This window comes from Lactuca serriola, chromosome 9 (assembly GCF_051521515.1).
Source record: "Lactuca serriola cultivar US96UC23 chromosome 9, Lser_US96UC23_V15, whole genome shotgun sequence".
Lineage (NCBI taxonomy): Eukaryota > Viridiplantae > Streptophyta > Magnoliopsida > Asterales > Asteraceae > Lactuca > Lactuca serriola.
Genome location: NC_136416.1, coordinates 27,553,632 through 27,625,720, shown reverse-complemented (window position 1 = coordinate 27,625,720; position 72,089 = coordinate 27,553,632). Strand labels below are relative to the sequence as shown.

The window sequence follows — 72,089 nt, the reverse complement described above, 5'->3', positions numbered from 1 at the left end:
AAGGTTCACATATTATTACTTAACATAATTGCACGGACTTAGATATTTTTTTTAAATAATACCCTTCTACTATATGAACTTAACCATATACATATCTTATTGATTTTATTAGCATATAACTAGTCGCAATCTAATAATGATCTATATTAAACGATTCTTAATAAAAAAATATATACTTATTTTTTTTAAGAACGTCGTACATTAAGTCCTACAGCAAAATTAGTTATGGTCGTCATTCGAGGGACAACGATCTAATTTTTACGATTGTTACATTTGTTATATGTAAAAACCATATTTTATATATCATAAATGAATATAAAAACGATGAGATTTTTAAACATATTTATCTAGTACCTAGAACAAATGAAATAACATTTCCACTCTCATACCATCTATTTTTTAGGGGTAAAAGTCATAATTTTTTTATGTTTGCACCAAAAAAAGTCACGAAACGATGCCAATTTCACACGTGCTATTTAATGTAACCGAAAGTTGGTGATGTGGCATAAGTATAATGTTAGTGGTGAACACTGTTCACATCGTTTATACGGGTTATGCCACTTTCAGAAAATGCAAAAAATAATACTCCACTGCCACAATACTACCTCCTTTTTCGTGTTCCGTTCTCCGCCGTTGGGATTACTTTTCTCGCCTACATCCTTTATATTAATATTGGCGAAAGGGGATTGATGAGCACAAATCCAGACTCACCAACAAATATTTTTCGACTCCCTTCATTCGTCATCCTCCTTATTGGTTTTTCCCTCTCATATTTCTCTCTAAAATAATAAGTATGTATGAAAAAGTTTTTTACATATAAACTATTTTTTATATGTGTAAGACATATTTTATATATCTACAAGATGAATATAAAAATGAAGAGATTTTTAAACATATTTATAAAGTACCTAGAACAAATGAAATAACCTTTCCATCCTCATACCATATATTTTTTAAGGGTAAAAGTCATAACTTTTTTATATCCTGCACCAAAAAATGCATGAAACGATGCATGTTTAACACGTGCCAATTATTGTAACTTTGAAAGTTGGTGATGTGGTATAATTATAATATTAGTGGTGAGCATTGTTGACATCATTGATATGGATACAATATCTTGCATGGAATATGTCATTCTTCGAAAATGCAAATAATAATACCCCACTGCTACAACACCTCCCTCCTCTTCCGGTTCCGTTCTCAGCCGTTGGGGGTTATTTTTCTTTGCTTATACATTACATATTAATGGCGGCGGAAGGGGATTGATGAGCATAAATCCGAACTCTCCAACAAATATTTCTTGACTTCTTTCTTTCGTCGTCCTCCTCATTGGCATTCTCCTCTTAAGTTTCACTCCAAAATAATTAAGAATAATTGACATCGATACAAATTTGGGAACACCATGGATGCACCATGTACAATGCTAAACCTCTTCTTTCACCAAATCATTGCAAAATATATCGATAACTTTGATTTACCTTACTATAACCAACAACCAACGCTTGTTATTCACAATTTCCTAACACTATAAAAGAGAGCGAGTGGAGAAAAACATTGTTCAGAATGCATGCGGAAAATCAAAATATTTCATTTGTATGTATAAATACAAAAAAAACATCTAACATAATAGGAAACTATAAATATTTGCAAAATATTTTAGATTCATAAGCTATATATATATATATATATATATATATATATATATATATATATATATATATATATATATATATATATATGAAAGCATTGATGATTAAAAAACATTTTTTTTTACATTTAAATTGGTATAAAACGTTATTTATATGTATGAAAAAGTTTTTTTTATATATTAAATGTTTTTTTATATGTAAAAACCATATTTTATATATCTTAAATGGATATAAAAACGATGAGATTTTTAAACATATTTATCTAGTACCTAGAACAAATGAAATAACATTTCCAACCTCATACCATCTATTTTTTAGCGGTAAAAGTCATAATTTTTTATTTTTGCACCAAAAAAATTCATAAAACGATGCCAATTTCACACGTGCTAATTAATGTAACCGAAAGTTGGTGTTGTGGCGTAAGTATAATGTTAGTGGTGAACACTGTTCACATCATTTATACAGGTTATGCCACTCTCAGAAAATGCAAAAAATAATACTCCACTGCCACAATACTACCTCCTTTTTCGTGTTCCGTTCTCCGCCGTTGGGATTACTTTTCTCGCCTACATCCTTTATATTAATGGTGGCGGAAGGGGATTGTTGAGCATAAATCCAGACTCACCAACAAATATTTTTTGACTCCCTTCATTCATCATCCTCCTCATTGGTTTTTCCCTCTTATATTTCTCTCTAAACTAATAAGTATGTATGAAAATTTTTTTTACATATAAACTGTTTTTTATATGTGTAAGACATAATTTATATATCTATAAGATGAATATATAAAAATGAAGAGATTTTTGAACATATTTATATAGTACCTAGAACAAATGAAATAAGTTTTCCACCCTCATACCATCTATTTTTAAGGGTAAAAGTCATAGCTTTTTTATATCCTATACCAAAAAAGGCATGAAACGATGAATGTTTAACACGTGCCAATTATTGTAACTTTGAAAGTTGGTGATGTGGTATAATTATAATATTAGTGGTGAGCATTGTTGACATCATTGATATGGATACAATATCTTACATGGAATTTGTCGTTCTTCGAAAATGCAAATAATAATACCCGACTGCCAAAACACCTCCCTCCTCTTCTGCATCCATTCTCCGCTATTGGGGTTATTTTTCTTGCTTATACATTACATATTAATGACGACGGAAGGCGATTGATGAGCATAAATCCGAACTCCTCAACAAATATTTCTTGACAACTTTCTTTCATCGTCCTCCTCATTGGCATTCTCCTCTTAAATTTCTATCCAAAATAATTATGAATAATTAACACCGATACAAATTTAGGATAACCATGGATGCACCATGTACAATTATAAACCTCTTCTTTCACCCAATCTTTGCAAAATATATAGATAACTTTGATTCACCTTACTATAACCAACAAACACCGCTTGTTATTCAGAATTTCCCAATACTATAAAAGAGAGCAAGTGGAGAAAAACAACTCTGGTAGTTCTAACTACATAATCAGAATGCATGCGGAAAATCGAAATATTTCATTTGTATGTATAAATACAAAAAAAAACATCTACCATAATAAAAAATTATAATTATTTGAAAAATATTTTAGATTCATAAGCTATATATATATATATATATATATATATATATATATATATATATATATATATATATATATATATATATATATATATATATTAAAATGAATATAAAAATGAAAACATTGATGATTAATTTTAAATATGCTAAAAACGTCTTTGTACATAAAGTATACATATAATTATATATATATATATATATATATATATATATATATATATATATATGTATATATATTTGCATTTTTGTATTCATATAAAACAGTTTTATTTCATTTAAATTGGAATAAAAACGTTATTTATATGTATGAAAAAGTTTTTTTATATATTAAATGTTTTTTATATATAAAAACCATATTTTATATATCTTACATTATTATAAAAATGATGAGATTTTTAAACATATTTATCTAGTACCTCGAACAAATGAAATAACATTTCCACCCTCATACCATCTATTTTTTAGGAGTAAAAGTCATAATTTTTTATGTTGGCACCAAAAAAAGTCCTGAAACGATGCCAATTTCACACGTGCTAATTAATGTAACCGAAAGTTTGTGATGTGGCGTAAGTATAACGTTAGTGGTGAACATTGTTCACATCATTTATACGGGTTATGTCACTCTCAGAAAATGCAAAAAATAATACTCCACTGCCACAATACTACCTCCTTCTTCGTGCTCCGTTCTCAGCCGTTGGGATTATTTTTCTCGCCTACACCTTTTATATTAATGGTGGCGGAAGGGGGTTGATGAGCATAAATCCAGACTCCCCAACAAATATTTTTCGACTCCCTTCATTCGTCATCCTCCTTATTGGTTTTTCCCTCTTATATTTCTCTCTAAAATAATAAGTATGTAAGAAAAAGTTTTTTACATATAAAGTGTTTTTTATATGTGTAAGACATATTTTATATATCTATAAGATGAATATAAAAATGAAGAGATTTTTGAACATATTTATATAGTACCTAGAACAAATGAAATATGTTTTCCACCCTCATACCATCTATTTTTAAGGGTAAAAGTCATAGCTTTTTGATATCCTATACCAAAAAAGGCATGAAACGATGCATGTTTAACACGTGCGAATTATTGTAACTTTGAAAGTTGGTGATGTGGTATAATTATAATATTAGTGGTGAGCATTGTTGACATCATTGATATGGATACAATATCTTATATGGAATATGTCGTTCTTCGAAAATGCAAATAATAATACCCGACTGCCAAAACACCTCCCTCCTCTTCTAGTTCCATTCTCCGTCATTGGGGTTATTTTTCTTGCTTATACATTACATATTAATGACGGCGGAAGGGGATTGATGAGCATAAATCCGAACTCCCCAACAAATATTTTCTTGACTACTTTCTTTCATCGTCCTCCTCATTGGTATTCTCCTCTTAAATTTCTATCCAAAATAATTAAGAATAATTAACACCGATACAAATTTAGGATACCCATGGATGCACCATGTACAATTATAAACCTCTTCTTTCACCCAATTTTTGCAAAATATATAAATAACTTTGATTCACTTTACTATAACCAACAAACACCGCTTGTTATTCAGAATTTCCCAACACTATAAAAGAGAGCGAGTGGAGAAAAACAATTGTGGTAGTTCTAACTACATAATCAGAATGCATGCGGAAAATCGAAATATTTCATTTGTATGTATAAATACAAAAAAAACATCTACCATAATAGAAAATTATAATTATTTGAAAAATATTTTAGATTCATAAGATATATATATATATATATATATATATATATATATATATATATATATATATATTAAAATGAATATAAAAATGAAAACATTGATGATTAATTTTAAATATCCTAAAAACGTCTTTGTACATAAAGTATACATATAACTATATATATATATATATATATATATATATATATATATATATATATATATATATTTTCATTTTTATATTTATATAAAACAGTTTTATTACATTTAAATTGGAATAAAAACATTATTTATATGTATGAAAAAGTTTTTTTTATATATTAAATGTTTTTTATATGTAAAAACCATATTTTATATATCTTACATTATTATAAAAATGATGAGATTTTTAAACATATTTATCTAGTACCTAGAACAAATGAAATAGCATTTCCACCCTCATACCATCTATTTTTTAGGAGTAAAAGTCATAATTTTTTATGTTTGCACCAAAAAAATCATGAAACGATGCCAATTTCACACGTGCTAAGTAATGTAACCACAAGTTGGTGATGTGGCATAAGTATAATGTTACTGGTGAACATTGTTCACGTCATTCATGCGGGCTATGCCACTCTCAGAAAATGCAAAAAATAATACTCCACTGCCACAGTACTACCTCCTTCTTCGTGTTCCGTTCTCCGCCGTTGAGATTACTTTTCTCGCAGACACCCTTTATATTAATGGTGGCGGAAAGGTATTGATGAGCATAAATTCAGACTCCCCAAACAATTAATATTTTTCGACTCCCTTCATTCTTCATCCTCCTCATTGGTTTTTTTCCCTCTTATATTTCTCTCTAAAATAAGAAGAAGTATGTATGAAAAAGTTTTTTACATATAAACTGTTTTTTATACGTGTAAAACATATTTTATATATATATATATATATATATATATATATATATATATATATATATATATATATATATATATATTAGATGAATATAAAAATGAAGAGATTTTTGAAAATATTTATATAATACATAGAACGAATGAAATAACTTTTCCACCCTCACACCATCTATTTTTTAAGGGTAAAAGTCATAGCTTTTTTATATCTTGCACCAAAAAAGGCATGAAACGATGCATGTTTCACACGTGCCAAATAATGTAACTTTGAAAATTGGTGATGTGGTATAATTATAATATTAGTGGTGAGCATTGTTGACATCATTGATATGGATACAACATCTTACATGGAATATGTCGTTCTTCGAAAATGCAAGTAATAATACCCCACTGCTACAACACCTCCCTCCTCATTGGGTTCCGTTCTCCGCCGTTGGGGTTATTTTTCTTGCTTATACATTACATATTAATGGCGGCGGAAGGGGATTGATAAGCATAAATCTGAACTCCCCAACAAATATTTCTTGACTCCTTTCTTTCGTCGTCCTCCTCATTGGCATTCTCCTCTTAAATTTTTTTCCAAAATAAATAAGAATAATTAACACCGATACGAATTTGGGAAAACCATGGATGCACCATGTACAATTCTAAACCTCTTCTTTCACCAAATCTTTGCAATATATATATATATATATATATATATATATATATATATATATATATATATATATATATATATATATAAGTTTGATTCACCTTACTATAACCAACAAACACCGCTTGTTATTCACAATTTCCCAACACTATAAAAGAACATCTACCATAACATAACAGGAAATTATATATATTTGCAAAATATTTTAGATTCATAAGCTATATATATATATATATATATATATATATATATATATATATATATATATGAAAACATTGATGATTAATTTTAAATATGCTAAAAACGTCTTTGTACATAATGTATACATATAATTATGTACAAAGATATATATATTCGCATTTTTATATTTATATATAAAAAAAAATTTACATTTAAATTGGAATAAAAACGTTATTTATATGTATGAAAAAGTTTTTTTTATATATTAAATATTTTTTATATGTAAAAACCTTATTTTATATATCTTAAATGAATATAAAAACGATGAGATTTTTAAACATATTTATCTAATACCTATAACAAATGAAATAACATTTCCACCCTCATACCATCTATTTTTTAAGGGTAAAAGTCATAATTTTTTATGTTTGCACCAAACAAAGTCATGAAACTATGCCAATTTCACACGTGCTAATTAATGTAACCAAAAGTTGGTGATGTGGCATAAGTATAATGTTAGTGCTGAACACTGTTCACATCATTTATACGGGTTATGCCACTCTCAGAAAATGCAAAAAATAATACCCCACTGCCACAATACTACCTCCTTTTTGGTGTTCCGTTCTCCGCCGTTGGGATTACTTTTCTCGCCTACATCCTTTATATTAATGGTGGCGGAAGGGGATTGATGAGCATAAATCCAGACTCACCAACAAATATTTTTTGACTCCCTTCATTCGTCATCCTCCTCATTGGTTTTTCCCACTTATATTTCTCTCTAAAATAATAGGTATGTATTAAAAAGTTTTTTTTACATATAAACTGTTTTTTATATGCATAAGACATATTTTATATATCTATAAGATGAATATAAAAATGAAGAGATTTTTGAACATATTTATATAGTACCTAGAACAAATGAAATAACTTTTCCACCCTCATACCATCTATTTTTAAGGGTAAAAGTCATAGCTTTTTTATATCCTGCACCAAAAAAGGCATGAAACGATGCATGTTTAACACGTGCCAATTATTGTAACTTTGAAAGTTAGTGATGTGGTATAATTATAATATTAGTGGTGAGCATTGTTGACATCATTGATATGGATACAATATCTTACATGGAATATGTCGTTCTTCGAAAATGTAAATAATAATACCCCACTGCTACAACACCTCCCTCCTCTTCTGGTTCTGTTCTCTGCCGTTGGGGTTATTTTTCTTGCTTATACGTTACATATTAATGGCGGCGGAAGGGGATTGATGAGCAAAAATGCGAACTACCCAACAAATATTTCTTGACTCCTTTCTTTCGTCGTCCTCCTCATTGGCATTCTCCTCTTAAATTTCTATCCAAAATAGTTAAGAATAATTAACACCGATTCAGATTTGGGATAACCATGGATGCACCATATACAATTATAAACCTCTTCTTTCACCCAATCTTTGCAAAATAAATAGATAACTTTGATTCACCTTACTATAACCAACAAACACCGCTTGTTATTCAGAATTTCCCAACACTATAAAAGAGAGCGAGTGGAGAAAAACAATTATGGTAGTTCTAACTACATAATCAGAATGCATGCGGAAAATCAAAATATTTCATTTGTATGTATAAATACAAAAAAAAACATCTACCATAATAGAAAATTATAATTATTTGAAAAATATTTTAGATTCATAAGCTATATATATATATATATATATATATATATATATATATATATATATATATATATATATATACTAAAATGAATATAAAAATGAAAACATTGATGATTAATTTTAAATATGCTAAAAACGTCTTTGTACATAATGTATACATATAATTATGTATAAAGATATATATATTTGCATTTTTAAATTTATATAAAACATTTTTTTTTACATTTAATTTGGTATAAAAACGTTATTGTTATGTATGAATTTTTTTTATATATATTAAATGTTTTTTATATGTAAAAACCATATTTTATATATCTTAAATGAATATAAAAACGATGAGATTTTTAAACATATTTATCTAGTACCTAGAACAAATGACATAACATTTCCACCCTCATACTATCTATTTTTTAGGGGTAAAAGTCATAATTTTTTATGTTTCCACGATAAAAAGTAATGAAAATATGCCAATTTCACACGTGCTAATTAATGTAACTGAAAGTTGATGATGTGGCATAAGTATAATGTTAGTGGTGAACAATGTTCACATCATTTATACGGGTTATGTCACTCTAAAAAAATGCAAAAAATAATACTCCACTGCCACAATACTACCTCGTTTTTTGTGTTCCGTTCTTCGCCGTTGGGATTACTTTTCTCGCCTACATCCTTTCTATTAATGGTGGCGGAAGGGGATTGATGAGCATAAATCCAGACTCACCAACAAATATTTTTCGACTCCCTTCATTCGTCATCCTCCTCATTGGTTTTTTCCTCTTATATTTCTCTCTAAAATAATAAGTATGTATGAAAAAGTTTTTTACATATAAACTGTTTTTTATATGTGTAAGACATATTTTATATATCTATAAGATGAATATAAAAATGAAGAGATTTTTGAACATATTTTTATAGTACCTAGAACAAATGAAATAACTTTTCCACCCTCATACCATCTATTTTTAAGGGTAAAAATCAGAGTTTTTTTATATCCTGCACCAAAAAAGGCATGAAACGATGCATGTTTAAGACGTGCCAAATAGTGTAACTTTGAAAGTCGGTGATGTGGTATAACCAACAAACACCACTTGTTATTCACAATTCCCCAACACTATAAAAGAGAGCGAGTGGAGAAAAACAATTGTGGTAGTTCTAACTACATAATCAGAATGCATGCGGAAAATCGAAATATTTCATTTGTATGTATAAATTCGAAAAAAACATCTACCATAATAGAAAATTATAATTATTTGATATATATATATATATATATATATATATATATATATATATATATATATATATATATATGGGTAAAGTGAATATACCTAACAACCTTATATAAGTTTAGGTACCTAACCATATTATACTACGTAATTTTGTATCATATTTGCATTGAAATCACTCAAAGTTCCTAAAATTCAACCTCGTAACTTGATTGCTTCCAAAATCATTGGACTTTCACGATTATCTTCATTCAAATGACGTCTTTCTATCGGAGACCCCCAGGTGGGCTTCATATACTACCGTCACAAATCAAATGGTGTAGGAGGAATATAATCGTGAATGTGTGAAAATCTTAGAAGTAAATCGAGTTAAGCGTTGATGTTTAAGAACCTTAGACGATTGCAATGGAAATATACTGCAAAACAATGTAGTATAATGTGGTTAGGTACCTAAGCTTATATAAGGTTGTTAGGTTTATTTACTTTACCAAATCTTTGCAAAATATATAGATAACTTTGATTCACCTTACTATAACTAACAAACAACGCTTGTTATTCACAATTTCCCAACACTATAAAAGAGAGCGAGTGGAGAAAAACAATTGTGGTAGTTCTAACTACATAATCAGAATGAATGCGGAAAATCGAAATATTTCATTTGTATGTATAAATACAAAAAAAACATCTACCATAATAGAAAATTATAATTATTTGAAAAATATTTTAGATTCATAAGCTATATATATATATATATATATATATATATATATATATATATATATATTTATATATATATATATATGGGTAAAGTGAATATACCTAACAACCTTATATAAGTTTAGGTACCTAACCACATTATACTACGTAATTTTGTATCATATTTGCATTGTAATCACTCAAAGCTCTTAAAATTCAACATCATAACTTGATTGCTTCCAAAATCATTGGACTTTCACCATTATCTTCCTTCAAATGACGTCTTTCTATCGGAGACCCCCTGGTGGGCTTCATATACTACCGTCACAAATCAAATGGTGTAGGAGGAATATAATGGTGAATGTGTGAAAATCTTAGAAGTAAATCAAGTTAAGGGTTGAAGTTTAAGAACCTTAGACGATTGCAATGGAAATATAATGCAAAACAATGTAGTATAATGTGGTTAGGTACCTAAGCTTATATAAGGTTGTTAGGTTTATTTACTTTACCCTATATATATATATATATATATATATATATATATATATATTAAAATGTAAATAAAAATGAAAACATTGATGATTAATTTTAAATATGCTAAAACATCTTTGTTCATAAGGTATACATATAATTATGTATAAAAATATATATATATATATATATATATATATATATATATATATATATATATATATATATATATATATATATATATATATATTTGCATTTTTATATTTATATAAAACATTTTTTACATTTAAATTGTTTTAAAAACGTTATTTATATGTATGAAAAAGTTTTTTTATATATTAAATGTTGTTTATATGTAAAAACCATATTTTATATATCTTAAATGAATATAAAAATGATGAGATTTTTAAACATATTTATCTAGTACCTAGAACAAATGAAATAACATTTCCACCCTCATACCATCTATTTTTTAGGGGTAAAAGTCATAATTTTTTATGTTTGCACCAAAAAAAAAAGTCATCAAACGATGCCAATTTCACACGTGCTAAGTAATGTAACCGAAAGTTGGTGATGTGGCATAAGTACAATGTTAGTGGTGAACATTGTTCACATTATTTATACGAGTTATGCCACTCTCAGAAAATGCAAAAAATAATACTCCACCGCCACAATACTACCTCCTTCTTCGTGTTCCGTTCTCTGCCGTTGGGATTACTTTTCTCGCCAACACCTTTTATATTAATGGTGGCGGAAGGGGGTTGATGAGCATAAATCCAGACTCCCCAACAAATATTTTTCGACTCCCTTCATTCGTCATCCTCCTCATTGGTTTTTCCCTCTTATATTTCTCTCTAAAATAATAAGTATGTATGAAAAAGTTTTTTACATATAAACTGTTTTTTATATGCATAAGACATATTTTATATATATAAGATGAATATAAAAATGAAGAGATTTTTGAACATATTTATATAGTACCTAGAAAAAATGAAATAACTTTTCCACCCTCATACCATCTATTTTTTAAGGGTAAAAGTCATAGCTTTTTAATATCTTGCACCAAAAGAGGCATGAAAGGATGCACGTTTCTGATGGGTTTTATACAAACAATCCTATGTGTGCATGCAATCCTAGAGTTGGATCTATGTTTTCAATATTTGTTATACAACTTTATGAACACAAAAAGAAACCTGGCATGCTACTACTATTTTTGAAATTCACATAAAAGAATAGAATACATACCTTTTGTTGTTATATAGCAATAACAACTAGTTTCTTGAATTTCCTTAGCTCTTGAAAGCAAGTACCACAAATGTAGTACCTCTAATGGCTCACAAACACACTAGGTGAAAGGATGAATATTGGAGAGAGGAGAGAAGGGTATCTTGCCCTAGATTTCGTCCCTTTTAGGGTTTCCCAAGGCTTGGACGAAATCTTAGTGCCTTAGGGTGCTATTTATACTTAAGGCTAACTAGGGTTAAAGGTGTAAACCCTAATTCCTTAGCTTATGGCCTAAGCAAGTCCATGAACTCCTTTCCTTAAGCCCTTGGACAAAAACTCCTAGATCCTTCTAGGATTTTCGTTCAAGCCTTAATAAAGGTGATCCAATGGCCCAAAGCCTTAACTATTAAATAATTACAAAATAGCCCCTGCACTTTCAGTCAGTTCCTTTAATCCCAAAATTAATTCTAAATTAATTTCTGATTAAATACTAATTAATAATATGATTCCAAATTAATATATTATTCATCTAATATATTAACAAATCATATATATACCCTAATTTATTATTCTTAACAATAAACCAGCCTCTCTCCTCAACGATCATCCTGTCTAGTCACCAGTGTGAAGGCAACCCAAAAGGACCATGCACAATCGGGTCAAGTACATACCAAAATAGTTGTGGACTTAGACACTAATCCAACAGTCTCCCACTTGGATAAGTCTAATAACTATTCTACGTATAACCTGAGATCCAGATTAGCAACCGTAGCTTTCAAAAGCCACTGTCAACTCTGATCTTTTTAGAAGCGTGTACTTTAGATAAGGGATCATATATTCCTCCATTCTTGATCTCGTATAGACTTGAGACATGGATTTTGATCATTCTCTCAGTCTATGTTCTGTTTCCCGATTTCCGATTTATGATAACTGACAACAGACTACACTTGAACACATCAAATTAGTCTCGGCTTGGCCAAGCGCTTATGTGCCATTACTAAATCATCGAGGGGCCCAAAGATATCGCTTTCATACTACTTTTGATAAGAGGAACAAATAAACTTTGATTCAATGCTTGCTTGCACTCACTCACCGAATCACACACAACAATATGTTTTATGACACCAAGTTACTGGTGCGTTTACATATTATCAATGTGCAACCGACTCGCAAGATACAACTCACACATCTCGGTTTCAAGAATATAAGATATTATCGTCTCTCCAATCACTCGTGATAAAATCCATGAAGTGATCCAAGTGAGCGTGGGTTTAATCCAATGCTCAAATCATATTCATAAGCACTCATGAACGTTGCAGCAAACATTTGCTTATGTCTAATACACTTTAGACAAACCACACACCAGTTCACGACAGTCTTCATTCATACCTACTTCCAGCATATGAACGACTGTGGACCATTCAAATAATTTGATTATTCTGAAATAATTAATTATTCAGGAAGTCAAAACATGCAAAGTGAAACACAAGAATAATACTAATCCTATATGGTCCCAAACCTATGAGTATAAATAAAACACATTTTATTTATCACCATATCGATTAATCATTATTTGTTGTTTCGGGTAATCAACTTCTTACTTGAGTTATTACTACACTTGTCCCATGCTCTCAGCATGCACACAATGTTTACCTACGGTCCTTACTTTGTGAGATAGATCGAATGAACACATTTCCAATCATACTCATTTCTCAACTCCCAATCCTTATCATAAGTATAAGAATATCAAATTCTTGTTACTTATGCTAGATTCTAACATTTTATGCAATGATTCTTTCGTAAAGTCATAGCTCAAAATCATCAAGACTTGGCTAATCTCTATCAGAAACAATTCTATAGATATGATGTCTCTCACTCAAAGTACATTCCTTTGAGCATCCTTCTTGCATAAAAGTTTCTAATCTAGATATAGATTCTCAATATCCAACTCCCAATATGGAAACATTTCCATATTTTGCCATACGACAACTTATTCTTAATAGAATCTTATCTATTCATAATAATGTCGATATGGTCCATCCAATACCATACTTTCAACTACTCACAAGCGACCAATCCTCAGCGAGCTTTGGATCGTCCTTTGATAGTTGTTTAATTATTTTAGTCAAAACCGATTCTTGTCCTTTTTCCCTCAAAATGCGCTAAACACTTGGAAAATTTTAGAATGGTCAAATATTATAGCATTTGCAATCGATCCTATACCCAAAGTGTATGGAACTCAATGCATAATGTCTTACATAAAGATCTGATACTTTATCAATCTTCTGCCATAATATTTTATGTGCCACGCTCTTACAATTTGAACTATGAAGAGGGATGCCATAATCATAATTGAAATTTGAGAACACACTATGTATCATTTGACTAAATTTATTAAAATTTCTCAATCTAAGCTTTAGATTTTGAAACGAAGTACAATATTCTCTCCCTTAATTATAGCAAAACAACTAATCAACCCTTACGATTTGCAAAGTATAACTCTTGTTTTCTATAATTAATATTGCTAACTTGCAATACTTGTCTTAATAATCATACAAGCACGACATTTATGCTCCCACTATGATGATGATTATTATCATATAAGCATAACACTTATGCTCCCACTAGCTTTGACATGTTTTAGAAAACAACTAAGCTTCCAGAAAACAATACTTATTGAATTTCTGAAGTTCATATTTCTAATACCTAATGCTTTGATAATCCTTTATCTAAGCTTCTTAATCTTATACACCTTTGCCTTAGATAGCTCATATGTGTGTCTAAACAATTCAGACTAATTGCCAAATCTCACAATTCGAAATATGGAAAGGGATACCCTAACCATAATCAAATTTGAGAATACAATTTTCACAATCACTATCTTCTTAAAATCTCTCTTAGTGAAAGCATTTCCTCACAGTCATTCTTATGAAGGAGGGAATCTTATGACACTTAGATTTTAATGGTGTATGTATTCCTATCCATGCGAATTTGTCAAAACCAAAGTTTGCGACAAATCCAAACTCATATGGACCAAACTTTCTCAATCTTGATTTCTTGTCTTATGGTAACACGAGTGCCCACCATGTCTTCCAAGTAGTTAAGCAGCCCATCCTTTCCTATCAATGTACTTTTCATTGATCAAGGTGCTTGCCTTTTATGCGTTCAAATGAGAACTCATAGAACTCACATGCATAATTAACTCAATTGGAACGGCACAGAAACAAGATAGTGTCAATACGATAGGTTGTAAACCTCAAGTCGTGTGCTAGTGATTATCGATAAGGTTTATTCTTGATTAGCTCTTGAAAACTTTCAAGACCATTAAGACTCCCACTGACTCCTTGACATATAAGATTCTCTTGTCAATAAACATTTCTCGACAAACAAATATTCAAGAGTTAGTGTAGCTTTTATCAAGACAAAACACTTCATAAAATTGGTCCTAGTTGGTCTTTGTCTTATCCAAGACATCACAACTTTCCACATTTGATGAATGTTATAAACCTTCTTAAGACTTTATCACTCAATGTCACAATCTTAACTCTAAGACTTGTTTTTGGAACGAAGTATGATTGACTTCTTGATTTAACCATTTCTTCAATTCTTGATTCCTCTTCTCAGACATACAATTGTACTAAGACTCATTCAGAGGATCAATTGAGATATGGTTCTTAATCATTAAGACCTATCATAAAACATAATAAAAGGTACTCTCCCTTCTTCTTATAATAGAGAAACTTTTATCTTTCTACCTACTTAATTCTTCTTATTCGTTCTGTTATTGATTTAAACTCTTTCAATCAACTCGGAATTACACATAATCTTATAAGTATAATCATATTTACTAAACCTTTAGTAAATCATGACGAATATCTTTGTCACTCTTGTGGTGGACTTGATCAACACACAACCTTGTGTACTCGATCTCCTAGTCCTTCACTTGACACTTTGTCAATGAATTAGTCTAATTTCCAAATATGAAATTTCCCATTCATCATGCAACCAAGTTATATGATTCCAAGTTTCTGTCCAATTGAAACTTGGGCGATGAGAAACTTTCCCTATATGGTAAATTCTTGACATTTCCACAAATAACATAATTAAGAATCAAATCCATTATTGCTAATAATAGAAACATCAATTTTTCATACACGCCATTGCAAGGATAAATAAATAATATAAAATCAAAATTTATTTTATTGCGGAATAATTTGTCCTTACAACGCAATTCAATTGAAAACTATGTTAATACATATTTCTTAGCAATCTATTCTAACTCCGAGTAGTAGCTCAAGAATCTAATCTTCAAGCAATGCGATCGAAATCCATTTCTTCACGATTAGATTCAGCTCACTTTTTCCCTTAAGCTTCCTCTCTTTTCTTCGATCCTTCAAAACATCAAAATTTAGTTACTTTATACTTCATTATACTTTTAATGGAAAGAGTTTGCCCTATCCTACCCGTTCGGCTAACGACCCTCCACCAATCAAGGAAGCGGTGGGTGAGAGTGGACACTCATTAAATGACCATTTTATAGGCCATAACCTTATACCCCCCTTATAGATCGGCTTCGTGAATGAGGCCTACTAACGGTAAGACTAGCATTTAAGTTATACATATATAATATTAGACTTTTAATGTAATACGTAGTATAAGGGTGTATTTTACACTTTTAAAATACTAGGTGGTTTAATTTTATAAATTACACTTTTAATTTAATTAAATATAAACCATATCATTATGGATTAATTAACTCTCTTTTAATTACACGCTTAATTAATTTAATAAAACCATAAGGGTGTAATTTGAATTTTTCAAAATTAGGGTTTTAGAATTTAGACTTTTTCAAAGTTAAACCTTTTAATCAAACAATTTAAATTCCAAAACTTGAGGGCAAGTTTTGAAACTTTTCAAAACATAAGCAAGAACATTCTAGATCAAATTACAAATAATAATAATTAACCAATTAATTAATAATTATCAAAATATGACCTAATTCAATTTCTTGCAAGATAATCTATCAAATAATTCAAATAAATCAAGTTTATCACATAAGGAAATGATTATCTAATTAATTTGATAATATTAGTGGTGAACATTGTTGACATCATTGATATGGATACAATATCTTACATGGAATATTTCGTTCTTCGAAAATGCAAATAATAATACCCCACTGCCACAACACCTCCGTCCTCTTTCGGTTCCGTTCTCCGCCGTTGGGGTTATTTTTCTTGCTTATACTTTACATATTAATGGCGGCGGAACTGGATTGATGAGCATAAATCCGAACTCCCCAACAAATATTTCTTGACTCCTTTCTTTTATCGTCTTCCTCATTGGCTTTCTCCTCTTAAATTTCTCTCCAAAATAATTAAGAATAATTAACACCGATACAAATTTGGGAACACCATGGGTGCACCATGTACAATTCTAAACCTCTTCTTTCACCAAATCTTTGCAAAATATATAGATAACTTTGATTCACCTCACTAAAACCAACAAACAGCGCTTGTTATTCACAATTTCCCAACACTATAAAAGAGAGCGAGTGGAGAAAAACAATTGTGGTAGTTCTAACTACATAATCAGAATGCATGCGGAAAATCGAAATATTTCATTTTTATGTATAAATACAAACAAAGCATCTACCATAATAGAAAATTATAATTATTTGAAAAATATTTTAGATTCATAAGCTATATATATATATATATATATATATATATATATATATATATATATATATATATATATATATATATATATGTATATCCCTATTCTAATAAAAGAATAGCTTTAATCTCCTATTGATAAGTGTCATACAATTAGAACACCTAATTAATATTATATATTCATTATCATGCCACTTGTCAACCTATTAATTATTAATTTCAAATTTCATATTTTAAATTTTTTCACTCTAATTACATTAAACTAATAATTGATTTTCTTATTTAAATTTCAAATTTTAAATTTTCCCACTCTAATTATATTAAATTAATAACATTAGATTAAAAAATAAATTAAATTTAATACATATTAAAAGATGATATAACTTCATGTATTTATTTAAACCAATGATTATAATTTTATATAACTAAAAAAATTTCTCTTAAATAACAATTTATTTAAAATAATTAATTAATAATTTTGACTTTTTATATGAAAGTTTAATTAATTTTATAACTGTGGTTCTCACGGGTTTTAAACTAGTATATATATATATATATATATATATATATATATATATATATATATATATATATATATATATATATATATATATATAGGAAATATTTCCAACCTTATAAAAGATGTTTATATTATCATATTTTCTAATAATGATAATATTTAAGATAACTTCTTAATTTTGTAAGAAATTATTATTTAATAGATAATGATGGCAACTTAGTTGTTTTTAACAATTTGCATTCCTTTCTATTTTAACTACGTTACTTCGAATGTACACTACATCTCCAAGTTCCAACCTACTCTATTATGATATTGTAAAACAAAATGATAATATTAAAAATCATCTTTTAGATTTATTTTTAACTAATTATTTAATTGTTAATAACAACGATTTAGTTATTTTTAATATAACATTTTTTCCTATTTTAAGTATGTATAAAATATTTTATACAAGCACAACGCATGAGCATTCGCCTAGTGAATAATATATTGGTTTAAGTAACTACAAAAATATGAACACATCTTTAAAATACTATCACTATAAGTACTACATATTTTCTCATAATATATTGTTTTTTTAGTTATATCTCATTAAGACATAATATTCTATAAAAGGTTAATGCCATAAGATTCGTTAAGTTTGCACGAAATATTCGATTTTCCCCTTTTATATATTTTATCCGATTACCAACTGAATACCTACGCACGTGGCGCACCATATAGGCGTTGATTATGTGTTTCAGTTGACTTTTTATAAAATATTATGTGTTTCCGGCTGACCTGTCTCACTAATAGGGGCAACTCTTTTGCTTGAATAAAAATGAATATATGAAGACATGAACGAATGTAGTGAGAATCTAACACCCCGACATTGACTAGGAAATCTAGCGCCTTAATTAATATTAATATTATTAATTTAACTTTGATTAATTTATTGATTATTATTATTATTATTATTATTATTATTATTATTAGAAATATAAACTATTTTAATGTGTATATATATATATATATATATATATATATATATATATATATATATATGTTTCAAATATATAAAAATATTTGTATATATGTTTTAGATATATAAAAATATTTTTAAGGTATAAATACGAAATACATTTTTAAAATGTTCTTAAATACATACAAATACATTTTTAGAATATATAAATATGTATAAATATATATACACACATGTTTAAAATAAATAAATATGTATACATATATTTGTATACATATCTATACATATTTATATATTTTCCAAATGTTTTTATATGTTGAAAATGTATAAATACATATAAATACGTTTTTAAATCTCTCTTTCACACACACACACACACACACACACACACACACACACACATATATATATATATATATATATATATATATATATATATATATATATATTTCAAAAATTATATAAAAACGATACAAATTTATATTTTTTATACGAAAAAAGTATTTATATGTAATTGCTAATTATAAATATGCTAAAAACGTCTTTGTACATAATGTATACATATAATTATGTATAAAGACATTTATGTGTATTTCTATGTTTATAAAAAACATTTTTTTACTTTTGAATTGGTATAAAAATGTTATTTATATGTATGAAAATGTTTTTTATATATAAAATGTTTTTATATGTAAAAAAAAATATTTATACATGTAAAATGAATATAAAAATGAAGAGATTTTTAAACATTTTTATATAGTATCTAGAACAAATGAAATAACTTTTCCACCCTCATGCCATCTATTTTTAAGGGTAAAAGTCATGATTTTTTATGTTTGCACCAAAAAGGGCATGAAACAATGCCAATTTTACACGTGCCAAGAAATGTAACCGAAAGTTGGTGATGTGGCATAAGTATAATATTAGTGGTGAATATTGTTGACATCATTTATACGGGTACAATATCTTACATGGAATATGCCACTCTCCGAAAATGTAAATAATAATACCCCACTGCCACAATACTCCCTCCTTCTTCATGTTTCGTTCTCCGCCGTTGGGAACCATCTCATATAGAAAATCGAGCATTACATATAAGCTTCTACATGTTTCCAAAATATTCAAACATGTCCTAGAGAAATATATATTCTACGAAAACATTGTTTTTGGTTGTGTGTTTCCATTACATGAAACCATGTCCTAGAGAAAATCTATATGTTACGACCCTTCTAAATATATTATTCATTAGTTGTTGGATTATATGACATAATGTATCCTGATTGTAAATAAATTTCCTTTTTGTTTTACTATTTTTTATTTGTAAAATAAAAAATTAAAATTAAAAAAATTACTGCCCTGTCTTTATGGGTTTGTGTTGGTTTCTAGTGAAAACTCACATGAACATCTTATAAGATATATCCACACAACGAAATAGGTTTCGCGCACCGACTAATCCCCCGTTGTAAACATGAGGCTTTGCCTCATGTCCCGGAGTCACTGCAGGCGAACCTCCATGGCCACAAGGGCTGAGTGGTGCCAGAATTTGAACATGGTTCAATAGGTTATCCACCATATCTTCCACATGTCTTACCAAATCACCAGAACCCAAGTTGTTCTCATATCTTTAGTTATTAAGTGCTTAATGGGTTTGTTAAAGACCAAAGCCATGTACTACTTCTAATGAGCATTAAGTGAAGAAAGTTGTTAATGGGTTGATTTTTAGTCAAATGCTTACTCCATTAAGATTAAGAATCTTTTATCACTCCTTTCAATATGGATTATTTGACCTTATATATTGCTAGAATTAATGGTTAGTAGCATAATGGTTAAGTGCTTAATAAAAGCGTTATAAAAGAGGTTTAAGTTTTGTGGTTTTATGAATATCATATAAAATCATTAGACTATCCAAAATGCAAGTAAAATATATCCATAGAAAGGTATGGATTTCTAGTTTTATCTATCTCTAGTTCCATCTATCTCTAGTTTCATCCATGAATAATATGTCCTTGGAAAGGTACGGAGGTCTAGTTTGTTCCCTCACAAGGCCTTAGCCTGATTTCATTCCCAAGTTGGATGGAATTGGCCTTCTTTACGGGTTGGTCTAGAAAGATGGTTGTTTTCAATAACTATCTTGTAAAATGTGTAAATAATTCTTGAAAAATTCAGTTGACATGAGGTCAGAGAGTGAGTTTAGATGTAGTCTAGTTCAAAATATAATTTTCTATGGTACAACCCTCACTCTTTCTAGAGTGTAGGTGACCATTTTCCTGATTGGTCCAGAAAAATGGTCGATTTTTATAGTCAAAACAGGAAAAAAGTTGGTACCAACAATGTGTTAAAATTTTATGTATTATATGATTATGTGAATGTATGTGCTATGTGAACGTATATAATTAATATAATTGGTGAGTATTGTGTATGCTCATTAAGAGTTTTTCTTATCCATTGTTTATAAATCTTTCCCGGGGCCCTCCAGGGTAGACAGATGAAGGACCTCGCGCGACTTACAATCATAATTTCACATTTTCATGGATTTTAAGTACAACCAATTTTATGAAATTTTGAATATGTAATGTGGGATTTTGAATTTTGCACTATGTTTTGAAACACCTTTCTTTTTAGTAAATGTGATTTTATATTTGAAAGTTTTAACAAAATAATATTTTAATGTTTTTGGTATCAATAATACTTTCTTTTACGAAAAAATCTGGTTTTAATTAAAATATTTTAATATTTAACTAAAGTTTAAATGTTATGGTAATGTGTTAAGCTTTTACCAATGGATTTAAATATTGAAGGCCATGATTTCCTATATTAATTGTTTAAAAAAAATAATAACTTACACATGTCTTTCCTCTGTTCTCTCGGTGGTTTTTTTTTCTTAATCCAATACTAGTGAATTCATGACACCTGCTTGGGTGGTCTTTTAGTTTTATAGTTCTTCTATCTAAGAGATAAAACTAATTTTATATGATTGGTTGATTTGGTTTAAATTCGTATCTATATCCCCTGTTCCTTTTTTTTTATCACAAACTGTAAAATTTTCATTTCGTAAGTCAAAAAAAGCCCTCATCTGATTGATTTTTATGTTTTTTTCTTTAGTCATTTTAATGTAGATTTGGGAGCAATAAATTACCCATGGTTTGTAATTAATTATAATCTTTGGCTTCTTACAAACAGGATGACAAGAATTTGGTGGTGGTTGGTATAATTATGATATTTTTGGATGTATTAGATCCCTTGCATCAAGGTTACAGCTCATAGGTTTACAGAGATTCCTAGAGAAACCATTGAGAAGACCGATGAAGAGTGTTTAACATTTGACAAGGTTGGTTCTTAGAATTTCTTATTGAACAGAAGTCACATAACATTGTAAGATTTTTTTTTCTTCTTTTTTCCTCAATGGTCTCGCCACATGTTGATGGAATCTCAAGTAACGATAAGTTTATTATAGCATCCTACTTTAATTTTCTTCAAATTATAGCATTGTATTTTAAGAATGCTACCTAATCATAAGCAATATTATCCAAATTTAAAGCAGTTGTATTTTTAAATTACAATGATGTGATGGACAGAAATTGAAGTATGATGATATAATACACAACTAATTTAAAGTATGTTGTCATGTAACCGTTAGCTAAACGGCTAAACCATAGGTGTGTTTTTGCAGGTCAATGGCTGGAGTTCAAATAAGAAAGGAAAATTTCAAGGACTAAACAATTGGAAACGACATTCTCTACAAGTCAATGTTATAATTGCGTTTTCCTTATTTCAAATTAGCAAAACTTATGTTCTAGTTGTGTCATTTCGGTAGTTTTTGAATTCATTTGTTAAGCTTGATCTATAATATATCAAGTACTATGGTTAGAAGAGTAAAATCTTTTGTCAAAGGGATATTATATGTTACTTTTAGACTTTTTATTTATACACTCCACTCTACTACACTGCAGACAATAAATTCATAATTTTTTTTAAATTTTCGAGACTATCTAATAAACTGTTTAATGATTTATGTTTTTCTCTCTCCTTGTAACCATTTTTCTCTCTCTTGTTATCATAAATATATATGATTTATATTTTTTTTTTCTCTCCTTTATAACTATTTTCTCTCTCCTTTGTTATTTAATATAAATTTTTCTTTCCTCTATTTTTTCTTTTTTATTTGTTTTATTCTAACGTGTATTTATATATTTCCAAATAATATATTGTCTACTATGTTGGCAATATAATCAATATGTACGCTTTTTTTTCTTTTTGAATCCTTAATTTTTTGAAGCATATTTCAAAATAAATCGTATTATTAGATTAAAAAAACGTTACAAGGGGTAGTTGTAATTATTTTTTTAGTAAATGCATTTTTATAATATATATATATATATATATATATATATATATATATATATATATATATATATATATATATATATATGATTTTGAGGAATCATAACAATTTTTTTAAATAGTTAGTATTAACATATGTAAAAGACAATAAGTTAAAGACAAAAAAGACGTAACTTTTCAAATACTTTTAGAAACTAGACTTGTTTTTTTCTATATTTTTGTAGATTTTAAACCAAATCCGAAAAATAAAAATTGAACAAGTCAAATACACAAGACCTTTTTGTAAATGCTGAACTTATTATTATTATTATTATTATTATTATTATTATTATTACATTTTCTCAATGTCTATTAAGATTAATTATATTTTTTTCCTAGAAAATATAAACCTCTCTATAAAAAATTTTGTTGCCGGCGAAATTGCTAACGGGAAAACAGTGTCGCCAATGGACTCGTCATATTCTTATTTCCATTGTCGGTTGTAGTCGGGTCCGTACGTTCTTCATCATTCTCAACTAAAGTTTCAAGTTTAAAAAATCAAATAAAAAACTTAAAAATTATATTCCGGCAGCCGTACGCCGCCTCTTCTGGCTTCCGCTATCTGCCAGTCGTTGTCGGCTTCTGCTCTCTGCCTTCTCTCCTTTACATGCAGTAGTGATGTTGTGGTCCGATGCAAAGACGATTATGTGATTGTGGTGGTCTGATGACGACGGTCGTCGCATTGTGGTGGGGGTGTCAAATAACAAACGAGGAAGTAATACAATCTGAGAAAAATACGTTGACGTTGTTATGTTACGGTTAACGTTTTTTTGTTTTTTTTAATGGAGAATTGGGCTAACAAATGGGCTACGTTTTTATTTATTTATTTATTTTATTATTATTTTTTTTGAAGAATTGGGCGGCAGATTTCATAACAATATAATTTTTTTTAATGCCAAACAAATGATCATCCACTTGTTTAATTATTTCAAATACATTTTTTTATTTCTATTTAAAGTATTAATTTATAAAAAATAGTTAATACTATTATTCTTATTTATTTTATAAAAAACGTTTCAAAAAAGCTTAGATAATAATAGAGTTAGTAATTTTATTTGTATATAATAAAATAGTAAATAAAGTTTAAAAAAATTAGATAATAATAATAATAATAATAATATTAATGTAATAATTAAATAATAAAGTAATGAAATGATTAGGATATAATAGGCTAATATATAAAGATGTATATAGGGAGTTTATTAACTAGAGTGGAGTGTCCATAACACCACCCTTACTTTTATTCTAGAATAATTTATGGTATAATAAATGTTGATTTTGATTGTTTTAGCATGCAATGCGATGGAAATAGTTAAAATTAGGAAATGCTTAGTCGCGCCAAAGGCACGTTTTTTATTTGTAATAGTAAAAGGTCACAACCCCATTGGCGTGGGTTCGAATAAATTTCTTTCTCAACTTAAGCAATTGTTGTTTGAACCTCGAGAAGCTTTTTTGTGGTCTTGGATACAAGAACACAACGTTAAAAAAAAATTTATGCAAACCTGTAACAAAATAAGAACTATTAAATAGTTTCGATTCTTATAATTGACAAAATTATGGAATTCTAAATAAAATTGAAACTGACTTGAACATAAAAGTAAATAGAACATAAAAGTGAAGATTCTACTTAAACCTTGATTGATTAGTTTTAAACTAAATAAATAAATTTTTTGATAAACTTGAAATTGTTAATGCCAAGCAATTTTTTATAATGAATATCATATGATATAATAAAAACATGACAATAAGTCAATAATTTGTATGTCATTATTTTGGAGATAATTAAAAGATTTGATAAAAATGTATAATAATAATTAAACTAAAGTTTTAAATATCTATAATGACTTTTAAGAAACATAAAACGACAATTTTTAAAACATTATAAAGACAAATGTGTGGGACATAGAGGCGTGTAGTGACACATAGTCAATAATAATAATAATAATAATAATAATAATAATAATAATAATAATAATAATAATAATAATAAATTATGAAATATATAGTCCATGGACTGTATTGTAATTTTCATAAAATCGGTTTTAATAAAGGAAATTGTGTTTATGGTTAAAATTGGCAACATGTCAAACCTAACGGACCAAAACTGACAATTTTCAAAAGTCTTAATCTTCTTCCCCTTCTAAAACTGGAAAAACTTATGTGGCAAATTTGTAAAGACAATAAACTCATAAAGCAACAATTTTTAAAACACTATAAAGACGAATGTGTGGGACATAGACGCGTGTAGTGAAATAATAATAATAATAATAATAATAATAATAATAATAATAATAATAATAATAATAATAATAATAATAAATTATGAAATATCTAGTCCAGGGACTGTATTATCAATTTTCATAAAACCAGTTTTAATAAAGGAAGTTGTGTTTATAGTTAAAACCGACAACATGGCAAACCTAATGGATCAAAACTGACAACTTTCGAAAGTTTTAATTTTCTTTCCAAAACTAGAAAAACTTATATGACAAATTTGTAAAGACAAAAAACTTATGTGGCAAATTTGTAAAGAAAAAAAACTATACTATTCTCTAAACCTCAGAAAAAAAAATTAAAAAATATATTATAAAGAAGTTAATCCACATAACAACCACAATGGTGGTAAAAACCCAAAACTCTAAACTTCCACCACAAGAACAAAGAAAAAAATATTGTGGCGAAAACAAAAAGTAAGAAAAGTTCACTGTTCCCTATACCCTTTTGGGAATTAATTGTGGCAAAAATGTAAACCCCACATGAAAAGGGACTAAAAGTGGCAATCTCTACAAAATTTTGTGCCAAAAGTTTGAAGTTGATAAAGTATACTTTCCCTAAACCATTTGGGAATTAATATATATATATATATATATATATATATATATATATATATATATATATAGACAATAACTTTGTTATGAAATATTAGTTTGTGAATGGCCATTGGATTCTCCATTTCTCCCATAACTTCCCATCATTATTTAGCACTAGTAACAACCATGTTTTATGAATGTAATAATACACCATCATAATGTGCATTCATATTATAGCTCATCTTTAGTCTTATTTGGATAGTTTAAATAGTGAGCCATATGTATTAGAAACTTGATGATTTCATCACAAGTATTGGAATAAAAGTTCTCTATACTCTCATTTCTTTCTTTACTTTATAATTTATCTTGTTATTTGATCATATTTTATAACACGTTATCAGCACGAGGCTCTACCATAGAGTTCCAACTTCTTGCCGTTCTTGTCGTTGTCAAGTATATATATAAATTTTTTTTCAAAGTTCATATGTATAATGCTCACAAGTTATATAATGCTCACAAGTAATCTTATGATACTTCTTAACTAACAATCCTCTAATATACAACTCTTTATTTTGATTAGTACTTTCACTATGGTAAACATTAGCAAACTTGAGTTTATGGCTCTTGACATTAGTGGAAAAAATTATTTATCATGGATCCTTGATGCTGAAATCCACCTTGATGCTATGGGTCTTGGAAACACCATAAAGGATGTAAATCCTTTAAATGAAGCATCAAGCCAAGAAAAGGCTAAGGCGATGATTTTCCTTCGCCACCATCTCGATGAAGGACTAAAAGCTGAATACCTCACTATCAAAGATCCAGCTGATCTTTGGAATAATCTGAAAGAGAGGTATGATCATCAAAAAACGATGATACTTCCTAGAGCTCGTTTTGATTGGTTACACCTTCGGCTACAAGATTTTAAATCTATGAGTGAGTATAATTCAACCATGTTCAAAATTACTTCCCAACTAAAACTATGTGGTGAGACTATAACTGATGAAGACATGCTAGAGAAAACCTTCTCTACTTTTCATGCCACTAACATGCTCCTGCAGCAGCAATATCGTGAGAAAGGTTTTAAAAAATATTGTGAATTAATCTCATGTCTTCTTGTGGCTGAACAAAATAATGAGCTCTTAATGAAAAATCACCAATCACGTCCGACCGGTTCTAGTCCATTCCCTGAAGTGAATGCAACATCATCTAATTATAACGGTCGTGAGTCTAACCGTGGCCGTGGCTGTGGTTGTGGTCGAGGTCGTGGACGTGGTGGAGGCCGTCATAATAATCGTCCCAACAAAATAATAATATAAGTAACCACCAGAAGTGGGAAAATAACAAAAACCCACATCCTAATGATAAAAGTGGTCAAGGCAAAAAGAAAGTAGAAAATGTTTGTCACCGATGTGGAATGATCGGTCATTGGTCGCGTAGATGTCGCACTCCAAAGCATATTGTTGATCTTTATCAAGCTTCTCTAAAATATAAAGAAGGAAAAAATGCGGAAACAAAGTTTGTTCAAAATTATTTTTCCGAAGATCAACTAGAAATGGGACATTTGGATGTCACGAATTATCTTGCCTACACGGAAAGGACAAACGGTGCTATGGATGGTGATGGAAGTACCTAATTTTTCCGATAAAAGGAGATGGATATGCCATATCATGAAATTGTTGGTTTTCTAGTATCATTTTATTTTTGCATTATGTTTGTTTAAAGTCATTGTCATGGTCAAGAATAATATGTAGTTTTGTTTAATGTCGTTTATGATTTTTATGTTATAGTCGTTTCATGAGAAGAGATCTCGATGATTCTTCTCAAAATAATAATATATGACTTTATTTATCTAAGTTGAATATTTCTTATTTCTTATTATTTTATTATATATTTTTATTTTGAAGAGAAATATGGATATTCGCAAAAGAAATGAAGAAGATATATGTCTTGCAGACAGTGCAACAACACATAGCATTTTTAATAATGAAAAATATTTTGCGTACTTATCAATTGAAGAAGCAAATGTTAATACAATAATGGGTAGTGCAAAAATGATTGAAGGCTCTGGAAGAGCGAATATCATATTACCACAAGGGACAATAATTACAATTGGAGATGCATTATTTTCATCAAAATCACCAAGAAATTTATTAAGTTTTAAGGATATTCGGTCCAACGGATATCATGTTGAAACAACCAATGATGGTGATAAAGAGTATCTCAATATAACAAAAATGATATCGGGTAAGAAAAGTTTTTTGGAAAAATTATCTGTATTGTTCTCCGGATTGTACTATACAAATATTATAATTATTCATACTACTGAAAATAAAAAAGGTATGATAATACCTTCAAAGTTCGGCATGACCGATTGGGCCATCTCGGATCAATTATGGTATGTAGAATAAATGAAACTTCAAATGGTCATTCCTTGAAAAACTAGAAGATTTTTCAAGCTAATGAATTGTCTTGTGTTGCATGTTCTCAAAGAAAATTAATTTCCCGTCCATCATTGAATAAAGTTGGGTATGAAAGTCCTAGTTTTTTAGAAAGAATTCATGGGGATATATGTGGACCAATTCATCCACCATGTGGACCATTTAGATATTTTATGGTCTTAATTGACGCGTCAACTAGATGGTCACACGTGTGCTTGTTATCTAGCCGTAATCTCGCTTTCGCAAGATTACTAGCACAAATAATCCGCCGAAGGGCACATTTTCCCGATTACCCAATTAAGAAAATTCGACTTGACAATGCTGGAGAATTTACATCACAAGCTTTTAATGACTATTGCATGTTGATTGGGATAACTATTGAACATCCTGTTACACATGTTCATACGCAAAATGGTCTAATTGATTAATTAATTAAACACCTTTAATTAAATGAAAGACCATCATTAATGCATTATAAACTTCCTAATCAACATAAGGGCATGAAATTTTACATGCAACATCGCTTATATGCATAATGCCAACTAGTTATCATGAGTTCTCCCCAACTCAACTGGTTTGCAGTCAGGAACCAAATATTTACCATCCAAGGATGTTTAGATGTATAATTTATGTACCCATTTCTCCACCTCACTTCACGAAAATGGGTCCTCAAGAAGAATGAGAATTTATGTTGGATATGAATCTCCATCTATAGTAAAATATTTAAAATCATCAATTGGAGATTTATTTACAACTATATTTGATGATTATTATTTTGATGAATCATATTTTCCAACATTAGGGGGAGAAATAAAGAAGCTGGAAAATAAAATCTCTTGAAAGGAATTGTCACTTTCAGTTTTAGATCCTCGTTCAAGTCAATGTGAACTTGAAATACAAAAGATAATTCCTTTACAAAATGTAGCAAATCAATTGCCAAAAGCATTTACTGACCCTAAGTGAGTAGCAAAGTCTCATGTACCAACTATATTTACTCCAGTTAGAATTGATATCCCAGAAAGAAAAAAATACAACTACAAATGAATCTTAGGCACGTCTGAAGCGTGGAAAATCAGTCGGTTCCAAAGATAAAAATCCTCGAAAATGAAATGAAGCAAATACAAATGATGGTCCAAAAGAGAAAACAGAATCTCTTGAAAAATTAATGAAGCTCCAGAAGAGCCAATGACATAACAAAAGAAACCGGGGTACCTGAAAATTATGAAAATGAAGAGATCTCAATAAATTATGTCATGACAGGAATAAGATGGAACCGAAATAAGATAGAAGTCGACGATAATTTTTCTTATCATGTTCTGCGCGCGATTATAAAGAAAATGAGGATCTTGAACCTAAATCTATTGAGAAATGTATGAATAGAAAATATTGGCCAAAATGGAAAGATGAAATAAATAAAGAGCTTAATTCTATTACTCAATTTTTTGGACCTGTAGTCCATACACCAAACAGAGTAAGACCAGTGGGACACAAATGGGTATTTGTGCGCAAAAGAAACGAGAAGAATGAAGTTGTGAGATATAAAGCAAGACTTGTTGCACAAGGTTTTACCCAAAGGCCTGGAATTGATTATGAAGAAACATACTCTCCTATGGTTGATGCAATCACATTCTGTTATCTAATAAGTCTGGTAACGCATGAAAAATTGGAGATGCGTCTGATGGATGTAGTTACTGCCTATTTATATGGTTCACTTGAGAATGATATTTATATAAAAATCTCAGAAGGGTTTAAGGTGCCAGAAGCACAAACTCCTAATTCTCGTGAAGTATATTCGGTAAAATTAAATAAATATTTGTATGGATTGAAACAATCTAGCCGTATGTGGTTCAATTGTTTAAGTACATTTCTTTTAAAAGAGGGCTATAAAAATGATCCATTAATCCCATGTGTATTAATAAAAAGATCCATATCAGAATTTGTGATAATTGTTGTTTATTTAGATGATTTGAACATAATTGGAACTCCCGGAGAATTGGAAAATGCCACTTCTTGTTTGAAAGAAAATTTTGAAATGAAAGATCTTGGTAAAACGAAATTTTGTTTGGGTCTTCAAATTGAGCACACCAAAAATGGAGTTTTGTACATCAATCTAGTTATCTAGAAAAGGTGCTTAAAAGGTTTTATATGGATAACTCACATCCATTGAGTACCCCGATGGTAGTAAGACATTTAGATGCCGAAAAGGACCAATTTCGGCCTTGTGAAAAACATGAAAAACTTCTTGGTCCCGAAGTACCATATCTTAGTGCTATTGGCCTCCTAATGTATCTTGCTAATAATACGAGACCTGATATATCTTTTGCTGTAAACTTATTAGCAAGATATAGTTCTTGCCCAACAAGACGACATTGGAATGGAGTCAAACACATTCTTCGATATCTTCGAGGTACAATGTATATGGGCTTATATTATTCAAATTCATCAAATGCGGAGTTAATTGGTTATGCAGATGCTAGATATTTGTCTGATCCACACAAAGCTCGATCCCAAACAGGTTATTTATTCACTTGTGGAGGTACCGCAATCTCTTGGCGTTCTGTTAAACAAACTTTAGTTGCTTCTTCTTCTAACCATGCAGAGATTATAGCAATTCATGAGGCAAGCCGTGAATGTATTTGGTTAAGAAATTTAACTCATCACATTCATGAGAGTTGTGGTCTAACTTCTAACAGAAACGTTCCAATCATACTATATGAAGATAATGCAGCTTGTATAGCCCAATTCAAGGAAGGGTTTATCAAAGGAGACAGAACCAAACATATATCACCAAAGTTTTTTTTTTTACTCATGATCTTCAAAAAAAAGCGTGACATCAACATCCAGAAAATTCAATCAAGTAACAACTTGGCAGATTTGTTCACTAAAGCGCTCCCTACATCCAAATTTGAAAACATGGTACGAAATATTGGAATGCGACTCTTTTCCTTAGCTATGTTTTTCCCATTGGGTTTTCTTAGCAAGGTTTTTAACGAGGCAATTGTTCCAAATATCTATTATTAATCATGTACTCTTTTTCCTTAATAAATGGTTTTTCTTCATGAGGTTTTACTTATTAAGGTTTTAACGAGGCATGATACAATCGTCATTCAAGGGGGAGTGTTATGAAATATTAGTTTGTGAATGACCATTGGATTCTCAATTTCTCCCATAACTCCCCATCATTATTTAGCATTAGTAACAACCATGTTTTATGAATGTAATAATACACCATCATAATGTGCATTCATATTATAGCTCATCTTTCGTCTTATTTGGATAGTATAAATAGTGAGCCATATGTATTAGAAACTTGATGATTTCATCACAAGTATTGGAATAAAAGTTCTCTATACTCTCGTTTCTTTCTTTACTTTATAATTTATCTTGTTATTTGATCATATTTTATAACAAACTTTAGTTTATTGCTGTGGAAATGATTTAAAAGTGAGACTTTTACTTTGATTACTTCACCACGAATTGATTTGTGAGTGTACTCACACTTTGAATTGAAACTTTACTTTGGTAACTTTGAATTGTTTATCTTAGGGATAATGACTTTTTTTTTATTTGTACACATTGTCACTTATTTTTTTGTCTTTATTTTTCCATTTAACTTGTTCAATGGCGAATCTATAACAAAAAACTACGTGGTTCCTTATATAAATAAAACTAAAAAAAATATGAAAAAGAAAAAAAAATACTAGTGATGGCGGGTCGGATTATATGCCTTAAAATATTTCAACGTCACTTCAATAGTTATAACAAAATTCTTACAATTGAACTCTAAGAGGGTTTATATCTTGAAACATATTCATAATTATATCGTTATCGATAATTTTTAAAACATTTTTTCAATATGCGATAATAAACTATACTCAAATTTCATTTTTTTCAATATACCACACTAAAATATATGGAACTAAACTCAGTGGCGGACCTTAGTGGTGCCCCAGAGGTCCCGGGCCACTGTTCCGATGCCGGCACGTAGTGTAAAAAAAAATTTAATGTTTTTTTCCAAATATAGATTTATTTGGAAAAAAAAATTAATGTCACCCCTATGAAAATGTTCTGCGTCCACCACTGACTAAACTATCACTCAAAATAGGACATTTTTTATTTTGAAATTGAAAAATGAAATTTGAATGTTAGGAAGCATGAAACTAATAACTATTATCAAGATTTTGTATCAACCGATAATGCGACGTGAGACTTTTCTATTTTTTTTTTCTTTTTTTCAATATTAAATGGATTGGCTAATAATTAATAAAACTGGATTGAGATATTGGGCTACTCTTAAGTAGGTCCTTTGATAATATTAAGGTAGTTCCATGTTTTTTTAATTAATGCATTTCTATATTGAAAAATAAAAAAGGTAGGTCCTAGGACCTACCTTCTATGTTACTAGCTATGCCTCTTAACTTGTTGAACTATTCAAAAAAAAAAAAACTACCTTATGGCCTGCTATCGGAGGTTTAGTTGGTTTCTGGTATATTGGGTAGCTCCGACGAAACTCCGGTCATCTTCTTCAACAAATCTCCGACCAGAAATCTAAAATATTTTGATTTTTGATTTTTTGATAAGAGTACACACACAATGATACTTCATCTTCATGTGTTCAAGAACACAAACATTGATTATTTATCTCCAACCGTTTAAGAACATACAAACACTCATGATTCTCCAACCCAGAAATCGACAATAAATATGATGAACTCAAAAACATAAATTCATAAATCATTTGAGTTCTTTGTATTGTTGTCTATTTTCAGATATGGCGAAGAATAAACACCCACACATACACACATTATAAAGAACTCAAACCCATATTTGATAAAGAACACAAACACAAACAAAAAAAATATTGATGCATGTTTTTAGATCTGATGAAGAACACCAACACAAACCTAGAAGTCAAAGCTCGAGTTCAATGTGTTCTTGAACATAAATGGAAAATAGATTTTTGGGTTTGAGTTCAAAAATCGTTTTTAGATAGAGAAATAGTGATGTGTTTGTTCTTGAGTTTGAACAAAAGATGAAGATGAAGAATTACGTTCTTGAGTTTGAAAATCAAACACCCACACTCATACGAAAATCTTCATCAGATGTGCAAATCTAAATTCTTCATTAGATCTGCAAATCCAACTTCTTAATCGATTGTTGAAAATCTTTTGTTCTTAGAAACTTGGGGTATGAAATCGATTCTTGAAATTAGTGTGTTAATATCACATCGTATGATTTTGAGCATAAAAGGGTAATGTACTTAATTTTATTTATTTTTTTTTTTAGTTTTCAACCATGTTTATATCTAATATGCAAAATAGTTAAAACTAATACAATGATCTTGTTATATTTTTATACAAAACAATGTTTACAAATTTATGATTAATAATTATGTCTTTATTATTATCTATATTATTTTAATTTATCAATACTGTAGTACACGAGTTTTACCCTAGTAAAGGATAAAAAAAATCAAGAACACCTCTGATTTATATAAAGATTTAAGCAATATAAAAACCAAAAATACAACAAAAAAAAACTATCTCCTAAACTGTTCAAGAACCTTCAAAAGACTATACGTCTCAGAATCCGGCCTAGACCCACCAAGAATCATCCGTTTCAAAAGATTTGAATCACAAACTTTAGCCTTCACATAACACTTAATCAAAGCATTATAAACAAAAGTATATTTGGCATAATTCCCTTTCGTCAATTCATCAAACACCTTCTCTGCATTCTCCACATCACCAATCTCTGCAAAAACCTCCAACATTTCATACCCCGTTTCCATCCATGGCGTCGACCTTTTCACACTGCTACTCGTCATCACACCCATCCCCAACTCCATCGTCTTCAAAGCTTCCTTCTTCAACCCCGCTTTCAAACAACCCACAACAAGATGCCTGAAAGTAATCGAGTTTGCTTTGCATCCATACGTCTCCATTTCCCTATACAACCCTGTCGCTTTACTAATACACCCTCGTCTACAATACACAGATATCAAACAATTAAACATCTCGGTTGATTTCATCTCGTAATTTGACTTCATCTCTGACCAAATTTCTTCACCTCGATTCACATCTCCAATCCTCCCAAAAGCTTCAATCGCCAACACGTAGCTTTTTGATTTAACACGGGGTTGTTCTTGTATGATTCTCCAAGTTCTTTCTAAATCCTTTGATTTTTTCAAATACCCGTAGAGTATAACCAGTATATCTAACGTTGACCAGTTTTTTCCAGTCATTGACTTTTCGATTTCTTCAATGTAAGTTTCACAAGCGGTGTATAGCCTAGCTACAGCATGTGCAGTGGCGATTATGCAGAAAGTAATCTCATTTGGTTCAACATTTGCATGATTCATGTCATCAAACACCTTATTTAAACCATGGATGTTGTGTTGATTGGCTTCCATTTTCAAAAGGATGTTGTAAGTGGAGACATGGCGGGAGACTTTATCGGCTTTCATTTGGGTGAGGATTTTGGGGATGGATTTTCTTCGGGAAGGGGAGGAATGGAGGATTATTAAGCGGTTGAAGACCATGTAAGAGATGGAGTGACCGAGTTCCCTCATTTTTTTCATGTAAGCTAATGATAATCTTATCATACCTTTATCTAAGCAAACCATCACAAGATTGTTGTAGAGTAATTCGTCTTGGAACTCTGAAGGGATATGAGAAAAGAGCTTTTCACCTTGTGGTATCCCATGAAGCTTAGCGGTGAATTCTAGAAGAAATGAGTAATCCAGTTGTTTTGGCATGTAGGGTCTTTCCCTAATCACCCATTCCATCACCTGCAACGGATTAATACGCTTAAACTGTCACAGATACATCCTTAGGTTCGAGATAACAGGAGGAAAATAAACTAAAAATTTAGGGAATTGTGTCAGGCATTTACACGAACACCTTGTATGCATTACCTCGAGGGCACGCTTATTGAATTTACGCTTGCGTAAACGATTGATTGTGTGAAAAATATCGCCTCTGTGAATTGGAAACCCGTCTCCCATCCAGCTTTGAAATGCGGACCCGACAGGATCTCCTCTTTCGAGCTTCTCAATCCTCCCACATAAGCTTCTGGGAGCTTCTTCTTTATCCTCTCTGGTTGATTCCTCACCACCAATTGTTCGTGCACTGTATCTGATTTCTTCTTCCTTGATAGATTCTGAGACATCTGTCACTTGAGTAGAGAATCTAAGAGTTGTAGGACTGAGGAGGTGTTGGGAGGAACAAGAGATGGAAAGTGCTCGACGAAATGCTAGAAAGAACCGGCGTTCAAACAGGTGGCTTGCTGCTTGCATGCCTTTGGAAGACCACTCTCGTCTCAAAGTTATTTTCCAGGTAAATGTCGGAATGTGCGAATTGTTGATTTTGTGGATGCGTCTGTTTAAGCTAACCAAAACCATGAATAAGGTTTAAGAATGCAAACTCATTCCGCATGAATTTATTAAACAATTTCGTTAACTAGCATACGAATTAATTAATAGAAGACAAAATTGCAAAATTGGTCTATGTGGTATGCATTTTTTTAGGGTTTTAGTCAAAATCACGATTTTTTTGGGTTGATAATCCTTTTGACCTAGTTTGATTGTGGTTTTGGTCCCTCGAAAAACTTAAAACACTAAAATGCCCTTCTTGTATATATTTTTTTTATATTTTTTCTATTTAATTTAATGTTTTATTATTAATAAACATTGGGTCTCTCTCTCTCTCTCTCTCTCTCTCTCTCTCTCTCTCTCTCTCTCTCTCTCTCTCTCTCTCTCTCTCTCTCTCTCTCTCTCTCTCTCTCTCTCTCTCTCTCTCTCTCTGATCGTCTTCTTCCTCAAGAACAAATCTAGAGTATGTGTTGTTTAAGAAAAAACCAAGAAATAAGGAGTAACTCTTCCTCTTCGTCTTCTTCCTCAAGAACAAAGGTACTTTTCAGTCATTTTCGTCGGGGGTTCTCACCGATTCCGGTGTTTTGTCGGGGTACGATCGGGATCAGATAGCACCCAAATGACCACTGAAAAAACCGAGTCAACAATCAACCGTTGTTGTCTAACATTAGGCCTCACATCAATCCAGTCCATCATGTCTCTCATAGTGAGAAAACAAGGATATCCAAATCAAGCCATCGACTAACCCGCCTCCAAATTTGAGTTGCAATTGTGCACTGAATAAACAAGTGCAACACCTCTTCAGTAGCATTGTTATACAATGGACACAAAATCGAGTCAAGATCCACCCCTCTATCCATCAATAAACGCCAAATAAAAACATTTATTTTAATAGGAACTGAGCGATTCCATCTAGTGGGCAAGGAACCCGACGAAAGTCTCGAATGATCGATCCAATTCCTAGACGATTTAACTGAAAAGCACCCCGAATTATCAAGATTCCAAACCCATTTGTCTGACTCCGTGCCAAGCTGAAAGTCATCCAACAAAGACATCAAACTCGCAAGCTGCTCCTGTTCAACCCCTCCTCTAATATCACGACGCCAAGCAAAAACCCAACCCGTCGGCGACCAAATAGTCTCTAACTAAAAAATTTTGATTAGAAGCTAGTGCAAACAATCTTCCGAATTGCACCATAATATGAACATCCAAGCACCAAACATCGTGCCAAAACCGAATAGTAGCTCCATTACCGATCACTCTAGCCATGGCATTCGAAGGCAGTAAACCACTCTCATGAAGATGATTAATAGTCCCAACAATTTTTTGCCAAACACCAACATCACTTTGTATTCTCGAGCCCCCAGAAAAACCTCCCCCTTCACCATAAAAAAACTTTAAAACTTTCACCCATAAGGCTTCAGGCTCGTTAAAGAATCTCTATTTCCATTTATATAAAAGACCTAGATTAAAAGCATCTAAACTACCAATACCCAAAACACCCTGGTCAAAAGAGTTTAACGTCAAATTCCACTTAACCCAATGAATACATTTTTGACCCTCTTCCATACCCCAAAAAAAAAAAAACGAGCCCTCATATTCTCCAAAACCTGCAAGACAGCAACAGGAGGCCTAAAAATACATAAGTAACAAATACCAAGGCTACCCAGGACTGACTTAACAAGAGTTAAACGACCACCAATAGATAACAATCTAGCTTTCCAAGACGTCAATCTCTTCTTGAAGCGATCTATAATTATTTGCCATCCTTTAACACGCACAATAGATTCGCCAACCGGAACACCAAGATACACAAACGAAAAAGATCCAGCCGAGCTACCTGTAAAAGAAGCGAGATTGGTGATTTCATACCTACCAAACCCCACGCCATATAGAATAGATTTAGAAAGGTTAAGATTTAGACCCGAGACTAAATAAAAACATCTCAACACCCGAATCAAATTTCGGACATTATTCTCATTCCACTATCCCATAAAAATAGCATCATCTGCATAAAACAAATGAGAGATAACTAAATCATGTGAATCAAGTTGGTCCCCCCTAAACACATCTTTCAGCACCGCATCCTCTATAGCAATATGAAGGCCCTCCGTATCAATAATGGAGAGAAAGGGAGACAAAGGGTCACCATGTCTCAGCCCTCTAAACAACTAAAACTCATACGTAGGGAAACCATTCAAAAGAACTGAAGAACGAGCATTATAAATCATCCCTCTGATCCACACTCTCCATCTCTCCCCAAAACCAAGAAACATCATAATCCTATCAATATAATCCCAACTAACTGAATCATACGCTTTTTCAAAGTCAACTTTAAAAATCATCAATTTCTTCTTCTTGTGGTTGAACCATCGAACCATCTCATTCACAAGAAGAGTACCATCTAGAATTTGCCTAGAGTTGAGAAAAACAGATTGCTTCAACCCAATAACATCATGTAGGACCGGTGCTAACCTATTAGCCAACAGTTTAGCAATAATCTTAAACTGCATGCCAACGAGACTAATAGGCTAATAATCATTGATACGAATAGAATTGTCAATCTTAGGAATCAATGTAATGAAAGAAGAATTACACCTAATGGGAAACCTAGGATTGACACAAAATTCCTGCACAAAAGCCACAACATCATCACCTAAAATCTCCCAAAAATGCCTGAGAAATCGGAAAGAGAATCCATTAGCACCCGGCGCCCGGTCCAACCCACAGTCCCACACCGCACTCTCGATCTCTTCACTAGAGAACCCAAAATCTAGGGAATTAATCGTACCCAGATGAAGAGATCTGAATCTATCACTGTTACGGCCTATCGATGTTCCCTTAAAAGGTTGGAATTTAGAAGCATAAAAATTATAAAAGGCTTTTTTAACTAGAGGTGGGCCCGTAACCCACTCCCCGTCAATAGAGATGCCCCTAATAAGTCTCTGACGTCTTCGCTGCTTCAACATGGCATGAAAAAAAAATTGAGTTCTCGTCCCTCTCGATAGCCCATTTAAATCGAGCTTTTTGGGTTGAATCAAGAGACCGAGACTTTTCCAAGGAAGCCAGATCACCGAGAATGGCCCTTCTCTCCCAAGCCAAATCATCACACGGGCCACCATCGTCAAACATCTTATCAATATCAACCAATCTAGATAAGAGACGGTTACTATAAACTCTAGAATCCTCCTTATAATTACCTGCAACCAATTTTTTATTTGGTCTTTCAAGAATTTATGTTTATTTTTTAACACAACAAACTTACTCCAAGACCTGTCAACCACGAACTCCTTGACATCATCTTTCACCATATCATGAAACCCATCAAGTTCTAACCAAGAGTTGAAGAATTTAAATGATGAAGGACCATAATCCACCAAAGACACATGCAAGAAAATAGGGCAATGATCAGACCACCTTCTATCAAGAACCAAAACTTGAAGATGGTCAAATCTATCATAAAAAGCTTCATCCACCAGAAACCTATCCAACTTAATTAACTTGGAACCAATAGCGTCGATTCTAGTGAACCGCTTCCCAGTCATAGGCACATCTATGAGACCCATATCATCAATAAAATCATTAAAAGCAGAAGCCGTAATAGGACAAAAAATCGACCCCATTCTTTTAGTCACCTCCCTAACAACATTAAAGTCTCCAAAAAACACGTAATTCCCACCGTTCCTCCTTTTAAAATCCCTAAGATATTGCCACAGGTCAAATTTCTCCAGGACTCTTTGAGGAGCATAAATATTAACCATGTAACAAGGAAAACTAAAAGGAGCCCAAACTCCTCCAACTATAACCACATTATCCATATAATGAACACTACTTTTTGCAAACACATTAGGGTCCCAAACAGAAAGAATACCCCCTGAGAGACCCCGAGCATAACTACACGCCAAATCAAAACAGGGATTACCCCACATACTCCTAACTTTGAACAAATCAATTTGTCATTCTAGTCTCCTGTAACCCTAGAAATGGCACCCCATTCTGGATACATTTAATGTGGCGAATCATTTTAATCAAAACCGTATTTATACATTTAAAAATTGTATGTATATATTTAAAAACATATTATATATTTCAAAGTGTATTTTATATATTTAAAATATATAAAATCATATTTATATTTAAAAACATATTTATATGTTTAAAAATGTAAATACGAATTTGCCGTAAGAGTAAATTACAGAAATGGCCCCTATGCTTTGGTGAGATTTGTAGTTTTGATCCCTAAGTTTAAAAAATGATAGGTTATATCCATGTGATTTATGAATATTGCAGTTTTGATCCTTGCAATATTCATAAACGATAGGGATGCAACCTATCAATTTTTAAATTTAAGGACCAAAACTACGAATCTGATCAAAGCACAGGGACCATTTTTGTAATTTACTCTGCACGTAGTTATAACAAACAGTGAAATCGGCGGGGTTGTATAGCATTGCTTTTTGGAATATGATGAGAGCTAGTAACTTCGAAACCTGCCAACCTCCCTTATACAAAAGTATTGTCCAGCTTGGTGGTAATTAAAAACCATGTAAGCAAATGATCACAAGATTATTGTTGAGTAATAGCTTCTCACCTTGTCGTATCCCATGAAGCTTAGCAGTGAATTCTAGCATATATGAGTAATCTAGTTGTTTTGGCATCTATGGTCTTTCCTAATCACCCATTCCATCAACTGCAAAATATTACACCGTCCTTAGGTTCCGATAGGATATTCCAATAGGATAATAAGCCAAAATTTAGGCGCATTGTTTCGGACATTAACATGAACACCATACTATTACCTAAAGGGCAGGCTTATTAAATTTAAGTTTGCGTAACGATTGGTGGTGTGCAAAATATCACCTCTGTGAATTGGAAACACGTCTGCCATCCAACTTTGGAATGTGGACCCAACATGGTCTCTTCTTGATTGCTTTTGTATCCTCCCATATAATATTCTGGGAGCTTATTCTTTATGCTCTAATGATTCCGCATTGTCGATTGTTCATCCTTTGTGCTTGATTTCTTCTTTGGCATCTTCATACTTGATAGATTCTAAACTGTCAGTCGCTTGAATAGAGAATCTAAGAGCTTTGGGACTGGGAAGGTGTTGGGAGGAACAAGAGATGAAAAGTTCACGACGAAACTCTAGAAAGAAGCATTCAAACATGGTAAATTAGAGGATTGGGAACACCACCTTTGGCATCCTGATTTATTCATAAAAATAAACTACAATTAAGGACTCAAAACATTGGATTAAAACAGTAACATACCTGGGTTTTCTTGAAGTTTGAGACTTCTTGCAAAGGTTCATGTTGATAAAGTTGGTTTCCAATTTAAATAAAGGGTTTTAAACGACTTTTTTTGTATAAATATATATTATACAAAAGTATTATTTTTTTATAAAGAATTAATTTTTTTATAAACGAGTCATTATATTTTCTAAGTTTTGTATGTTGATCATTTAACTTGTAAACCTCGTTACCCAATAACGTAGGATGCTGCGTGTCAGACTTTGGTGACATGATACTATTTGGTTATGTGGCACTAACATGAATGATGATGTATCAAAATTGAAAAAAAAAATACACAAAAGGCACTAACTAAGCTTTGTAATGAGAAAATCAGTGGATGGTGTCTCTCTTCAAAGCTATATCAACGAAAGCAGTATGATGGTGGTAACAGAGAGATACATAGGGTTTGAAATGAGATAATGAGAGGACTCTTGGTAATAGAGGATGGTAGTAACAGAGGACTGCTGGCCATAGAAGATAATGAGAGAAAGAGAGAGATACGTAGGGTTTGAAATGAGATTGTAATGTTCAGATTCTTGGAGGTATTATAATTTATTATATTCTTGAATTTTAAGCAGTGCCACATCGTGGTGAAGGAATACCGCGACGTGGAAATGGTCGTTGTATCGCGGGTTTTAAATGCCTCCCTTAGGACAATCCATGCTGACATGACCAACCCTGCTACACTTGTAGCAACCCAAACGCCTAGAACGACAAACCCCATTGTATAGTTTTCTGCACAAGCTGCACTGACCCCGACCCTATTGGCCCCTCAATCAATGATCTGAAGTTTTAGGTCTCTTCTCAGGACCCTCCACTGCATGCACCTGATCTGGCCCCCTCTTTCCTAGGTGCTCCAAATCGTTCTCTCGCTCTCGAGGTCTAGAAATCATATCATTCAGGGTCTTGCACCCTGATACATTCACAAAATCCTTAATCTCATCCCTCAACATATCATGATACCTTACCTTCTTCATTTCCTCATCCGCTGCATACTGTATAACCAATAAAGCCCTCTCCCAGAACTTGGCAGTGATTTATTCCATAGTCTCAATAGTCTGGCGGAGATCCTGAAACTCTCGCTCCAACTATTGTACCTTAATCACCGGTGCAAACTCAACTCAGATCCTGGTCGAAAAATCATCCCACGTCATAGCATCAACAACATCATCACCCACCTCACATCCTACTTCCTCCCACCAGTCCTGTGTCCTGTCCTTCAAAAGGCGGGAAGCAAATCTGACCTTCAACTCCTTGGGACAGAAACTCGTCTTGAACGTGTTAGCCATATTCTCTAACCATCTCGTACTGGAAACAGGGTCATTCTCCCCAGAGAACGTTGGAGCTCTACAAACACGAAACTCATGGAAAGAAAGAGTGCGAGCTCCAACGATAGCCATAACCTCAGCACAGAACGCGCCCAAGTGCTCATCCAAAATCTCCATAATCCCTTCCTTGACCGAACCAAAGATCATAGGATTTTGCTCCAAAATACCACGGGTAATATCCGATGAGATGAACTCCCGCATTTGCTCGCTAATCGGCTCGATACCTGTACCTAAGCCGGAACCAGAACCAGGACCTCCTTCCTAAGTGCTCATCACCGAACTAAAATACAACATGCAAATGATCAGAACATATTCAACAATCTTCATCCCACAAGCTTCCTAGATTCTCCAATACTATCCCCGATTTGAGTATGGATCATGTGCTTTCAGTAATACAAGCCTAGTACTACCTTCCACACCTATCCATACTTTCCTCAAGAATCATCCTGAATCCTCTAAGTCACCTTCTCAAACCGATGCACCAAATACTCACTAAACAGTGCAACTAACCCACTGAAGAACTTCCTAGGCTCTCCTAGGTTCCTGAACTTACCTTGCCATCAGCTACTAAATGATTCTCATCGATGTCAACAAATTGTCTCATTAATATACTCACATGCAACAGAGATCAGATAATCCTTCGAGTAAAAGACTCAACCCTAGAACGGTTGGACTCAGACAAGAGCTGCACAATATAGTCAAATCTATCACTCTGAGATTATTTAACTTGTGCAACATGTGACATAGCATATTCACTTCCCACAAAGCACAAAACAAGCAGCATTCGGGCAACGGAAAATCTAACTAGCATATCCCTACTCAGCCATTCTATCTATTGATCTAAAAATCATACTAGCATACAATTCTAAAAGCTCGTATAATCAGGCATATAAAGGCATTGTATCCACCGATCTAAAGATCATACTAGCATGTAATTCTAAAAGCTCATACAATCAGGTAGGGTTGAGCATCGGAACAGGGTACCCGCTTTAAGAACTGGAACCGCCGATTCCGGAACCGAAACCGCCTTAAGCGGTTCTGGTTCCGGATCCTAAAACTTTGGGAACGCCTTAAATGGTTCCAGTTCCGGTTCTTACTTTTTCGGAACCGTTATCCGCCGGGTACCCGCCGAAACCGATTTGTTTAGTGAGGAGACTCACACAGATAATCCCTGGTTGTTGGTCCGACAATTCCTTAAGCTATCAATATCAAATAACACTGAATTAACAATTGGAGTCCAATCTATACCCTTCAATTCATACTTAGGGTAAAAGACCATTTTACCCCTTACCTAGCTTGGCCCAAGACTAAGGCCCAATCTTTCCATCCAAAAAGGTCCAAAACCAATTAACCATCCAAGGCCCGCATATGGCCCAATTTTCCAAATTGGGCCCACATATCTACATGGGCCTTACCTTAAGGCCCACCAATTATTCCTAGACCAAACACCTGCATTCAGATGACCCAATAATGCTCCCAAGCAATCAAGCCCAAACCGAAGCCCAAACATGCAAGGCCCAACAGACTAAGTATGCGGGGCATACTCAGCATGTACGCGTAGTGTACTCGCTTGAAGGCTTGTACGCTAAGCATACCTACTTGTACGTTGGGCGTACTCAGCCCTTCAGCCCAAAACTTGATTTTAACACTTAATCCCTTAAGACAAAGCTCCAAAACATAGATTTGACTTCCTTAAGTTGGATTACCATGCAAAGTTGCTAACTTTATGCTCATGCATGGCTAATAAGTGACTTAATGCATTCTTGTGACCAAAAATCCCATAAAGCTTGCACCTTTATGCTTAAGGAATCAAATACAAACTCATATCTAAAAGGACAATCCCTCAAAACGTATTAACTCTTCCATCAACCCAAAAAGGACCAAAAGCATAACAAAATAAGCTATAAGTAGATCTAAAAATCTAGAAGCCAAGGTTTAAACTTGATACCTCAGAAAGCTTGCAAAAAAGATGATGATTCTAGCTCTAAAACCTTTTCACCAAGCAAGGTAACTTCAAACTTCTCTACTTCTTTCATAAAGGCAAAAATGGGCACCAAAGTCTTCTTAATAGCTCAAGAACACCACCAAGAGGCTAAGGGTTGATTTAGGGTTTCAGGAGTTTGGGGATGGTAAAAAGGCCAACCCTAGAGACTTAAGATGCTTAAATATGGTACATTTACTTAAAATTAGGGTTTCTTACAACCCTTGTACGTCCGACGTACTCCTCGTACGCCCATCATACGAGGTCGAGGGTTCGCGATCCTTCCTCCTTGCTATGCTAAGCATATACCAGTGTACGCCCAATGTTCTACTGTAACGACCCGTCTCTGGTATGTTGCTTCCATGATATTTATTTAGAAGTTTTCAAGAGGGACTCGGCGAGTCTATAGCCCGACTCGTCGAGTAGGGACGAGATTTCGAGCACGTGTAAGTCGGCGACTCGGCGAGTCTGCCTGCCAGGAAGAAACCCTAAATCCCCGGGTTTGCTCACTATTTAAGCAGTGTTATGTGCCCCAAACTTGCCTCTTTCACCCTCAGAGAGCTGTGAGAAACCCTAAACCCATCCCTTGGTTGATTAAAGTGTTTTTGTGTGGATTCTTGAAGGCTTGAAGAAGAAAAAGAAGAAAAGACCAAAGAGAAGAGGTGTAGAGCAAAGATCCAAGGTCAAAATCAAAGTTCATTGAGGTATTTCTTGGAATCCTTCTGTTTTATGCTTAGAACCTCCATTAGAACATTTCTAGGGCTAGTTTGATGTATTTTCCAACCTTATAGTTGTATGGATGCCTTAATAGGTAGAGATATCCCTAGATCTGTTCATTTAGGAGTTGTAGAGCCCAGATCTATTGCCTTTTTGAAGTTGCTTTGCATGAGAACCCTAGATCTAGCCTTTATTATGCTTTTTGAGCCTTATAATCTTCATGGATGCTTATGGACACGTAAAGATAGAATCTTTACGTGTTAATCGAGCTAAGGGAGCCCACATCTATAAGTTTTATACGCTGGATTCAAGCAGAATCGAGCTTAGAGTAGCTGCATGCATGCGACTCGGCGAGTCGAGTCGCGAGTCCCCGATTTTTCCCCTTTTGAGTGATGTCGAGTGGGGACCTATGAGTAGTAGAGTGGACTCAGTGAGTTGGAGGACAGAATCAGTGATGGAGGGACTCGACGAGTTGTCCATACAACTCGGCGAGTCCAAGACAATCTTCTTAGCTCAAGAACAACTCGTCGAGTTGTTCATACGACTCGGCGAGTCGGATGCAGATTGCCTGAGTTTTTGAATCGAAAGGGAACTCGTCGAGTCGATGCCATACTCGACGAGTAGCCACGAGTAGGGTTGAGAAGTGAGAATAGAGACTCGGCGAGTTGGCGGCCCAACTCGGTGAGTCAGGACAACTATAGGTTGACTTTGACCGGGAGAGTTGACTTTGACCTGGGGTAAAAGAGTCATTTTACCCCAATGCAGTGATTAGCATTTGATTGAGTGTGTTTATGGATTTGTAGTCGGGGAGATACCGGAGCAGCAGCAGATAGCTTCCAGAGCCATACACACATCAACCAGTTCACGAGGTGAGTTTCCTTCTAGTAGGAACGGGTCTACGACCACAATGCCGACCCGTTTAGTTAACAGTAGTTCCGGACTTCAGTCCGATGCAGTAGTTAGAGTGCTTGATGTCTTTGTGATTCAAGCATGTTTGGTGTTATGTGTTCCGGACTTTGGTCCGATGCAGTATGTGTGTTATGTTAGCAAATACGTGTTTATGTTATGCTATGTTCAGACATTTCCGGACTTCAGTCCGATGCAGTTAGTTCCGGACTCCGGTCCGATGCAGGGACAAGGTCCCAGTCAGTTCCGAACTTCGGTCCGATGCAGTCAGTTCCGGACTTCGGTCCGATGCAGTCAGTTCTGGACTTCGGTCCGATGCAGCTAGTTCCGGACTTCGGTCCGATGCAGTGGACAAGGCCCAGTATGTGCTTTATTTGTTATTGTGTGGTATGTGGTAGTCTGGGGGAGCTCACTAAGCTTCGTGCTTACGGTTTCAGTTCTTGGTTTCAGGTACTTCCGCAAGTAAAAGGAAGAGCTCGGGATGATGGCATCGCACACACCGCAGCTTCAGTTTTTGTCCTGGGAGTTGATTCAGATTCTTGGATATGTTTGATACAGTTGTGACACAGTCTTTCTCACAATATTTTAGTATGGTTTTGGGATACGCAATGCATGATTTTATTATGTGATACTCAGTTTTATGGTTTTTGCTATATTAAAATGAAATTTTCGGGTCGTATTTTTGGGATGTTTCAAGTTGGTATCAGAGCCTTGGTTTGAGGGATTTGGATACACTTCCGGGTGTATCTAAACTCAAACTAAGGGAAAAATAAAAAGATTTTCAAAAGGAAAATGTTTTCGAAAGAATTTTGAAAAGCACTTAGAAATAAAAGATTTTTTTTTAAAAAAAACGAGATAAGGGTGTGGTGCATGCGATCAGCCGAGCTCAAGTAAGTATTCCCAAATTATCCATACAAGTTTATTAGTTCAGTTTCAGTTTTAGTTCCAGTTTCAGTTTTAGTAGAACAACATGCTAGTATAGGACTAAGGATCTAGGAGGATGCCTTATGTGCCTGCTATATGTGTTTCAGCTTTATGAGAATTGCATGCTAGTATTGAGTAGACAGCAGTAGGATAGCCTGTTTAGGTTATGCCTGATAGTATGAGTTTAGCATTGTATGCTAGTACAGTTTTCTCATTATGAGGATAGAATTGCTTGAGTAGTTACTTGTGTCAGAATGCTGCTTGCTTTGTGCTTTGTGGGACTCCGAGTGATGGGAGTTAGCCATTAGGTGAATACGTCACATCACATGTGATCCGGGTTGAATAATCTCAGAGTGTTGGATTTGACCCTATTGCGCAGCTCTTGTTTGAGTCCAACCGTTGTAGGGATGAGCCTTTTACTCGAAGGATTATATGAGCCTCATCACATGTGATGGTATTCAGGTGATGGCTAATTAGCATTATAAGGAGGCCTTCAGCAGCTGAGGACTGGTTTGAGTGGAGTCAAAGATTTCCCTAGGGCAAGCCTAGGATGAGAGTAGCAGAGAGCAGTAGTAGTAGTAGTAGTGACTTGGTGGAGGCAAGGCAGTTCTTGAGGAAAGTACGGATAGATGTGGAAGGTAGTATGGGCCCGTACTACTGAAAGCAGAGGATCCGTACTCGAATCAAGGAAGGCTGAGGCAAGAACAGGAAGCTAGTAGTAGTATCAATGATCCCTTGATGTTGCCATGATGTGTTTCAGAATGGTGGTTTTGCGTTTGAGGCTAGCAGACGGCAGTACCGGTGCCAGGGAGGGATCAGGATCAGGCTCGGGGGCCGAGCGCATGGATGAGCAGACCAGAGAGTTTCTTTCTTCGGAGATTACTCGTATCATACTGGAGCAGACTCCTGTGATCTTCGGTTCGATCAAGGAGGGTATCCTAGAGCTTATGGATGAGAGGTTGGGCACCTTCTGTGCCGAGGTGGCGGCCATGATGGGGTCGTGCACACTTACGTTCAGGGAGTTCAGGGCATGTGGAGCTCCAGGTTACCATGGGTCGCGGGACCCCATAGCGAGTACTAGATGGTTGGCGGATGTGGCCAACGCTTTCCGCACGAGCAGGTGTCCCGAGGGTGACAAGGTTAGATTGGCGTCCTGTCTTCTGAAGGACAGGGCACGGGATTAGTGGGAAGAGGTCGAACATACCATTAGAGATGATGCAGCGCTAGATGCCATGACCTGGGCCGATTTCTCTACCAGGTTCAGAGCGGAGTTTGCACCGGTTATTGAGATGCAACAGTTAGCTAGAGAGTTTCAGGACCTCACCCAAACTACAGAGACCGTGGCGGAGATCACCGCCAAGTTCAGGGAGAGGGCTCTTCTCGTTCCTCAGTATGCAGCCGATGAGGAGATGAAGAAGGCCCGTTATCATGAGATGTTGCGGAGCGATATCCGCCAATTTGTGAGCCGGTCCAGCTGTAAAACGCTGGATGACATGATTGCTAGGGCTCGGGAGAGGGAGATTGACCTTGAGATGGAGAAGAAGAAGAGGAAACCGGAGGCGATTTCGGGTACAGGTAGTTCGGGGAAAAAGCCCAAGGTTTCAGATCACAGATCCAGGAGTCAGCAAAGTCACGGTCGATGTGGCAAGTATGGGAGATTGCACGATGGGGTGTGCAAGGCAGGGAGTTTCGGTTGCTACAAGTGCGGTCGGACTGGGCATTTGAGCAGGGATTGTACGGCCCCTGCTACCGCCATTGCAGCATCAGATCTGATTTGCTTTCAGTGCAATCAGAGGGGACATAAAAAGTCCCAGTATCCGAGTTTAGCTGCAGCAGGGAAGGTGGCTGCACCTGCCCCTGCTACTTTGAGGATTACAGATGGCCGGTAGGGCCGAGCCGAGGCGCCAGTGGCGAAGAGTAGAGCTTTTCAGATGACAGCAGAGGAGGCACGAGCGACTCCTGATGTGGTGACGGGTATGTATTTTTCCCTTCATCTCTATATTATTATTATTGATTGATTATTGCTTATGATTATATGTTTTGTATAGGGTTGTTCTCTGTGAACGGCATTTTTGCTACAGTATTATTTGATTCAGGGGCTACCCGATCATTTGTATCGCTAGTGCTTAGCAAGAGATTTAGTAGAGCTCCAGGGGAGCTGGATTGTCCACTAGAGGTTGAGATAGCAGATGACAGGACCGTGAGGGTCGCCAGAGTGCATAGAGGGTGTTCTCTTCAGTTGTTTGACGAGCAGTTTTCGGTGGACTTGGTTCCTATTCCCCTGCGAGGGAATAAGGTTATAGTAGGCATGGAATTGTTGAGTCCCAATGGGGCGGTGATTGATTGTGAGCTGTAGCTAGTGAGGGTTCGCACTCCCAGTGGGGGAGAGTTAGTGATTCAGGGCGAGAGGCCACAGCGCGGACCAGCTTTTTGTTCAGCTGCGAGAGCGAGGCGCTATTTTCAGCAGGGTTGCGCCGGATATATAGCTTATGTTGTAGACGCCCGGGAAAAGGGTAAGGTGGCAGTAGATGATGTTCCGATAGTGCGAGACTACCCGGATGTATTTCCAGAGGATTTGTCTGGAATACCTCCAGAGAGACAGGTCGAGTTCGGGATCGATCTGATTCCGGGTGCGGCGCCGATAGTTAAGGCCCCGTATCGGTTAGCTCCCCCTAAGATGCAGGAGTTGTCTACGCAGTTGCAGGAGCTGCTAGACAAAGGTTTCATCAGACCGAGTAGTTCGCCTTGGGGAGCTCCGATTTTGTTTGTGAAGAAAAAGGACGGGTCGCACCGCATGTGTATAGATTACCGGGAGTTGAATAAGGCAACGTTGAAGAACCGTTACCCACTCCCGAGGATAGATGATTTGTTTGACCAGCTTCAGGGAGCGTCTTGGTTTTCCAAGATCGATCTACGTTCCGGGTATCATCAAATGCGAGTCAGAAATGAGGATGTGCAGAAGACTGCTTTCAGGACCGGGTATGGTCATTATGAGTTTGTGGTGATGCCATTTGGGCTCACCAACGCTCCAGCCGCATTCATGGACCTCATGAATCGCGTGTGCAGGCCGATGCTGGATCGGTCTGTGATAGTGTTCATACATGATATCTTGGTGTATTCCAAGACGCATGAGCAACATGAGGAGCACCTGAGAGAGGTGCTAGAAGTTCTGAGGAGGGAGAGACTTTTCGCAAAGTTCTCCAAGTGCGAGTTCTGGTTGCGCGAGGTGCAGTTCCTTGGTCACCTCGTCAACCAGAAAGACATTTTAGTAGATCCGGCCAAGATAGAGGTCGTGATGCAGTGGGAGGTCCCGAAGTCTCCATCCGAGATTCGGATCTTCCTAGGGTTGGCAGGGTATTACCGGAGATTCATTCAGGATTTCTCCAAGATAGCAGTGTCGCTCACCCGACTGACCAAGAAGTCGGTGGTGTTTCGTTGGGGGCCTGAGCAGCAGGCAGCATTTGAGACCCTCAGGCGGAGGTTGTGCGAGGCTCCGATCCTTACCTTGCTAGAGGGAGTAGAGGATTTTGTAGTCTACTGTGATGCCTCAATCACAGGTATGGGAGCAGTATTGATGCAGCGAGGCCATGTAATAGCTTACGCCTCGAGACAGTTAAAGCCCCACGAGGCTAACTATCCTACTCATGATTTAGAGTTGGGGGCGGTTGTGTTTGCCCTCAAGATTTGGAGACATTACCTTTATGGGGTCCGTTGTACCATCTACACGGGTCACAAGAGTTTGAGGTACCTTATGGATCAGCCGAATCTGAACATGAGACAGAGGAGGTGGTTGGATGTGCTGAAGGATTATGATTGTGAAATCCTTTACCATCCAGGGAAGGCCAACGTAGTGGCCGACGCCCTAAGCCGCAAGGCGTCAGCAGCCCCTATCAAAGACAGTGATTACTCCATTGCTGGAGCGGATCAGGGAGGCTCAGGTTTAGGGCCTCAAGGAGGAGAGACAGAAGTGTGAGAGGATAGTGGGTCGAGTAGCTTCGTTTGATTATGATAGTCGAGGGTTGTTGACCCTTCACGGGAGAGTGTGGGTACCGTACTGGGGCGGAGTACGGCAGGTGTTGATGGACGAGGCTCATAAGTCTCGATTTTCTATCCACCCAGGGGCGACGAAGATGTATAGAGATCTTCGACTCGATTACTGGTGGCCCTGCATGAAGCGGGATGTCGCCTGGTATGTAGAGAGGTGCCTGACCTGCAGGAAGGTCAAGGCAGAACACCAGAGGCCTCACGGCAGGATGCAACCGTTAGACATTCCCGTGTGGAAATGGGAGGACATCACCATGGATTTTATCACCAAGCTTCCCAGGACCGCACGTGGGGTAGATTCGATTTGGGTAATAGTGGATCGGTTGACGAAGAGTGCGCATTTCATACCGATCCAGGAGAGCATATCGGCAGAAAAGTTAGCCGATATCTATGTGCGTGAGGTAGTGGCACGTCATGGAGTGCCGGTATCGGTGGTGTCAGACCGAGACATCCGTTTTACATCCAGATTCTAGAAGCGGTTTCACGACGAGATGGGTACTCGTCTCCATTTCAGCACCGCTTTCCACCCTCAGACGGACGGGCAGAGCGAGAGGACGATTTAGACTCTCGAGGACATGCTCAGGGCTTGTGTCCTAGACTTCGGTGGCAGTTGGGATACGTATCTTCCGTTAGTGGAATTTTCGTATAACAACAGTTATCATGCGAGCATTGATCGACCTCCCTTTGAGATGCTTTATGTGAGGAAGTGTAGGACCCCGATTTGTTGGGGCGAGGTTGGTCAGCGGGTCATTGGGAGCACAGAGGTGGTGCTCAAGACGACCGAGTTGATTCAGAAGGTTCGTAGTAGACTGCAGACTGCGCAGAGTCGGCAGAAGAGCTACGCCGACAGGAGGCGTTCAAACTTGGAGTTCCGGGTGGGCGATATGGTCCTTCTGAAGGTCTCACCTTGGAAGGGTGTCATCAGGTTTCGGAAAAGGGGCAAGCTGGGTCCTAGGTTCATTGGTCCTTTCAGGGATTTGGCCCGAGTGGGTCGGGTTGCTTATCGGTTGGATCTTCCAGTGGATCTTAGCCAGATCCACAACACTTTCCATGTGTCTCAGTTGAGGAAGTGTTTGGTGGATGAGTCAGCAGTTGTTCCCTTAGAAGATATTCAGGTTGATAGCAGCCTGAATTATATTGAGAGGCCGGTCGCGATTCGGGACCGGAAGACAAAGACCTTGAGGAACAAGGTAATTCAGTTAGTGAAGGTGTAGTGGCAGCACCGGAAGGGGTCTGAGTGGACGTGGGAGGCTGAGGAGGAGATGATAGAGCACTACCCGGAGTTATTTGCAGATTCAGCCGTAGCAAACTTCGAGGATGAAGTTTGAGACAAGTGGGGGAGAATTGTAACGACCCGTCTCTGGTATGTTGCTTCCATGATATTTATTTAGAAGTTTTCAAGAGGGACTCGGCGAGTCTATAGCCCGACTCGTCGAGTAGGGACGAGCTTTCGAGCACGTGTAAGTTGGCGACTCGGCGAGTCCATATTCGGGACTCGGCGAGTCTGCCTGCCAGGAAGAAACCCTAAATCCCTGGGTTTGCTCACTATTTAAGCAGTGTTATGTGCCCCCAAACTCGCCTCCTTCACCCTCAGAGAGTTGTGAGAAACCCTAAACCCATCCCTTGGTTGATTAAAGTGTTTTTGTGTGGATTCTTGAAGGCTTGAAGAAGAAAAAGAAGAAAGGACCAAAGAGAAGAGGTGTAGAGCAAAGATCCAAGGTCAAAATCAGAGTTCATTGAGGTATTTCTCGGAATCCTTCTGTTTTATGCTTAGAACCTCCATTAGAACATTTCTAGGGCTAGTTTGATGTATTTTCCAACCTTATAGTTGTATGGATGCCTTAATAGGTAGAGATATCCCTAGATCTGTTCATTTAGGAGTTGTAGAGCCCAGATCTATTGCCTTTTTGAAGTTGCTTTGCATGAGAACCCTAGATCTAGCCTTTATTATGCTTTTTGAGCCTTATAATCTTCATGGATGCTTATGGACACGTAAAGATAGAATCTTTACGTGTTAATCGAGCTAAGGGAGCCCAGATCTATAATTTTTATACGATGGATTCAAGCAGAATCGAGCTTAGAGTAGCTGCATGCATGCGACTCGGCGAGTTGGAAGAACGACTCGGCGAGTCGAGTCGCGAGTCCCCAATTTTTTCCCTTTTGAGTGATGTCGAGTGGGGACCTGTGAGTAGTAGAGTGGACTCAGTGATTTGGAGGACAGACTCAGTGATGGAGGGACTCGACGAGTTGTTCATACAACTCGGCGAGTCCAAGACAATCTTCTTAGCTCAAGAACAACTCGTCGAGTTGTTCATACGACTCGGCGAGTCGGATGCAGATTGCCTGAGTTTTTGAATCGAAAGGGAACTCGTCGAGTCGATGCCATACTCGACGAGTAGCCACGAGTAGGGTTGAGAAGTGAGAATAGAGACTCGGCGAGTTGGCGGCCCAACTCGGCGAGTCAGGACAACTGTAGGTTGACTTTGACCGAGAGAGTTGACTTTGACCTGGGGTAAAAGAGTCATTTTACCCCAATGCAGTGATTATCATTTGATTGAGTGTGTTTATGGATTTGTAGCCGGGGAGATACTGGAGCAACAACAGATAGCTCCCAGAGCCATACACACAGCAACCAGTTCACGAGGTGAGTTTCCTTCTAGTAGGAACGGGTCTACGGCCACAATGCCGGCCCGTTTAGTTAACAGTAGTTCCGGACTTCAGTCCGATGCAGTAGTTAGAGTGCTTGATGTCTTTGTGATTCAAGCATGTTTGGTATTATGTGTTCCGGACTTTGGTCCGATGCAGTATGTGTGTTATGTTAGCAAATACGTGTTTATGTTATGCTATGTTCAGACAGTTCCGGACTTCGGTCCGATGCAGTTAGTTCCGGACTCCGGTCCGATGCAGGGGACAAGGTCCCAGTCAGTTCCGGACTTCGGTCTGATGCAGTGGGCAAGGCCCAGTATGTGCTTTATTTGTTATTGTGTGGTATGTGGTAGTCTGGAGGAGCTCACTAAGCGTCGTGCTTACGGTTTCAGTTCTTGGTTTCAGGTACTTCCGCAAGTAAAGGGAAGAGCTCGGGATGATGGCATCGCACACACCACAACTTCAGTTTTTGTCATGGGAGTTGATTCAGTTTCTTGGATATGTTTGATACAGTTGTGACACAGTCTTTCTCACAATATTTTAGTATGGTTTTGGGATACGCAATGCATGGTTTTATTCTGTGATACTCAGTTTTATGGTTTTTGCTATATTAAAATGAAATTTTCGGGTCGTATTTTTGGGATGTTTCATCTACACTTCATACTAGTACGCCCTGTGTACTCCCTATGTATGCCCCACGTACTAGGGTTTCCCTTTAAACCCTAAGATACTCCAAAGGCCAAAACTTCTTCGTTATGAATCCAATTTCGACGATCCTTATATCTATGAAAAAGTAACGAGAAGCTCTACGCTTTTATCAACTCATACTTTCCATAAAATTTCCCGAAAAAATCCAATTTCCATAAAAGCCCGTGCTGCCATTTTACCAAAATACCAATTCGCTTCAAAACCAATTCTGAACACCCGAATCATCTACATTACATCACCCACACCCAAATAGGTAACAATTCAGAACAGGGCGTTACAATAAAGTTTCCAAATTTATTCATAATAATGTCTCAAACTTTTAAGATCTAAACTTTAACACACCAAAATGACCTAAATGACCAAGATAACTTACATGGCTAAAAGGGAAGGAACAAGATCATAACTTTCCTAGTCCATGATGTCCAAGAAGCATTCTAAACTGATCAAAATGTGTTGGAATCTAGATCTGAAACATACAATGTTATTGGGACATTGGAGAGTACTAAAGTTGCAAACTTTATTCCCAACTCTCACTCAAACTCATTAAAATGAACCAAAACACCAAATACACTTAGATCCAAGATGAAATGCAATAAATCTTGGAACTTTATAACTTACAAAGGCTAAAAGGTAATGAAAGTTGAGATCTTCAATTGCCAAGTTTCAAGGATCAATCTTGCATGAAAACATTGCTTCAAAACCACTAAAAACTCCAAAAATGGATGAGAGAGAGAGGAGAAGGGAGGCTCAACTTTTGAAAATGGAGGTCAGGGTTCTCCCAAGGGGTTCTAGATATGATGGATACTAAGAAAATATCCTAAACATGAATGTTTACATTTAAATACCTTGAAAACCCTAAAATCCATGGGCTTAGGCTGCACAGTTCTCACACCGTGAGAATATACATCTCACCTCGTGAGAACGAGTTTTCACACAATTTATTCCAACTTCAAACAATCATAATTTCTTCATTGCTACTCTGTTTTCGGCGATCTTTATATGCACGGAAAGGCATTGACGAATCCCACAACCATATCTAATTACTATTGATATAATACATGTCGAACTAAAACCATAATCCATGCAATAAACCCATGATATTACTTTTTTCATTTTACCATTTTTCTTCAAAGCATAATTTGAAGGTTTTAATCACTTAACCAACTTTATATGCACTGAAAGGCATTGACGAGTCCCACAACCATATCTAATTACTATTGATATAATACATGTCGAACTAAAACCATAATCCATGCAATAAACCCATGATATTACTTTTTTCATTTTACCATTTTTCTTCAAAGCATAATTTGAAGGTTTTAATCACTTAACCAACATTATCAACATCCAATAATGTCTAAACCCTATTCCCTTAAAGCCCAAAGCCTTTACTGGATCCATTTATTGTCCATAATTTCGAAATGAAAAGAGATTGGAAGAAGAAAGTTTGAGTTTGATGTCGTTTATGAGTCGGATTTGAGTTCAATTACATAGCAAATGTAGATAGTTACTTTTGGACGACTATCACATTTCGAATACTAACTCATTTCTATTGTACAAAAATGTATCATGATTTGAGACCTAGTTATTGGTGGCTATTTGAAGCTCTAATGACAAACCATGTTGAAATGTGTCTCATTAATAAAATAGATGAAGAATGAATTGTTATTAAAAATAATGTTAGACTAGTTGCACAAGGTTAGCAACAAGAAGATCATGGATTCATGGTGGTCGGCACATTAAGTTGCAAGGATAATCATATTCCAACGAAGTCAATATGGATTTAGTCGATGTCATCTAGATTGACTGACCATATTAAAATAGCCTAGCTTGCTTTCAATTCTTAATACATAACAAAAACACACTATTAGTTAAGGGTGAGCAAAACCGAACCCGGAAACCGAAAAACCGACAAAAACGAAACCGTAAAACCTAAACCGAAGCATAAACCGACGGTTTGGGTTTGTATTATTTAGAAACCAAAAAATTCGGTTCGGTTTGGGTTTTAGGAATGTGTGAAACCAATAGAAACCGAACCGAACCGAACTTTATAAAAATATGAATTCTGCGATTTATATATGTATATATATGTTTTCCTTGACATGTAAGCACAAACAGATGGCCGGTGTGTTGGCTAAGAAGGCGGACGTATAATGCAAAAGACCCGGGTTCGATCCTTTCTCTTGACATGTGGAGCTTTTATTTTGTTTACTACTATCAAATTCCTTTGTTTCTTTTATTTGTTACAGTGAAACTTTATCCCACATCGACAAAGGAACGAAACATTCTTCCTATTCACATCTTATATAAAGCAATACAAACTATCATATCCCACAAGTAAAATTTCGAATAGGTTTTGGGTTTAAAACCGAAACCGAGTTTGAATAAACCGGGAAACCGACCCATCGGTCTGGGTTTAGGGTTGGGTTTTAAATATTTGAAAACTGACGTTATCGGTTTGGGTTCGGTTTTGGGTCAAAACCGACCCATGCTTAGCCCTACAGTTTGAAATGTTTCTATACACAAATAAGAACATGCTTTCAATTCAATTTACACGATAATAGAAACATGTTTTCAATTCTATACACGTAATAATTATGTACTTTATATTTTGTACACATGCTTACATTTCAATACTTGTTCATGTATTCCATTGACAGATTCATATAAAGAAAGAAATGTGTTCCATTATAATATCAAGCTAGTTAAATTTCACATATAAATGGAACTAATTCTTAAATAAAAGACAATGGAAAGTAAAGTTTTTTACTAACAAAATTGACGCGGCATTTCTAGAAAATAAAGGTATAAACTCAAAATCAAATGAATATATGTTCCAATTTTGAATTAAGTACCTTAAAAGTCATATCATGGCCAACTTTGATTATGTATGTATCAAGTATCAACTTCACAAAAGAAAAAAAAAATGTTGATTTTATACATGCACAAATATCTTTGTCAAACATATGTAACATTTTAAAACAAATTTCTGAAAAAATAATAAACATAAAGAGAAATGAATCAACAAAAAGACAAAAACATTTGTCAAATAACCAACCTTCCATGTGGCAAACTCGGTTTGGTGTCTAGGGACCTAAAATTGTATTCTCGAAATTTTCTTTGTACATAATTATTTGGGAATTGATTTGTATATAATATTTTGCATCCATATATATGATAACTATATACTATTTTTAAGCATATTGTGAACCCTCTAAGAACTACTGTGGTGTACGGATAAAAAAATATTATTTTTCCCTCCCATGATCAAAATATTCTATTTTACTATGATTATATTTTCAACCACAAACTTGTATGAGCTTTTCTTCCCCTTCAATCGAACTCAAAGACATTAAAAAGTATCTTTTCTTATTCCTTTTTAATTTAGAAACACAAGTTAACTTTTATTCATTTCCCTTTTTTTCTTTTCCTCACTTTTGTTAAAAATAAAAAATCAAGAACGTGACATACCTACTTGTGTTGAGAGACTAACATTCAAGTCGCACTATTGATATTTTTTTCATAAATAAACTATATCAACTCATAGAAAACAAAATTTGCATAATAAATGCCAATGATCAGTTATTAGTATGTAGGAAGCAGAAAAAAAAAAGTTGATGATGATTCCCAAACAAGAGCATTGAGCCATTAATATTTCATAACGATGATTTTTAACACATAAAGCAAACAAAGTAGCCATAGACTTAACCCTAATTTCATATTTCCAAATCACATAGAATTCAGAAACTGAAATCAAAGAAATCCAATGGCATATAGTTCCTTGTTATTCAGCACACAAACATAAAAGCTAAAACACAGTAAATACATAATTCAAACACTGCAGATTGTTTGGGGAATCCTGATATGACCTTCGTCCTCAACAGTTGCAAGGATTGCATTTGCAGTTGTCTCCACACTTGCAGGCATGTCCACCTTCAGCAACGAAGCTGCTCTCGCTTCCCTCAGCAAACCTACAAAAAACCCCATTCAATTCTCATCAAAATTTAAAAAATTTGAACTTTTATCAAACGGATCGCCGTCGTAATGCTACGTACATCTGTTTGGGGGCAACGCCATCAACGATCACGGCGGTGGAGGCGGATTTCTCAATGTCAGGGTACATTCCACATCTGTAATTAAACAGAAACTCAAATTCAGTACAATTATCGAAGAAATTGAAGGAATCGATGATGATCGGAAAACGGTTTCTCGATCGAGGAAAATGGAAGAAAAATTACCCGTTGCAGCCGCTGCCGCATTGGCAGGATGAGCCACAGCCGCACTTTCCACTGCAGCAAGACATGATTGAGAGATTTGGAGAGTGAATTGAAGAGGGTTTGAGTGTTGTTTTAATGGAATTCGCTGAAGCTTGTGGTGTTCTTAGGGGAAATCATTTGGTGATATATATAGAAACTAATGGTGATGATCTACCGTACACGTGTCTGCATCTAAGACCATTTACGCATCTGGGGAATTGTTCCTTCCGTTACATGACACACACGGGATCAGATTGTCAAATTCAGTGAAACGACATGCAAAACCCTCCTCAGTAGCGTTTGTTTTTATTTATGTTTTCGGAAAAATATTCCAAACAAATAAAAATAATATTTTAAAATAAGTAGGGTTGTAGGTAAGTGTGGGGGGGGTGGGTTAGGGTTGGATGTGGTTTTTATTTTCTTAGTTCTATATGATTTTATTTAAAAAATATAAGTATGAAATTTTAAACATTTAAAGTTTAAATTTATTAAAAGAAAAATAAGAAAAATATTGAATTATTAAAATTAAAATGTTTTTTCTTTTAAATGTAAACAAATAACTTAGCTAAGTAAATAAAGAAACTAATGAGACTTTAATTTAATAATTTTGAAATTAGAATGAAAGTCTATTAATGAAATTAATATGTATTTACTATTATATTTAAATTTAAATATTATATGAATTTATAAAAATAAAAAAAAAAGTCAGCAAAATGCATTAGAAAATAATAAATGATAAAATTATTTTCATTTATTAAGAAGATGTTTAACTTTAACGTATTTTAGATTTTTAATTAGAGTTTTGAATTTTATTATGATTTTGTTTACGTTTTAAATTTTATTGTACCAATGGGCTTGAGTCCAGCGGTATCCGGTATTGCCCTTCCTCCTTGAGGTTGAGAGCTCAAGTTCCGTCGTAGACATAGGTGGATTTAAGGTGTATTTAGGATAGATTAGATTTGTCGTTTCAAAAAAATAAATTTTATTGTAAATCTAATCCAAACATTTCTTTATATAAATTCTTTCCAAAATTAGGTTTTTCTTACAAACATTTCTTTATAAAAAAATAAGTTTGCCGACATAAGTGATTTTTAGTAGTAAAAAAATTAAAATTCACACTTGTTTTTTTTAACTTATATGGATTGCCAAATTACGACATAATGAATCTTTCTATTTCCAAGCTTTATCTTCAATATACATATATTTTTTTTGTTTTTTCTCATCACGAATCATGTGTATTTTTCATAAGGTTGGAGTTAATAATAAAAAGTCAAATCGTAACATCTCTATAATATGTAAATGACTCTTTGTCTCTTAAAGTTGTCGGAATTATTCATAATAAGATATTGACTACAATTGAAAATGTTTTATCAATAAAATTTCTATTTATCCGTGATCTAAGCATAAGTGGCAATGCAATCCATTGGATCTCATTACTTCTTTTATATTGTTTAGCTTTTAACAAATATGTATTATATTTTTTTATTATTATATATATTTATAAATTATATTATCTTCAAATTATAACAAAATATACTATCATGTATCAGTTATTTATTTTAAATTATTTATACTTTAATATGAATTCAATATATAAATATTAAAATTTAGTTTTATGATTAATTAATATCATTTAATACATAACATGATATATAATATTAATTAGTTACTGCTTTTAATTATAATTAGTAAACTAAATTAGACTATCATATCATACATACTTATAAAGCTACCATTTTTCCTTGAACCTCATGCATTTGAAGCCCCCATAAAAATTTGTCAACATCTCATGCATTTGAAGCCCTCATAAAAATTTGCCAACATCTCATGCATTTGAAACCCTCACACCTTTTCACCTTCAAAGTAATTAATCATACATAATCTCATTCTAAGAAAATCACACACTATATAAGTTCAGCACCTCATGCATTTGAAACTCTCACACCCTTTCACCTTCATTATATATGTAGTTATATTAGTACATTTTTCTTACAAAAGTCGTCATTTGGTTGAAGATATTATGATTCAAAAGTTTTCATATAGTTGAAGCATTCACGATCCAAATATGATGATTTGAAGAAATGGAATATGTCACATCGATGGTAATTGTAATATGATTTTTTTTTCAACCAAAACAAATGAAGCTTTTCTATTCTTTCTTTATATTCAATTTCTCATTTGATATTTATATGTGATTTGTATGTATTGCTCAATCTTGAATCTGACTCTCCAAACATCAATGTTTTGCTTGGAATATCTTTCTCATTCTTCTTTTTCAAGAAAAACATTTTGATTGCAGGTTAGTGAAGAATTGATATCAAGTTTCTACGGTTGAATGGTGTTAAATAAATAAAGAAGATTCAGAAAACAGATATAGGGTTTTTTTGTTTGAGCAAAGTAGACGAATGTTAGTTTTTTCTTTTGATTTAAATGTATATTTATGTAACATTTTTATTTATATATTCAACAACCCAATGTTCTTATTTATTTGATTGTAGTTTTTCTATTTTGATTATGTTTATTTTCTATTATTTTTTTGTTGGGTTATCCTACACAATATATTTACAAGACAATATTTAAAAGATAACATAATTTTTAACATTTGATATGTAATTATGATGACTTATCATGATATGTTCTTAACATGAAAGTAATTTATTCATATTACTACGACAAGAATTACATATGACATTTTCGAAACTATATATTATATGTGATTTGTTTAACATATATATACCTATATATGTTATAAATTTATAATTAAATATCTTTATATTTAATAATTGAAGGGATTAAAATGATGCATCAAAACCAATTATTAAGATGGATATAATAATAATAATAATAATAATAATAATAATAATAATAATAATAATAATAACCACAATAATAATAATAAATACACATTTTCGTATTCATTTGAAACTCACACTAAAACTCAAAAGTTTTCTAATTTATGTATATTTATTTGTTACAACTCAAGAGTTTTTAACTTATGATTATTAACCATTAATAACTTTTTTATTTTCCTTTCTTTTATAAGGTTGTAAAGTTTTGCTCATTAAAAACATTAATGTATTTGAAGAGATTTGTGATTTAAATATGAAAAGTTAATATAAATGTTATAATAAATGTTTTAGTGTTTTTATGTTATTAAAAGTTGTAGTGTTTATTTTTCATATTTTTTATTATTCGTTGTATGTATATCTTTTTAATACAAATATTATAATAGATGTTTTTGTAGTTTTATGCTACTAAAAGTTGTAGTTCATATTTTTGTTCATATATTTTGTTACCCGTTATATATAGATTATCATACGTTTGATATATAATTTACACACTTTTAAAGGGTTTATAAAATTATAAAATAATTGTATATATCACAATGACTTACAAATTAAAACTATAATTATCATATCATATCATCATATCATACTATATTATAAATGAAGCATTTTTTCTTTCACCACATTAATTTGAAACTCCCAACTTTTCATATTTCAATATAATATACTTAATTTATTAACTTAAATATGTTTTTAGTTGTCAACATTATCATAAATGGAAGAATTTGTGACTTATCCATATGATATACTTAATTTGTTAACTTCAATATATCGTTAAATAAATAACCTACATTAATATATCAAATAAGCTTAAAATTTTAGTGAAAAATCTAGAACCTAAAGTAAAATATCAAATAATGTTTAAAAAAATTCAATATATATTTTTTAACATAGTTAAAAGGAAAACATTAAATATAATAATAATAATAAAAGAACCTAAATTGATGAATCAAATTAACTAAAAGGTGTCTGAAAACTATATTTTAACAATATATTTTTAACCTGTACCGCACAACGCGCGAGAATTCGTCTAGTAAATATATAAATCTAAACTGAAAGAGACTAAATTCAATCCACTTGTTCCGACTCTTTGTAACCCAAAAGAACTAACAAAGTATAATGATTTTTTGAATCTTTGCTTTTTCAAGTGGGGGATCAAGCTTTTGCAAGTTGGAATGTTTTTCTAAATTTTTGGTTTTTTGATTTTAATATTTTTTCTTAGATTTGGATTTAAAGATGGTTCGACGATTATCGATGAAGGTTTCGGTCACCACCAATTGCTTAAGCTAGTATATATGAACTAATGAACTAAACCTTGATCTTTATATTACACCTTAAATTGAAATTAGCCTAAGGACATCCACAATGCATTAAACTTATTAGAGTTTAATGGATTGCCAGATCATCATTTTACTTACTATACAACTCTATATTAATTTTTACAATGCATCAAACTAAATAGAGTTCAATGAAATCCTACCTAATAAATCAAAATCTTTTTGTCACATATCATCTCCTCCTTAATTTGGAAACATGATATTTTCTAGAATTTTTGAATTTTCTATTTTCCACTTGTTATTTTATTATATTTTTTATTTTATTAAATTAAAATTCCACATTTAATATGTAAGGTATTTATTAGAAAAATTTTATATATATAATATATTCAATGTTTTAAATCCTCATTAATTTTAATAATTCAAAATTTTTCTCATTTTTCTTATAAATTCAAACTTTTCAAATTGTTAAAATTTCATATTTAATTTTTTTTAAATAAATTCATGTAATACATAGGTCTCACACCTAGTATATTTTTAATAGTTAAAAGGTTTCCTTTTTCATATTGAAGAGTTCAATGGTCATTGAACTCTATGTCCATTGAATGTCAACATGACATTCCATAATTATAGAATTTAATCCATTGAATGCTAATTAGGCATGTCACCCCATTTAACTCTCTCATTAAACTATGTATTGTGGATGCTCTAAGATATAATCTAACCTATTTTAGATGATTTTATGTTAGGATTTTTTTGTATGTAACGGATGTGTGGATGTACAATGTTGTTAGAAGCTATGCTTTTCTTTTCTTATCTTAGCTCCATCACTTAGTTATGAATTTTTTTTAATTGCAAAAAGATTATACAAGAATACCTTTTATCATGTTATCAATTATCTCTTCATTTTCTTTTTCTTCCCCGCAAGAATCGAAGTAGATGTAAATTCTTCATCTTCTTTTTCTTTGTTTACGATGAAGATATATTCTGATAAAATCATTTCAATGTTCCTTATATATCGGAACTAGGCGAATCCCCGCGCGTTGCGCGAGAATAGAATTATATAGTTAAAATAATTACTTTTACCAAATTATTATTTAATATGTCTACTTTGAAGCAAATTGTTAGTAGTAAAGCAAACATATAGTTAACATATTAGTTTTATTAAACATTATAGTTTAATTTTTAAGTCATTGTGATATATATACAATTATTTGATAATTTTATAAACCATTTACAATTGTGTAAATTATATATCAAATGAATGATAATATAACGGGTAACAAAAGGTTTGAACAAAAATATGAACTGCAACTTTTAGTAACATAAAAATAGAAAAACATCTATTATAACATTTGTATTAAAAAGGATATATATATATATATATATATATATATATATATATATATACAACGGATAATAAAAAATATGAAAAATAAATACTATAACTTTTAATAACATAAAAACACTAAAACATCTATTATAACATTTATATTAATTCTTCATATTTAAATCACAAATCTCTTCAAATACATTAATGTTTTTAATGAACAAAACTTTACAACCTTATAAAAGAAAGGAAAATAAAAAGTTATTAGTGATTACTAATTAATAATCATAACTTAAAAACTCTTGAGTTGTAACTGATAAATATACATAAATTAGAAAACTCTTGAGTTGTAGTGTGAGTTTCAAATGAATGTTGTACTTAGAAATGTATTATTATTATTATTATTATTATTATTATTATTATTATTATTATTATTATTATTATATTCGTCTAAATAATTGGTTTTGATGCATCATTTTAATCCCTTCAATTATTAAACATAAAGATATTTAATTATAAATTTATAACATACATAGGTGCATAAACATGTTAAACAAATAAAATATAATATATATATATATATATATATATATATATATATATATATATATATATATCCGTAAATGTCATATGTAATTATTGTCGTAGTAATATGGATAAATTACTTTCATATGAAGAACATATCATGATAAGTCTATCATAATTACATATCAAATGTTCAAAATTATGTTATCTTGTAAATATTGTCTTTTAAATATGTTGTGTAGGATAACCCAACAAAAAAAATAATACAAAATAAACATAATCAAAATAGAAAAACTACAATCAAATAAATAAGAGCATTGGGTGGTTGAATATATAAATAAAGATGTTACATAAACATACATTTAAATCAAAAGAAAAAACTAACATTCTTCAACTTTGCTCAAACAAAAAAACCTATATTCATTTTATGAATCTTTTTTTTTTTCATTTAACACCATTCAACCATAGAAACTTGATGATAATTCTTCACTAACCTGCAATCAAAATATTTTTCTTGAAAAAGACGAATCAGAAAGATATTCCAAGCAAAACATTAATGTTTGGAGAGTCACATTCAAGATTGAATAATACACACAACTCACATATAAAGATTAAATGAGAAACTGAATATAAAGAAAGAATAGAAAAGTTTCACTTGTTTTGGTTGAAAGAAAAAATCATATTACAATTACCATCGATGCGACATAACTCATTTCTTCAAATCATCATATTTGGTTCGTGAATGCTTCAACTATATGAAAACTTTTGAATCACAATATCTTCAAATCCTTCTTACATGTAAGATTTTATATAACACAAAAGACACAAAAGATTGACCTTTTTATAGTAAACTTTTCACTAAATGCTAATTAAACATAATATAAGTTATAAAATTTTGAGTGTTAAATCATAATTGAGAAAACTTTTGAGTTGCATTAGTTAAAAAAGGGGGTTTCAAATGAATGTGGTTTGAGAAAGTTAAAAAATGGGGTTTCAAATGCATAAGATTCAAGAAAAAATACTAGCTTTATAAATATGTATGATATATTCTGATCCTTAAAACATAAGATATAATTATAAAAGATTTAAGTTTAAAACTCAAATTTGAATTCATAAGCTTCACTTTTAAAATGGTATACCCTTCAAAAATAACAATGGTGCATATACAACCCGAGACAACAAGTCTATTGCCCCATTTTTATTAGTGGCGAGCCTACACTATTAACACATGTGTATATCAATTAAAACGATAAGTAAAAATAATTAAATAAACAAACACCCCTAAAAACAAAAAAATTAAATAATTTTGTGTTTGGGGGGTATGGGCACCAAAATGGCGTGGAAGGCCAACGTGGCACCTCCACAACAACGTTGTAACGAGGACTCGAGGAGCACATAACCCCTCTTGCTTCTTAAATGTTAACGTATCTCTCGTCTGCGTTATGACATATTGCAACGGGAGAAAATTCGAACGCCGACATGTATTACTGTTCACAAATGGTCATATATATATATATATATATATATATATATATATATATATATATATGGGTTATGTTATTTTGTTTTCACTATCTATAGTGTGCATGTATGACTGATTCTGGATCAATCATTTTAGTTATTTTAAGAAAGTAATTAATGCATATTACATGTTGAAGATATAATAGGTATTAATTACATCTTCAGCATTTAATATGCATTAATTACTTTCTTAAAATAACTAAAATGATTGGTCCAGAATCAGTCATACATCCACAACAACGTTGTAACGAGGACTCGAGGAGCACATAACCCCTCTTGCTTCTTAAATGTTAACGTATCTCTCGTCTGCGTTATGACATATTGCAACGACATGTATTACTGTTATATATATATATATATATATATATATATATATATATATAACATTATTTTTTAATAACAAAACCCAAACATCCCTCCACCAAACCCAAACTCACAACCAAGCAAAACCTTTCATTTTCGGATTCGTTGGTTACGAAAATTATTTTAACCTATTATCCTCTCAAATATCACCATAGGATTCGACAAAAGCAAAGTGTGCTGCAAAACATATGAAGGACGTTGAATGGAAAACAAAGCATATAGCGGAAATCGAAGCGAAGTTCGACAAACACAATTGACTACAAAATGAAAAAAATGAGTTGCGACGTAAGCACTTGGATTTCTTTCATAGGCAAGCGAGGGAGGAGAGGGAGCGACACGATAGAGAAGATATGACAAATGAGTGGTCAATTTTTAGGTCTAATGAGGAAAGTGTATCACAAGAAGATATGGACCTGCTACGAGTGATGAAAGCGAAGATTGGAGAAAAACATTTAGGCAATTAGGAGTATAGTTTTATTTTTTAAACTTATTGTATTTTTTTGGTCGTAGAATGTTTTTTGTTTTTTTTTTAATTTAAATGTTATGCGTAATTTAAATATTATGTTTTATTTAGATAACATGTTTTATTAAATTATTTTTTTATTATTATTAAAAAAAATGATATAAAAATTAATGATTGTTATAACATGATGATTGGTGATCAATTTTTACAATAGTATTATAACATCATAGTTGTTGTGATATATGATATGACACTTTTTTAATGTTATAACGGATTGTTTACCCACTATAATATGTGTAATGGTGATATGTTATAGGGCTACATCCTACATGAGCACCTCTCGTATAGTTATAAGTTTCAACTTTCAAGTTGTTAGTTTTATATAGTTTTTAACTTGTAAGTAGGTGATATTGTTTTCTAATTGGTTTTATAATTTACAACTTTGTCATCCCTATTCTAATAAAAGAATACTTTTAATCTCTTTTTGACATGTGTTATCATATTAAGCATCCTAATTAATGCATTTTTATTGTCATGTGGCACCCTATTAGACCTCCTAATTAATGTATGTCATTTGTCAACCTATTAATTTTTCTATTTCAAATTTTAAATTTCACACTCTAATTACATTCAATTAACAACATTAAAATTAAAATAATACAAATTATAAGGTGATATAAATTTACATATTTATTTAAATTAACAATTATAATTTTATATAATTAAAAAATATCTCTTAATTAATAATTTATTTAAAATAATTGTTTAATAATTTTGAGTTCTCACTATGAAAGTTTAATTAACTTTATAACCGTGGTTTCCACGGGTTATAAACTAGTGTTTTAATAAATCAATCAAAAAATCTTACGTAATTATTATATTATATTCTACTATTGGTAATTTATATATTTTATAAGTATACGATTGTACCTATAATTTATATTAAAGAATTAAAACTAACTTAATTCAATTATTAATTCTTTTATTCTTTTGGTAATAGATAGTTTTAGCAACCATATAACTATAGATTGTTTTTCAATATGGAATTCGTCGTTAAGAAATTGACTAGCAAAAATTTTATTAATTTTTTTTTTTTGCGTTTTTTATACAAATGAATATTATATTGTTGATATTACAAAGAATAGCATCCAATAATCAAACCTTTTGATCCGTTTATTTTATCACATCAATTAAATTGGTATAGTATACCATAACTAATCTTTTTTGACCCGTTTTCATTTTATCACGTCAATTAAGTTAAACACACATGGGTTTAAATCTTGAATTTATCATTGATTTTTATGCAGTTTTTGGAAATTATTTTAGAGTTTTTGTTTCTTTTTTTTCATTTACAATTACTAAGGCTTAAGAGTTACTATAAATTAGGATGTTTGAACAAAAAACTTACTCCCTCCGTCCCAAATTAATAGTTTATGTTTTTTTTGATTTGTTCCAAAATAATTGTCCACTTCTAAAAATAAATATCAATTTTACCAAAATACCCTTCATTATTAGTTAAACTAAAATGTAATTAAATGCAACTACCATAAAATTAAATGCAATAAAGAGATATAATTGTCATTTTATTTAACAAAGTTAATGATAATTAATGTTTCCTTAATCTGTCTGTTTTTTGTAGACAATAATTTTGGGATAGAGAAAATAACATTTTTTCGGAACTTCATTAAATTTTTAAGATCAAAAATTATTTTTATTCAAAGTCTCCGGTCATGTCATCAGGTATCTAGATTAGAATGTCTAAACTTTATAAAGCATTTGAGAAAAATCATGTAATCAAAACCTCATTGACGAATGCATAGAGTTATACTTATTATATAAAGTTGTCCCTCTAAATTCTATCATTAAGTACAAAACAAGGGAACATAAATCATTAGAGCTAGCAAAAATCGATCAAACTTGTCATCCCAACCCAAACCCAACCTAAAATTAACGGGTTGGATTGAGATTTTCAACTCATTTAACTTAAATGAGTCAACCAGTCTAACCCATTTAATTAAATAGGTTAGGTTTGGTCAAAATTATTAATCCGTAAACCTATTTAACTTTAATATATATATATATATATATATATATATATATATATATATATATATATATATATATATATATATATAATTTAATATGTATTTGAATATTATCATGTATTAATGAAAATATTAATTTGTAAATTATAATGTTGCATTATTATTATTTGTTTAATAAAATTCAATTCTAATTTTCATCCTTTTTTAGCGCTAATAATACTGTTCATTTTCCAAAATCACTGTGAAACTAAACATTTTTAACGTTATTTGAACAATTTATTTGTATTTATGAATTATGATCGTGCTTTTGTCATAATTATGAAGTTTTATTTAAATTTTATAATTTAAGTGATATAATATTTAATTATATAATTTATTTAATTGATTTTTAAATAGGTTAACCTAAGTTTAACCAATTTATTTAATAGGTTGGTTCGGAAACCATATAAACAAGTCAACCCGATGACAACCCATTTATCTAAAAGGTTAGATTGGATTGAAAATATCAAACTATTTAAATAAATAGGTTGAATTAGATTGAATTGAAATTTTCAACACAGTTATTAAATAAGTTGAAACCGAAACCAATCCATCCATTGTCACCTCTATAAATCATATATAGAGTTTTACCGTTTAAGCAAGAAGGTACAATTTTGCATGTATAAAGTACAAGTATGTAATTGTGGTTTATAGGCAATGCCTTGTTGTCACGTTTGATATCACCAAGGGTGGGGTGATGGGTGATATTCCCTTTTGAAATCAAAAGGATGGTCACAGAAACTCCACCTTACTTTTTACAAAAGCTCCACTTATTCTTTTGTTTTTTTCTCATTATCATTATCCAACTCTTGATATTTATTAAAATAATAATATTTTGTCACGTTAAGTTTCACTTGTTTAACTTCTAATGTCTGTTTTATAATATAATTATATTATGTGAAAAAAAATCACCTGTTTATGACTAATACAAAGTGAATTTGACTACCTTCTCTTTAAATGTATCTACTATAATAAATAGAGGTTTTTCTTTTCTTTTGTCACATGTTACATTTTCATTCAATTTATCAAATATCATTTTGTGGTTATTTTAAATTAATTTTTTTTTACATGTCATTTTATAAGTTTTTCTATTTTGATAAATTCCACATAATACTTTAATATAATAATTACAATAAATATAGTAATAAATGAATATCAATTTTATTAGTGGATTTACCTTCTTATTTCAAAATTTTCAAATTAAAGTTCATTAGTTTATTTTGTTTATTTATTTAAATTTAAAAGATAAAAAAAATCAATTTTAATAATTCATTATTTTTCTTATTTTCTTATAAATCCAAAGTTTTTAAATATTTAGACATTTATATATAATTTTTTTAAATTAACTCATGTAATATATGAGTCTTACAACTAGTATTATAATACATGATAATTCCTAAAACGAAGGAAAAGATAAATACAATAAAATATATGGTAATATTTTCTAATAAGACGAATGCTCAAACTGCGTTTGCAGACTAAAAACGACTAATAACAACTGGCATGGTAAACATTTGATGAAGATATCATGAAGAACCCGAATATGTCCAAGAGTGACCTTGTCACGAACAAAATATACATTCATTTCAATGTGATTTGCGTGTTGATGTTGAATTGGATTGACGGAAAGGTAGACTGCATAAACGTTATCACAATAAACCAAATTAGTGGTCTTTAAAGGTGTGTGAAGTTCAAGAAGTAGATTTCGCAACCAACAAGCTTCAACGACCACGTTAGCAACGCCCCGATATTCTGCTTCAACACTCAAGCGAGATAGAGTAGCTTGTCACATGACAGACCAAGAGATCAAATTATCACTTAAAGACATAATATTTAGATGTGGAACGTTGACTATCAGGGCACCCTCTCCAATCAACATCAGTGTAAGTAATAAGTTGAGATGGTGTAGAAGAGTATAGATGTAGTTGGGATGCATAGTGCCTTTTAAGTACCACGTGATCAGTTTTAAGGCATTAAGATGTGGCCCTCTAGGCGTATGCATGAAAATAAAATTTTGTTGGACAGCATACGCTATGTAAGGCCGAGTAAAAGTCAAATATTGGAAGGCTCCGGTTAGCTGGCGATAGTGAGAAGTATCAACGCCTGGATTGTCGGCAGAGGCACTAAGCTTGGAGTTTGTATCAACTGGTGTTGCAATACGTTTGTAGTTTTCCATTTTAGTGTGTTTGAGAATTTCATTTGCATATGTTTGTTGAAATAAAAACATACCACACTTTGAATAAGTAATCGAGATGCCCAAGATATGTTAGTTTGCCAAGGCTATTCATGTCAAATATGAATTTGAGAGAGGAGATGATGAAGGCCTTAATTTTGGATTATGAAGTCGTGAGCACGATATTATTAAGGTAAACCAAGAGATATGCGTACTCATTATTTCGTCTAAAAATACAGATGAAATTATCACTCTTGCTACGCACAAAACCGATGTTGAGTAGATATTGCGCAAATTGTTGGTACTAAGCTCGTGGCGCTTGTTTTAAACCATACAAGGATTTGTGTAGCTTGTACACATAACCAAGAAAAGAGAAATCAACAAATCCTGGTCGTTGATGCATGTAAATTGTTTCTTTAAGATTCCAATGAAGAAAGTCGTTTTTAACATCAAGTTGGTGAATTGGCCACTGTCGACTCAACGTTAGGCTTAGAACAATGCGTATGATGGCTAGTTTAACCATGGGACTAAAATTTTAATCACGATCAATAGAAACTTCTTGAGATTCATTAATGACAAGATGATCCTTATATC

The 72,089-nt window shown here is 32.7% G+C and overlaps 4 protein-coding genes across 4 annotated transcripts; 1 reads left to right on the top strand and 3 right to left on the bottom strand.

Annotated features, from left to right (window-relative positions):
• Positions 1 to 26,889: 26,889 nt before the first annotated feature.
• Positions 26,890 to 27,618, top strand: LOC145075471 (uncharacterized). The gene has a single exon (XM_079021709.1). It carries the CDS (start codon positions 26,890 to 26,892, stop codon positions 27,616 to 27,618), a length of 729 nt encoding a protein of 242 aa, XP_078877835.1.
• Positions 27,619 to 34,203: 6,585 nt separating this feature from the next.
• On the bottom strand, positions 34,204 to 36,178 carry LOC145075062 (Tetratricopeptide repeat (TPR)-like superfamily protein). Its single transcript, XM_079021351.1, has 2 exons — positions 35,657 to 36,178; positions 34,204 to 35,530 (listed from the first exon to the last, which is right to left on the bottom strand). The coding sequence occupies exons 1-2, from the start codon at positions 36,140 to 36,142 to the stop codon at positions 34,280 to 34,282; spliced, it is 1,737 nt and encodes a 578-aa protein (XP_078877477.1). The 5' UTR covers positions 36,143 to 36,178; the 3' UTR covers positions 34,204 to 34,279.
• A 1,029-nt stretch (positions 36,179 to 37,207) lies between these two features.
• LOC145075470 (uncharacterized) lies at positions 37,208 to 40,041 on the bottom strand. The gene is made up of 6 exons (XM_079021708.1): positions 39,378 to 40,041; positions 39,159 to 39,312; positions 38,734 to 38,869; positions 38,297 to 38,643; positions 37,723 to 37,984; positions 37,208 to 37,552 (listed from the first exon to the last, which is right to left on the bottom strand). Exons 1-6 carry the CDS (start codon positions 40,039 to 40,041, stop codon positions 37,208 to 37,210), a joined length of 1,908 nt encoding a protein of 635 aa, XP_078877834.1.
• Positions 40,042 to 58,278: 18,237 nt separating this feature from the next.
• Positions 58,279 to 59,052, bottom strand: LOC145075005 (metallothionein-like protein type 2). Its single transcript, XM_079021308.1, has 3 exons — positions 58,896 to 59,052; positions 58,713 to 58,787; positions 58,279 to 58,628 (listed from the first exon to the last, which is right to left on the bottom strand). The coding sequence occupies exons 1-3, from the start codon at positions 58,958 to 58,960 to the stop codon at positions 58,535 to 58,537; spliced, it is 234 nt and encodes a 77-aa protein (XP_078877434.1). The 5' UTR covers positions 58,961 to 59,052; the 3' UTR covers positions 58,279 to 58,534.
• Positions 59,053 to 72,089: the final 13,037 nt, after the last annotated feature.

Bases quoted from the DNA above. Each gene is read 5' to 3' on its own strand.
- LOC145075470 (XM_079021708.1), bottom strand. From the start codon at position 40,041: ATGTGGGGTAATCCCTGTTTTGATTTGGCGTGTAGTTATGCTCGGGGT. The intron at 38,644-38,733 runs GTCAATCCTAGG...AATGATTATTAG, and splicing joins CTTTTGTGCAGGAATTTTGT to CCTATTAGTCTCGTTGGCAT. The intron at 37,553-37,722 runs GTTTTGGAGAAT...AAATGGAAATAG, and splicing joins CTCCTGTTGCTGTCTTGCAG to AGATTCTTTAACGAGCCTGA.
- LOC145075471 (XM_079021709.1), top strand. From the start codon at position 26,890: ATGGTAAACATTAGCAAACTTGAGTTTATGGCTCTTGACATTAGTGGA.
- LOC145075005 (XM_079021308.1), bottom strand. From the start codon at position 58,960: ATGTCTTGCTGCAGTGGAAAGTGCGGCTGTGGCTCATCCTGCCAATGC. The intron at 58,788-58,895 runs GTAATTTTTCTT...GTTTAATTACAG, and splicing joins TGCGGCAGCGGCTGCAACGG to ATGTGGAATGTACCCTGACA. The intron at 58,629-58,712 runs GTACGTAGCATT...GGTTTTTTGTAG, and splicing joins GGCGTTGCCCCCAAACAGAT to GTTTGCTGAGGGAAGCGAGA.
- LOC145075062 (XM_079021351.1), bottom strand. From the start codon at position 36,142: ATGGTTTTGGTTAGCTTAAACAGACGCATCCACAAAATCAACAATTCG. The intron at 35,531-35,656 runs GTAATGCATACA...AATCCGTTGCAG, and splicing joins TCAATAAGCGTGCCCTCGAG to GTGATGGAATGGGTGATTAG.